The sequence below is a fragment of the Saccostrea cucullata genome, unplaced genomic scaffold, assembly GCF_032062105.1.
Source record: "Saccostrea cucullata isolate Sc308-1 unplaced genomic scaffold, CSIRO_AGI_Scuc_v1 ctg837, whole genome shotgun sequence".
NCBI classification, from domain to species: domain Eukaryota; kingdom Metazoa; phylum Mollusca; class Bivalvia; order Ostreida; family Ostreidae; genus Saccostrea; species Saccostrea cuccullata.
Window position 1 is genome coordinate 274,467 of NW_026929710.1, and position 55,799 is coordinate 330,265.

Genomic DNA, 55,799 nt, shown 5'->3' on the forward strand with positions numbered 1-55,799 from the left:
AAAAAAAAACCCAGAAGATTCAGCAGAACATATAGGTCTTTTTTCAAAAAATGTATTTATTATTCTTAAATTATTCCAAAATCAACTGTTTTATGACTCGTAGATCATGATTGGGGATTGGTAACATACTTAGGTTTACAGGTTTTCTTATGTTTTGAGTAGGACTGAGGTTTTTGGATCCGCCCGGTGCCTTTACACTGTGCTCGTATGATATTGCTGGCACTGCTGAATAAAACAGATCGGTAAACACAAATGTTTATTATTCTCCGATCAAGCATCTAAATTTGTGAAACTACGCCAGGAAGTGTATTTTATCCAATGCACAATGATCTGTGATGAAAAGGCAGGATTTGTAAGTTGCCATAGAAACCACTCTAACGCCACTTCCAAAAACCTTCTCAAGTTTGATTCAGAAAAAAAAAATGCCAGAACTTTTCCCGACTGTAACATATGAACTAAATAAAACAACATAACAAATATCTGAGGTCGTTATTGAAAGATTTGATACTTGAAGTTAAAAGTGTAATAAATCGTTTGTATAAAGTTTTATATATAATTATAAGGAAACAGCAAAAGCGACCTTGAAAGGCGCGGATCCAAACCCCGGCTTATGTGTCACCTGATAAGCAAAATGTCAGCTTGTGTTTCAGAATTTTCAAGGAAATCATCCATCTTTCTCAAAAAGAAAATTTTAATATGTCGATGCCAAAATGAAGATAAGATGTTTCATTTACGGTAAAATAAATGATTTTTAAGCATGTCACTCTTGTAGCTCCCACTGGGACCTTATCATACGGAATCGATGAATCACCCGCCTATATATCACTGTATGTATCTTGTGTATAGTCAAGCATCTCCAAAATACACATAAAACAAAAGTAAAGGTGGATCTTCAAAAAACTTATATACTACATGTATTTAAAATTATAATACAGTTAAGTTTAATAATAACAAAGAAAATCTATTATCAAAGAGTATATTTCTTAAGAAATGACAAGACGCCCGTTTAGATCCGCCTGTCAAAAGCATGTAGATTTCTATCAGTGATAGATGCCCCCTCTTATCGCCCCCTCCTCTCATTGGCTCCCCACTTGAACGGGTTTAAAAAATCCTCTAGCTTGTTAATCGACGTCTACTCCTCCAGTCGTCTCCTTGTCGTCCGACCGTGTGTGGTTCCCTTTTCCCCTTATTTTAGTGTTCACTCTGTGTGTGTCTGTCTGTCAGGATGTCTAAGCCAGAACTTCCCCGCGGGTACCTGGGTCCTCAGCCCAAATTTTCCGAATTCAAACTGAGTACACTCAGTCACAACGAGCCAGAAATCACTGCGGACAACAATGAGGTACATCTTTATTTTATTTTTAATAATTTTCTTTAAAAAAATCTTTTTTTGCACAATGCAGTGTAATTTTTTTTTTCTTTCAAAAGTGCACGCGAAAAATCGCTTAGACCTGCAGAATGAAGATATTTATTTCAGAAATTGAGAAGTAAATATTTAAAAAGAAACTTTTTTCCGAGATAAACAAAAAAATTGGAAATAATCCTCGGCCATGTCTACAGGTCCCCGGCTTTTGGTCGATCTTGTTTGTTCAGTTTAATAACGACAGATGGGGATGTGTATTGAAAAATCAATAAAAATGTTTAGAAACCAAATAGCGAGATTGACAGGTAATATTACACCAGTATCACCTGTGTCATTTCTGTGTGGGACTTCCTCAAATTCAGACAAAATGTTACGAATTATTAATTGGAAACTCCCACAGAGAGAGAGAGAGAGAGAGAGAGAGGATTCCGTTTACGAGGTTATAAGTGATATATCGCCTTGATTTGGTGAGATCTGCGGCGGGAAAGCTCGGCGGTTCCCGCAAACCATCAGATACACTCGCCTTTATCGTTAATTTATTTGTTGTTAACAGCTGAGAGCCTTGTAAAACCTTCCTAAATCCTGCTAACTATCATCTTATGCAACAATCTTAGTGTTTTAATTAAAATGATACCTATTTTTACACAGTGAAGTATTGCGGAATCAGCACGATATAGCAGGCATCGCACCGCATTATAATTAATGCCGCACTCGATCCGCCGCTCATTTTCCAGTTCTTTTCATTTGAGACACAAGTGATTCTATAAAGAACGATTTAGTTCGCATCTTCTGGTCGGCCCTTTGAAGTTTTATTTATAAATGTACTTTATGATGGTGCAGTTCTTTACTCGCCGAACTTCATCTGGAAAGTGATGTGAGAGCAGAAATAGAGCTCCCTCGTAATGATAAAAAAAGAGAAGAAATCAGAATTTTTTTCCTCGTCAGACGAAACAAGGAATACAGTTGTTTGACAGATTTCTAATCACGAAAATAACAGGGGCGCAATTGTTGGCATTTTTCGTTTCCCCTTAGTCGTATTTACTTCCTACATATATTTTGCCACTAGTGAACGTTCTTCCCAGAATAGCTAACAATAATTTTGTGTTTGATTTTCTATACGGATAAAACAGTTGTTTCCAGTGTGTATATCTGTAAATTTTATACTTTTAACTGTAAATTTTATACAATTTAAAGTGTAAAATTTACGAATTAAAGTGTAAATTTTACAGATCAAAGCGTAGAAACTAATTAAAAAAATTAAGTGTCCAAGTGGCACCATTACGCTTTCGTTGCTGAGACTGTGTAGCGCAATGAATACAAGCCTTCATCAATTGTAAAATTATCAAAGCGAGCGGTTAATTAAAACACTTAACCCCACATTAACGGCGAAAATCTTAATAAAAAAGACATCGAACTTTCAGTCTTTAAATTCCCTTCAAATCTCTGCAGTTAAGCAACCCACGCAGAAGAGTTACCTGCGCAATAATAAAGAGAGAGGGAAGATTGTCCATGTTTACTGTTTTACTTTGCCATATTTTTAAGCGATAACGCGATTTTATGGGGAGGTGAATCAAAATTTATGGAGAATTTAGACGACAAGTATCGTAAAGAAATGTACCTGGTAGTCTTCGACAAGCATTCGTTGCAGAAACATTCATTTACAAGTCCCCTACCGAAATGTGTAATTTGGTTCCCCTTAGTCAAAAATTTAAAAAAAAAAATGGCCACAATCCACCAAAAACTACCGAAGTATATAGAGAAAAAAAAAATACAAACTTGATCATTCACTCATCAAGGTACACTCGCATGCCAAAAAATCAGCAAGTGTTCAGTCAAAAAGTTCTGAAAACCAGGTGCACGTGGGGTTGACTAACAAACAAATCTGACGAGGGGGGGGGGGGCTTATTGTCCCAACCTGTGTCAATGGAAGAGGAATAATTATAATAAAGCATATTAGGGCATTCTAGCATTCTATCTGTGATATCTCATAGCTCTGAGTACCTCATATTGATTTAAATAATTGCCTTCAACATTCATGCTATCAAACAAATATTAAAATTACTATGTACAGAGGATTACGTTTTATCAGGTCATAGCAAAAGAATGTCGACAATTACATTTTGCTGAAGTGTTAACCTTAGAGTTTACACACGAAACAAGAAAATTGATTATTTCAATTTTTTCTCTATTCACTGCGTAATGACAAAGATAGAACATTTACCCTCATACAATATGTTGCACTAAATGTACATTCACAAAAATAGTGTAAAGCTATTCCTCATTTTCTTCGTATATACATGTATCTCATACATGTCGGATATATACACAATACTCTATCAATTTCAGTAAAGATGTGATGAATTTTACAACCCTAATTACTAATCGAGTACAAAAAAAGGCAAGGTCAAAAATTGTAAATAAAGTTTATGATTTTATAGAATTCTCAACTGTATTTTATTTTTAGATTTTCATACAGTTATGAAACTAATTTTAGAATTCAAACTAACACATGACATCCTTTGTAGTAATTATTTTCTGCTTTTCTTAAAGATTTGATGCTTTACAATTATCTGAATTATACTTGTGTACTATACAGAAACACCTTCAGATTACATGTACTCTCTTTTGTTTGATTTAAAGCGTGACTTTTGACGTGCCATTTTCTGCACTCTTTTATTTCGCGTAGATTCAATTTCTATGCAAAACGTACGGCTTCCTTTTTGAGATGTCGAATGATAGAAAACTGATGCATGTGGATAGGGTCACGTGATCTCGTATTACATGACTTTTATTAAGGTTGACAAAAATGTGATTCTATATGAAGCATTGTGTCTTTATTGCAATAACAATCAATAAATCAATAAAAATTTCACAACCTACAATATTTCACTAATAAGCCCTCCAATAGACATAACATACACGTAACGTGCACATTTTGCGGGAACTCTCTACGATTAAAAGGTCTCAGATATATAGGTCTACATTAGATTTCATTAAACATCTCTAACTTAAAGATCTGACATGGAGGGCAAAAAAAAAGAGTTCTATTTCTGAAACCATTAAACTGATTCCAGCGATAAAAAAAGATACAAATCACGACCGAATTATCTCTGTGTATAGGAAAAATATATCTCTGTCGGGTCGTCTATGATAATCAAAACAAACCGCTATCTGGGGCGATCTCTGGCGAAGTCTCGCCCACATGTAGAACTGACAGATGCAGACCATGAATTATATTTTCATTTCTAGTCATTTTGACCTGGCGTATATTTAATTTACTACCATTCTTGTGAGATGTGCCTCAGTGCCAATGATACAGAGAGAGCATGCAGTCATAATTTTGATTATCTGAGGATGTCACTTATTGTCTATATCCGCGTTCTTATCTTTGAATTTTAAACAAAAAGTTCACGAGAAAAGTTTTTCTAATCCTTAGGGGTCAATCTAAAACAAACGGAGTAAAGGCTAATAATATTCCAAGCAGACAAAATGAACTCTGTTTGGGTTGTTTTGGCGATTATGATTCATGACAATGGAACTCTTTTCTCTTAGCGTAAGGATTCAAACTGTTAACATTTTCCTTAAAACAATTTAACCAAAATATGAACAGTTTTAGATATTTCACAGAAAAAGATGCCCTTTTTCTGTTTGAGCTTTTACACAGGTTTCACAGTGTTTCGCTTCTGTTTAAATCCCGCTTCTAAAATAATTTATAAAACAGTGAACACCCTCTCCCCCATTTCTTAGTAAGTTTCAAGTATTGTCCATTCTCCAAGATTGGGAATTTATCATTCTTGTCATTACACATCTTAGTAAAAGTTCTACAAATGTTTAATGTAAAAGTAGATTTTTTTCTTCTCACAAAAAATCGGCGTGCATTTGCGCGAGATGAAAACATGTTAAGGCCGTTATCTTATTGAGCCACTTGTAGCACGGGTAATGTCCAGAAAGGAAAACTGCTCACAAGTGTTGAATTGGTCAGTAATATGATTAAACGTGGGGTTATCTAAAAAGCTTGTTGGTGATTAGACTTAGCTGATCTGATTCCAACAGCTTTACTGATAAATGAAAATGAAAAATAGAAGAAAAAAGCATCTCAAGTTAAAAAATAGAGATAACAAAAACACCCACGACTGACGAATCTTTTCAAATTTATCAAAAGCAAAACCAACTTCATGTAGCTTTAATTAAAAAGCTCTACACATCTTAAAGGCTCATTAATCATATCCTTGCTCTTCCTTCAAACTTTGATATTTTCTATTTCCAGATAGAGGTCAAATTTCGCATGGGTCAACCGGTCAAGGTCACTGGGAACCTGATAGAGTGCAGCTCAACCAAAGACTATTCTAATCTCCTCTTCACCCAGACCCAGGGGGACGTGGTGAGCTATATCGTCCAGATGCCCAACCCAGGCTATTACAAGTTACAGATCTACGCCCTCCCCGTTAGCGACGAAAGTAAGACACTTCCGGGAGTTTACAACTACCTGATCAACTGTACCCGGGCCCCGAAACCAGTACAACCGTTCCCCAAACAATACGCTCAATGGAAAGAAGGCTGTTATTTGTATGAGCCGCTTACAATCGCCAATAACAACGGGACTGTCAATTTTAAGGCGACTGTACCCAAAGCTAAAGCGGTAGCGGTTACTGTTAATGATACATGGACTCAGCTTAAAAACTCCGGAAGTGACGTGTGGGAAGGACCCGTTCAAATCACGAAAGACTCTCGCGTGACATTAAACGTGAATTATGGGGGAGAAGAAACCAAATATTCAACTCTCCTAGAGTACAATTTGTGAACACGGTTCATTGGAGATAGACTTCTTTTCCAAATTCATAGACACCTTACATACGTTGTAGAGTAAATTATTAGAATTATAATTTTTTTCAATAGATTTTATAAGAAATAAGCATATCAATTGGAATCTGGGTTTACGCAGATTTATGACATTTTAAGCACTGTTTAGCTAGTTTCTAACATTCTCTTGTGCTAACATTTTTATGGCTTTATGATTAACAAAAACGTACACCCTGCAGCTTTACAATGCAATAAAATCTCTTAAAACACACATTATTTATGGATTTTTAATGCTTAAAAATAGAAGGACAAAATTGAAATACATCACTGTGATATATTTCTGTCATGTCGGTTATCGACACCTAATCTCGTAATATCAGCAGAATCATGCGTGGCATAAAATTTTGGAGATAAAACAGTCCGCGCCGATTTACCGCCTACATGTCGGAATAAAGTGATAAAAAGCTTGATTCATAGTTATAAAATTTTGAAATGAAAGATTTCAAAAACAGTATGTACAATCGTTATGAAGGCATCAAAATATTCCTCATAAAAGTCCACAGTGAAGATAACTTTGGTCATGTTTTGGGACGATTTTCACCTTAGTTTGGACTTTCAGCAGGGTGTGGCATTCTCGGCGCTACATAATGGTGAATACTAGTAGATTCTCATTAGTTAAGAAAGTAATAACATCAGGAACTTTAAATTGTTGTTGACAACGATGAGACGACTTATGCCCCACCTCTGTGTCGTGAGAAAACTTTTAATTGGCTATTTACTACACCACTTTACATTCGGACGAATTTCCATCCTATGTATATTTCAACAGTTAAAGAAAGCTGTGTAAACTTCAGAAGCTAATTACTAGGCAACGTCAAGAATGCCACGCCTTACTGAAAGTCCAAACTAAGCTGATAATGGACCTAATTTACAGAAAAATTGTCAATTTACATAAATACTGGTAAATGATTTTGATTAAATTAATTTTTTAGCAGAATGCAACAAAGCACTACTTTTGGATTGAAATTGAAATCGACTACAATGAAATATGGCGATAACGAATTAGCTAAAAGGTCAACTAAACAATACAACAACAAACACTGACCACTATAACATCAAAAATGGAATTGGATGTCATGGAGGAGTGAACACCCTCTGCCGACCGGTCAAATGCCGTCTGCTCCTTTTCATAATCGGGAGGAAATAACGGAAAAATTCGTCGACAATTCAGTGTATAAATAGGGGCTTAACAATTCGAGTAAAATAAATCTGTCAACATCTGACTTAATCATTGATAGATTGAACTTGCTGACAAGACCATTGTATCGACCATAGAACTTACAAAATGATGACTATCAAACGATACTGCTGATCATGACATTCTTGTTTGAAGTTTCATCAACTTGTTTGTCAATAATTTACCTAGTAATACCACAGGCGACAAAAATAGATGAGAAGAAAAGAGACTTATCAAAGGCGACATACAAAAAGGGAGAGGGAACGGAGAAAAAATTAGCATCATACATGCATAGAATCCAATCGACGTTGGGACAACAGAGTTTTGGTGCGATGATGATGACGCGACGGAGTAAACTCAATGATCATAGTGCCATAGAGCGATGTTGAACGTCTCTTCATCATTATCGTACCAATGTCATCACCATCGCGTCGTGTGCTCATTCCATACCTGATAATGTGATAAGGAAAACCTGGCCCATGAATCCGGATAGTATTATACTTAAATTCTCACTGCGCATTAGAACTTTGATTTGATAACGCGATAAAGCACTGGCAATGATGAGGATTTAGTAATGAAGCAACGCAGTGAAATTTAAACGATACTAGTAGATCAAAAGCGATGAAATGACGACGGTGCGACGACTGTGGTATGATGACGATAATGCAGTATACATTTTTGTTATTTCGCACATTAGTACCATTGTAAGCATGTTACCATGCAATCTATTCATCGTCACCTCGCCATCGCACCTTCGCGTTATCGTAGCATCATGTTACATCGGCATTGTCATTGTAGCATCATGTTACATCAGCATTGTCACAGAAGCATCATGTTCCATCGGCATTGTCATTGTAGCATCATGTTACATCGGCATTGTCACAGAAGCATCATGTTCCATCGGCATTGTCATTGTAGCATCATGTTACATCGGCATTGTCACTGTAGCATCATGTTACATCGGCATTGTCACCGTAGCATTATGTTACATCGGCATTGTCATTGTAGCATCGTTACATCGGCATTGTCACCGTAGCATCATGTTACAGCGGCATTATCACTGTAGCATCATGTTACAGCGGCATTGTCATTGTAGCATCATATAACATCGGCATTGTCACCGTAGAATCATCTTACATCGGCATTGTCATTGTAGCATCATGTTACAGCGACATTGTCACAGAAGCATCATGTTACATCGGCATTGTCATCGTAGCATCATGTTACAGCGGCATTATCACTGTAGCATCATGTTACAGCGGCATTATCACTGTAGCATCATGTTACATCGGCATTGTCATTGTAGCATCATGTAACATCGGCATTGTCATCGTAGAATCATCTTACATCGGCATTGTCACCGTAGCATCATGTAACAGCGGCATTGTCATTGTAGCATCATAAAACATCGGCATTGTCACCGTAGCATCATGTTACAGCGGCATTATCACTGTAGCATCATGTTCCATCGGCATTGTCACTGTAGAATCATGTTAGATCGGCATTGTCACCGTAGCATCATGTTACATCGGCATTGTAACCGTAGCATCATGTTACATCGGCATTGTCATTGTAACATCATGTTACATCGGTATTGTCATCGTAGCATCATGTTACATAGGCATTGTCACCGTAGCATCGTGTAACAGCGGCGTTGTCATTGTAGCATCAGGTTACATCGGCATTGTCACCGTATCAGGTTACATCGGCATTGCCACCGTAGCATCATGTTATATCGGCATTGTCATTGTAGCATCATATAACATCGGCATTGTCACCGTAGAATCATGTTACATCGGCATTGTCATTGTAGCATCAAGTAACATCGGCATTGTCACCGTAGAATCATCTTACATCGGCATTGTCACCGTAGCATCACGTAACAGCAGCATTGTCACTGTAGCATCATGTTACAGCGGCATTGTCATCGTAGCATCATGTTACAGCGGCATTATCACTGTAGCATCATGTTACATAGGCATTGTCACCGTAGCATCGTGTAACAGCGGCGTTGTCATTGTAGCATCAGGTTACATCGGCATTGTCACCGTAGCATCAGGTTACATCGGCATTGTCATTGTAGCATCGTTACATCGGCATTGTCACCGCAGCGTCATGTAACAGTGGCATTGTCATCGTAGCATCAGGTTACATCGGCATTGTCATTGTAGCATCGTTACATCGGCATTGTCACCGTAGCATCATGTTACAGCGGCATTGTCACCGTAGCATCATGTTACATCGGCATTGTCACCGTAGCATCATGTTATATCGGCATTGTCATTATAGCATCATGTTATATCGGCATTGTCATCGTAGCATCATGTAACAGCGGCGTTGTCATTGTAGCATCATGTTACATCGGCATTGTCATCGTAGCATCATGTAACAGCGGCATTGTCATTGTAGCATCATGTAACAGCGACATGGTCATCGTAGCATCATGTAACAGCGACATTGTCAACGTAGCATCATGTAACAGCGACATTGTCATTGTAGCATCATGTAACAGCGACATTGTCATCGTAGCATCATGTAACAGCGGCATTGTTAGTGTGCTCATCCTTCGGTCGATATCGATCTATGTAACCCATAGTTTGCATACATATATGATTTTGAGGCTGAGACATGGTGTATTTAAAAAAAATTGAAAATTCCATGTGATCGAATAATGAAGTTTATCCTGCAACTACCCCTTGTATTGACCTAATAAAGGTAACCTAATAAAGCAAAGCTTTATCCGGTCACTGTCCTAATTAAGCCTCGTACATGTATTCCGACGTTCTAAAAGCATTGTGACGTCAGGTATAATAAAGCTATTCCGACGTTCTAAAAGCATGGTGACGTCATGTATATACGCCATGGCGTCATCATGGTCATAGTTTCAACTGCAGGGATGTGCCCAAATCTGTCGAAAATAGCAAGTTTTGGACGTTCAAATGTAAAAAAAAAAATATGTTGCTGGATAAACAAACTACATGATAACTGTCTTGAAATATAAGCGATATTTGGTCTTGGGTCGAAAACGTAATCTTGAGGGCTCCGGCAAGCCTCGCCCTCTATCAAGTTTTCTTACCCTCGCCCAAATATTGCTTATATTTCAAGACAGTTACCACGTACACTGTATTTTATATATAGATAAACCTTTTAATCAATGTACATGTAGTGAATGAAATAAATACAAAAGAAGGAATTTCTCAGTGTTTCATTAAAGCATAACTTTCTTCACTTGCTGACGACACTTTCAACTTAATCAGTAAATTATGTTTCACGTTTTAACAGGTGATCCTTACTAACATAACTGCAGCCATCATCCAGTAGACGGCTGGACTTATACTAATTCCGTCAGCTCTTTTCAACGCACTCCAGTCCCAGTTCGATGACATTTTAGTCATCGACACAGATGCATCAGCCTTTAGTTTAAAATTGCCTTCAAATAAAAAGAAGTTTTGATAATTAAAAACAACAAGAGGCCCTGGTGTCACATATCTCACCTAAAGCAATGGCGAGATAAAACCACACCGAAAAACAGTGTATAGTTTTAGGAGAAGGAATATGATTTGAACAAAATTGAATCTACACTAAAAACGTATGCGTACACATTTTTATTAGCTGAATTTTTTCTATGAGTTTGGACTTTAATTGTGGCCCTACTCCCCCCCCCCCCCCCCCCCCGATCATGATTTGGACAAACTTGAATCAACACCACATGAGGTTGCTTCCATATAAATATGACCAATCATAGCTTTGCTGTTATCGAGAAGTTTTTTGAAGATTTATCCAGAGGCAGCTACGTTACTTATTTTTTCGTTTATTATTAGGTATGGGTATTTTTTCTTATTAAAATAAAAATAAGTAACGTCAGGTCCCTGTTTATTATACTAAATATTCCCATGTAAAACTTTGATCGATCATTGAGGCCCACCCTTCCCCGGGGGTCATGATTTGAATAAACTTGAATCTTCATCACCTGTGGATGATTCCGTATAAGTATGTCCAATCATGGCTTTGTTTTTCTTGAGAAGATTTTTAAAGATTTTCTCTATACATGTACATTCTTATGTAAAACCTTGATCATCCACTGTAGCCCGACCCTACCCCGGGGTTCATGATTTGAACTAACCTGAATCGACATCACCTGCAGATGCTTCCATATAATTATGACGTAAATTATGCATTAAGGTGGCTCATTACATCCACAGTTTAATTTAAATTTCATTATGATCATCCACTGTAGCCCGACCCTACCCCGGGGTTCATGATTTGAACTAACCTGAATCGACACCACCTGCAGATGCTTCCATATAATTATGACGTAAATAATGCATTAAGGTGGCTCATTACATCCACAGTTTAATTTAAATTTCATTACATTACCACTTAAATGTAGATGTCAAATATCCAAATGGAGGTACTGATATCATAAATATTTTTTAGAGATTTTTTAAAAACTTTTTTTTCTAATTTTAGTGAAATGTTTTATTTCAAGTTTATTATTACCAGAATTTCAGAACTTTCACTGTCAGATGATGGACATCTTCTTTAGACAAGTACACACAATGAAAATACCCCAAAATACCTAACATTAATTTTATTAGAAATAAATAGTTTTCTCCTAAAACATTTAATGTCATTATATTTTTAATCTGTGCATAAAATATTAAGAAAATGAGTTCTGAAGAGACAAGGAAATTAATGTATTTCGATGAATTGCATGAGACAAATTGAACGAAGAATGTTTTAACGAAGTGAAAATTTCAGATTCTGGTCTCTGACCAGTAGAGCTAAAAACCAACACAGTAAATAGTACAAGGAAATAACATTTTTTAATTTTAACAAGGTTGTAGATTTTAACTCGAATTTCCTCATAACAAACATGTCATTGATAGAGCTCACTGCTTCTCAATGAATTTGCACATTACTTGTTTGGCGAAGATTTGGCTGTTGTTTTCTTTTGTTTCGGCTTAAAAGAAATCCTTTTTGGTTTATGCATAATGAATTCGTTACTTTGTTTTTACTGTGTCACTGTTCATAACATCGCATGTTTCATCTATTTTTAAAGCGTTTTAAAGGTCAGGGTCATATTATAAAAGTACCTATACAGTTTGTCCCCAGAGTAAAATGGTCGAAACAATGGAGGTTTATTTTTTGCTTAGTACGTCATCAAAAAGTGGTGTAATGAGCCTCCTTAAGACTAAACGGTAACAAAATAACTGATGGTGAAGATGACAAGTTTTTAATATATAAACTTTTATGACCTGTATATAAATTTTTCTTACATTTTTTCGTACGTTTTGCTACTGCTAATCTTTGCAGTTTGAAAACAGCTCGAATTATTTCTGTCTCTATTTCTGAATGTTTATGGTCCGGATGCTTTGCTTGTCCTTCCACTTTAGCCGCCATTGCACACTGGAAGTTTCCCGGAAGGGCATCGCATTCGTCGAGAGGAATGTTTACAGTAAAGTTTGCTTCTTTACCTAAACACATGAATGGAGTGTATTAGTATTCCAGATACTTATTATAACATTTGTTAAATATCTTATTAGGAAACTTGGAGAAAATGAACAATATTTAAGCTTGAAAGACATGAGACAGCATGGGACTATAAAACATTAGAAACATTAGAGGTGGGATCAGGTGTCATGAAGGAGTAAGCATCCATTGCCGACCAGACAAACCCGCCAAGTGCACTCCTTGCATGATCGGGGAAATAAAAACAGAAAAATCCTAAGACAATACAGTGTGTAAATAATGGCCATATAATAAGCATGAAAAAAGTTCATCAGAATTTGTCTTTGTCTTTGTGATATTCTGTATTTACTGAAAAGACCATTGTATCGAGTACCGACCACAAAAAAAAAAAAAAAAAAAAAAAAAACATTTCACAATTTTATTATCGTGTTATCAAAGGATACTAATATCCTGTCAAATGTATTAACCTAGCCCCAAGTTGCCACTCGCATCTTTCGCCTTCAGCATCTTTGCCAACTGGGGGACCATTCGGATGTTATAGGGATCTGTCCACATTTGCGTCTCTGTCAGCCCTGCCAGGAGAACGCGAGCCTGGGGTACCATCCACAGCGGCTGGTAGAAGATGAAGATCCCCAGCACTTCTGTCACGTCGTCAACGTACTTCTTCTCTATTCTACAGTTCACTGTGACTCGTCTCTTCTCACTTTTCTTTGCTTCATGGATTTTTATTTCTGCTACTCCAAAGCCTCCAAAGATTTTAAATATGAAGTTAATAAAGAACAAATTTCAATATCCTGTAAAATTTTTTTCAATCAAACTTGCAATGAAAAATTTGGAATTTAATATAACAAAAGGCCCATGGGCCTTGTAGGTCACCTGAGCATCATGCAACAACTTTCAAATTATTGAATTTGGTTCATGTTTTAAGCTAGATGTTATGGCATTCACAATTTTGAAAGAGGCACCATTGCTAATCATAACTATACACTTAGCAATTACTTAGTTTGTTTACTTAATACCTGGGGCCATGTATTTCACAATTTTGGTAGAGGCACTCTTGCTCATCATAACTATGTACTTAATTAGTTTTTTAATACCCAGGAGCAAAGAAGATTTTTAAAGATTTAATTCATTGCGTGGACCATGAGGTCCACGCAGTAAATATATAAGCGAAGTTAAACCGGATGCCCTGGGCAAACGACAGGCTACGCTTGCGCGAGAATGCCAGAAAGTTCGTAGTCTCGTTCAACCAGACCCTCGGCTGTCTCCGTAAATCTCCGACCACCCAGAGGTCTGCTGGTCGGAGTTCACGGAGACAGCCGAGCGTCTGGTTGAACGAGACTAGAAAGTTCGCACCTTAGGTAACTTGCCCGTAGAATAATCGCCCTATTCGAATTAAAATATACCATTCATTATCAAATCGCGCTTTTAATTCTGCATATCGCATTTACATATTCATTGGCAGATCCGATTTTCTCTCTTTTACATATACTTTTATATACAAACTAAACATTTATTCTATGGCACAAGTGTGCAAGAGTGCAGATCTGCGCATGCTCGGTAAAACAGGACGCTTCTTCTCAACTCTCTTGAAATTTTATAAAATTTCACATTTTCTGACTGATCCCACAGGCCTGAATTTGTGAGGATCAATTGGGACTTCCTAATATTAACTTTCTTCACTCCATCGTCATGGGAAATCATGGATCCACCAATTTTGGGCTTTTTTACAGCTAAGCTGATTATTGACAATAGAATATTTCTACTTCCGGTTGAGCGGCAAATGTAGACTAACCATAATGAAACACCTTTTGATTACTATATGTTTTATGACTTTTGTGGTAAGTAAAACTATACATTACCAACGCAAGACACAAAACATCTATGTGTCTAAGGAATTTTCATTCTCCCTCCAACAGTCCAGTCAGATCTGTGCAAACACCTGTATTTACTATTGGTCTATAAACACATCGCGACAGAGGAAATTCCAGCCATGTGTGGTTTGTAATACCTCAGACTTTCTATCTATGTTATTAGTGATTGGAGGAGTAGAAACAAACCCCGGCCCCTCTAACTCAAGCTATATGTGTCCTATATGCGATAAACCGTGCGACTGGGGACAAAGAGCCATTGCATGTGATGAATGCAAATCATTGGTACCATGCGCCCTGCACATGGGGTAGATTCAGAGGAATATTTATTCCTATCCAATAAGTCTGTCTCATGGTACTGTGTAGTTTGTAATGCCCCAAATCACTCTACTGTATTGTTTGATTTAATTGACTCTGCTGATAGCAACACCTTTTCAGTTTTGTCTACAGGAGATGCTAGCAATGCAGATCCAAACTACAGCAGCTTATCAAATACCAGCATCGGGGAACCTATGGCAACATCATCCCCCCAACCACCAACAAAGCAGCCAAAACAACAACAACGAGGGAACACACGGCAGAACCTACGTATTCTTGTTACCAACTTCCAGAGTGTCAAAAACAAACGCAACGATCTCCAAGTCATGATTGAATCAACGAAACCCGATGTTATCCTTGGGACTGAGACTTGGCTGAGTGATAAGATATGTACATCTGAGGTATTCCCTCCTGAACTTGGGTATGATGTAATACGTAGAGACCGCGAAGGGGATGCACATGGTGGGGTTCTTATAGCTGCTACAACTGAACTCGGCCTGAATCACCTTCACACCAGTGGGGACTCGGAACTTATTTCGGGTAGCATCAACATAAGCCCCCGAAAGAAAGTGATTTTATCATGCCTCTACCGTCCACCAAATAGGCAAGATCAGCATACAACAGATAAAGTTATACATAATATAAGTGAGCTGCGCTCTCAACACAAGAATAACATCTTCATACTAGGAGGTGATTTCAACCTGCCAGACATCGACTGGGATAAATATGTAATCAATGGTTCCCAAACATCAAGGGAAATAAACAACGCCTTCATGCAGATGACTGCCGACCTAAACCTGCAACAAGTAGTAGATATCCCGACCAGAGGAGAGAACATCTTGGATCTACTAATGGACATTTACGAGAAGCGCTGACTTTTACAGTTGACGCTGACTTTTACACTAGAGCTATGTACGGTAGCTCTTTTAGGGTATAAATATTTAGCTCAACATTTAATTAAACTAAAATAAGGGGTTATTTCAATGCACGTATAAGTTGTTCTTGAAGAAAACAACAACCACCCTACCCTAAACTCCCGGTCTTCACATGTTAGTGCCCCTAAAACCATACCTTTGACCACTAGAAAGGTTTTCCTATGTATTATCAATTCTGTACTTTCGTACATGATACAAGTTTAAATGTCCAAGTAAACGTCAACTGTAGAAGTCAGCACTTCTCGTAAAAGTCCACTAACATCCCATCCCGGGCAACTTAGTCGATGTAAGACCATCCCACCACTTGGTAACAGCGATCACGATGTGGTACTCCTAGACTTCACAACACACATATCTCGACCACGGCCAAAAAGGAGAACCATCTATCTGTGGAAGAAAGCCAATACCAACGGCATTAGAGACGAGCTCGAGAGTCAATTAGATACCTTCACACATACCGACTTTGAAGATGTCAACAGCATGTGGGGGTACATTAAGGATCTTATATTAGGAGCTGTAAAACATCATGTACCATCTCGACGTACTCTGGCTAAATATACCCACCCGTGGATGACCTCTGAGTTAAGACGCCTAAGCAATAGGAAACAGAAAGCCTACAAACGTGCTAAGCGCAGTAAAGATTCAAAAGACAACAAGCGATACAAGGCACTCAAAGGGCAACTACAGAGAGAATCCAGGAGGGCACACACAGCTTACTTGGAGGATGTCGTCAGCGATGACCTGCGTACCAATCCTAAACGGTTTTGGACTTATATTAAAAACAGGAAGCAGGACTCATCCCAGATTGTGACACTGAAGTCCAAAGACGGTTTCCTCCGTAGCGATACTGCCAGTAAAGCCTCGATCCTGAATGAGCAGTTCCAATCTGTATACACGCAAGAGGACTTGAGTACTCTACCCGATCTAGGACCTAGCCCCTTCCCTACTATGGACAGCATAACCATTAACGAGAGGGGAATATTGAAACTACTACAGGGACTACGCCCATACAAAGCTACTGGACCCGATGAGATTCCAGCGTTTATCCTGAAGCAAAGTGCAGAGTCCATAGCCCCATACCTGACAGGGATGTTCCAGCTTTCCTTAGATCACGGTCAGATACCAGATGAATGGCGTAGAGCAAACATCGTCCCTATATATAAGAAAGGGGAGAAACATCAACCATCAAACTACAGGCCGGTCTCTCTAACATCCATAGCCTGCAAACTCCTGGAACATGTTGTACACAGCACAGTTATGGACCACTTCGATCGGAACAACATCCTCTGTGATGAGCAACATGGTTTTCGAGCCCGCCGATCATGTGAGACACAACTTGTTATAACACTAGACCAGTTAGCCAAAAACATGGACCAGGGATACCAGACAGATGTGATACTTCTGGACTTTTCAAAGGCTTTTGACAAAGTCCCCCACCAACGTCTCCTACTGAAATTGGAGCACTACGGAGTGTCAGGCACCACTCTAGGCTGGATAAAGGACTTCCTAAGTCGGAGAACCCAATCAGTGGTACTGGATGGGCATACATCTTCACCGTTGGATGTCCTTTCCGGAGTGCCACAAGGAACTGTCCTGGGACCACTCCTTTTCCTAACCTACATAAATGACCTTCCTGAGTGCACCAAATCAGACGCCAGACTGTTTGCGGATGACTGTCTCGTATATCGACAGATCCGAAACCAGAGAGATGCAGACAAATTACAGAAAGATCTCACAGCCTTAGAAGGATGGGAAAAGAAGTGGCAGATGTGCTTCCATCCCGAAAAATGCACAGTCATTCGGATCTCCAACAAAAGACAACCACTGCAAACATCATACACCCTGCATGGACATCAGCTGGAAGTGGTGGAGAGTGGGAAGTATCTTGGTGTTACCATCTCCCAAGACCTACAGTGGAACAACCATATACACACTAAGATAGGGAAAGCTACAAGAACTCTGGGCTTCCTGAGACGAAACCTTGGCCAGTGCACACCAATAGTTAAAGCAACAGCGTACTGTACCATGATCAGACCATCGATCGAATATGCGTCACCAGTATGGGATCCCTACCAGACCAACTTAACAAAGGATCTAGAGCATGTACAACGTAGAGCGGCCAGGTTCGTCTTTAATCAGTACACGGATACCTCCCCCGGGTGCGTAACATCTTTACTTGAACAACTAGAGTGGGACTCACTCCAGCATAGGAGAACAACACATCGACTAGTCCTATGCTATAAAATAAGGAATCGCCTGGTGGACATCAACCCAGACAAGTACTATACACCCGGGGACAGAAGAACTAGAGGTACCCATAGATACAGACAGCCTCGTGCCACCAAGGAGGTCTACAAGAATTCATTCTTCCCACGGTCGGTGAGAGACTGGAACCGCCTACCAGAGGAAATTACAGCAGCCCCTACTATACAGGAGTTCAGGACTGGACTAAACAGCGTCCCCTGGACCCAGCTGCAACCCTGGTAGACAAGACAGCCACATTGTATATAGTTTTAACCGTTTTTAAAGGGGAAGCCTCCTGTTTTTAACCGAGCTGGAGTTATCAACACTCTGTATAGAGTTCAACTCCCTACCGGAAGAAAAAAAAGAAGTGTTTGTACAAATAGGCTGTAATTTTCGGTAAACTTCGGCTTGATCTCGGTAATTTACGGAATAAAATGCTTTTTCATTTCGAGTCAATATCAAAGGCCAAAATTCAAATATTTTTGTTTCAATTGATAGATAGTTAAAGAAAACAACTTGATGATAACAAATTTGACGTTTAAATACGTTTAAATGTGCATCTTTTAAAATAAAACGATGTCTCCGAGACTACAAAATTCAAGATGGCGGCGCCCATGAAAAGTCGGCCCAATCGTAATTACTCGGCCATTTCCGTGAACGATAAATGTTATTTCTCTCTCGGAAAATGGCCGAGTAGTTACGAATGAAGTCGGCCAAGGAAGGAACGGTTAAAAAAAAGACATAATTTGACGAGCGCTCAGTTGTTTAAGTAGATCGTACTTGTGAAATAACCTTATTCGTGATTCCATGCATGTTTCTGTGTGACGATATAACCCTGGTTTTGACCAGTAAGTGTTCGTTAGATGACTGGAAGGAGGGTAATCAACTTTTATCGATGAAATGTTGGATAATGCATATGAATTATAAATAGGATTTACATGTTCATGCATCTCAACAATTGCATGTACTATAATTGTATCTATTCTTTTTGTAGCTATAATCTACAGTACTGTTTGGGAGACCCTCAGAAGATAAACAACTTGTTGTCAACATTAAATTTATCATCAATACATGAAAGAATTTTGAAGGTATGAACAGTTTTATTTTATCCCATGTTTAAACCTTTATCCCGTTGATATAGCTCATGTGATATCGTTTTTATATCAGGCAGTTGTGACGTCATAATGGATTTTGTGTTAAGAGTGATGAAGTAAAATGAAATGAAGTCCTATATAAAAACAGTGTCAAACATTGTTCGATGTGTAAAAACACGAGATAAAAAGAATCTCGCATGATTAGTAGTTGGATATGATTTTTATCCAACTTGTTGTGTGTTTTTATCCCCTCGCCAAGGCTCGGGGATAACATCCACACAACTCGTTCGATAAAAATCATATCCAACTACAAATCATGTGAGATCCTATATAAATCATTTGGTAGATACATATATAAATTTGGTGGCTCTAAAATCAAATGTTTATTTGTCAATTTGCTCGGGAATAAAAATAAGAACTAAGAAAAATATTTGACTGCATGCAGTAGACTATATGTTATCATGTAAGTTGGACGGAATAATCTCTGCTGCAAACTTTCAATGAATCACATGTATATGAAACAATCATCTGTATAATATTTCTCAGTTTCAACAGGTGTTCAATGCTGAAAAAAGAACTAGGGGTATTTGTGTGTGCTGATTGGTAAAGTTTTATGAAGAGGAGTCTGACAGAGACCATGACATTTTCTCATCTAAAGCTGGTCTAAAGCTCTGACAGGGATGGTGAAAATAAATTTATTTACGTTTTCTCCCAAAACCAGTGATGGCATACCTAGAGTGACTGGAACATCTAAAGTTCTACAGAATTTTGTCCAAAAGTTGTATGAATTTTTTGCTACCACATGTATTTATCAATTGTACCTAAACAAGTTGGTCTGTATTATGGATCATCTACTAGTATCACACATACCTAATGAGATTACTGTCCGAGTCCTTATAGTATCTACATTTATATCACAAGTACTATTTATTGTGTCATTAAATCTTGAAATTCATTTGCAAAGTCTGTATCTAATGTTTATCACTCTGCTTTGATACAATTTACTGTCGCTATCAATTTTTAACCTCAACATTTCTGTGAAATTTTTTTTATTCTTTTGTGTACATTTTTAAATTCTAGACATAATTATAAATTCACATTATTTGCAGAATTTCAAACCATTTTCATTTACATAAATCTATTTTGTACATTGAGTTACTGTACATGTATTACATTTAGCGTGTACGATATTTGGCGGAAATTGATTATTGAACGAGTTAGCATAAATATGATTCAGCGGATAACTTAATGTTCTTATTGGAGTTTTATGAAGAGACTTACTTTTAAATTCGACAGCTGACTTTTACATTTTAAGTAATGGAGTTAGTCTATGTATAAATTGTAAAAGTCAGTCGTCGATTGTAAAAGTAAGTCTCTTCAAAAAACTCCTTTAATGAGTATATTTGCGAAACATTAGCATTGTACTTGAATTAACGGAAGTTTCTGCCAAAAGCACTAAAAAGAATACACAGCCAAATGTAATATATTTACAGTATGATATTCATTACTTTTGACTAAAAAAAAGTAAAAAAAAGGGGGGATGAAATAATTTAAGGGAAAAGTTTTGAATTTTCTAATGTATTTATAAATATTTCCCTTTAATAAAAATGTTAATGTTCCATGGTAACAGATTGTTGCAAATGACAAAATGAACATATTTTATATTTTTATATTTATATAAAGATTACAATTTAAAAAAACATTTTTGTGTCATTATAATGGAATAAACTTCTTAGATACCAGTATCTGTGATTTTTCTTAGATTTTAGTTTTCATCAAGAGTTATCTTTCTTAAATGAGTTGTTGCCCGTGATGACCCAATTTTTTAATTTGTCATGACCCATACTTTGATTTTAGAACATAAAATCATAGGGTTTCCATGCATAAAGTTTTACCCATTTGTACAATGGATACCTTAAGAATTATACAGTATATAGATACATGTAACTTAACTGAATGAAAAACGTCATTCAACGAATAGAGATAGGCTAGCTTTTAAAAGATAGAGCAAATTTTCGCCGGCATTAGTTTTGTGCATCAAGGCTCACAAAATAATTTAGTGTTTTAGCAAACAAAATATCGTTTGGTAAAAGTCTGTAGCAACGGCTTTTAATGTGTGTGGGGGGAGGGGGGGCTCCGACAAAAAAATCTGCGTACTACAGAGCTGTGCTTTTCGTAAACCACCAGATCTCTATTTTTCATGATAAATTTCTTCCGTATAAATCCAGAACAGTCCAAGTCAGTATCAGTTACACGTAGCAAAATAACCCGATTTTTTAAACTAACAAAACTACAATGAAGCGCACTGAAGTGGTAAAATTTTCCATTTGGATGAAACGTTCTGATTCATGTTTTGAACGTCAATTATAACATAACGACACGCCCATTATACATGTAAGAAAGAAATATTCGTCGTAATGTTTTAGGACACCCCACTTTCCGGAACAAACAACATGATTTACACTGAAATGAAGATTTTTATTAAGAAAGAGCTACATATAGAGTCCCCGCTTCTGTAAAACTCGCATTGAAACGAATTTGTACATAATTATGATTTTATCATGTTTATTGGAGTTAGCATAATGCATGTATCAGTCGAACACGTGCTTACTCGGTGTTTATGTAGACCCTCATTTTGATTGGCTATTATATTTATGGAACCTGTTCTACAGGTATTCGATTGAATCATTTGACCGATTTTTCCTTTCTGAAGAAATGGGCGTGTTTAAAGATAACTCAAAACGTTCCATCCAAACGGAAAATTTTACCACTTCAATGCACTTCATTGTAAAGGTCGCTAATCAGAGATGAAATTTCACAATTTTGCTTTGAGGCTACAATCAGTTATAAGCAGTGGCGGATCCAGAGGGGGGGGGGGGGGTTACGGGGGTTGCAACCCCCCCTTTGGATTTGCAAAAAAGAAAGAGAAATAAGAAAGTTCCAATTTTTTGGTTGTGTTTTTACTATAGAAAATGTAAGGTGAAAGGCTAATGTAATATATAAAGAAATTCGGTTGTAAAAACAAAATAAAACCCCATCCCTTTACAAAATAGGATTTTCAGGTTCGGAGATTTATTTTCCTTTCTTTTTCAAAAACTTTCTGGTAAAGTATACAAGTACTTTTTCCCAGGTTGATTCACGTCCCACTTTCAAAAACCATACTCCACCCTGTATCAATATTCCATTGAGTTATTTAACTATATATATGTGTACAACGCACGTTTTAACTGTTTTCGCCTTCAACCCCCCACTTTTGAAAAATACTTCACCCCCCCCCTTAAAAAATTTCTGGATCCGCGCCTGTATAAGTAGGCAGATCATTGTAGAAAAAGTGAACAAACCTACATGAATGTTCCCTACACCTAGAAATTTTCTTAATTGAATTTCAGTAAGGAAAAAACATGCATATGGTCCACGTATTGCGGTCCTTTTTTAAAGGACAGCAACTTGTTTTCACTATATAATCAATAGAGCCCCGCCCTAACACCAGAACCCCTGATCCCGGGGCCATGAATTTCACGATTTTGGTAGAGGACTCAATGCTGATTACAATCACACCAACAGTTTGACTGCTTGATGTCCGGGAGTAAAGAAGAAGATTTTTAAATATTGCACTAATTTTAGTGGTTTTTGCCCCACCCCCAGGCCCCAGGGGGGCAGGGACCACGAAATTCACAATTTTTGTTACCCTTCACCCATAAATGCTACATGCCAAAACTGGTTGAAATTGGTTCAGCGGTGTCAGAGAAGAAGCTGAAAATGTATAAATGTTAACGCACGACGAACGACGACGGACGAAAACGAATAGCAATAGGTCACCTGAGTAAACTCAGGTGACCTAAAAAAAATTCCACGAAGAGTTTTAATATCCAGATACATTTCTTCTAAACGAAGGATGAGTGCACTTAAGCTGAGAGTTGGGTCCCGGTGTTTTGCGCAAAATAAATTCCCGAATTTCATTAAATCTATGTTTTATAGGTATTAAGAAATGTCTTAAGAACAGGTTTTGGTATATTATATTACATGTAAGTACTAAATAATGCCGAATTTGTCACAGTTTGTCACATTTCTATTGTTATTCATATGCATACCAGTTGTCATCGACATTGTTTACATCGTACCGCAACTCATTTAAAGAAAATGTGTATTTTGATTTAAACTTTATATATATATATATATATATATATATATATATATATATATATATATATATATGAAAAAAAAGTCAAGAATCACAAATCTCGAAAATCATTTTTACTGTTAGCGCTTTCTGCCTAATGGCTCTTCAGACAGTTAAAAGTTAAATTTAACTATTAACTGTCTGAAGAGCCATTAGGCAGAAAGCGCTAACAGTAAAATTGATTTTCGAGATTTGTGATTCTTGACTTTTTTTCATTGGATATATTTTACTGTACCAAAACACTGGATTTTTCTTAAATATATATATATATAATTATATATATATATATGCAAAGGACAACGTTGGTCAAGTTGCAGCTCATATCTAATTTTTGAAAAAGTCTCCAAACTACCGTCAAGTTAGCCACTAAAGTGGTCCCCAACTGTTAACGATTGATATTATAATCATTTACTCACGTGACATTCCACGGTTCGATACGCCTGCGCTTGCATTGAACTTTTCATTGTGTTTTTGTCTTTTGAATTTTTTATTTGGACAGTATCTATCGTACTTCCAACTTCAAACTATGGATGCTTTTTGCGCAAATTTTAATAAGGTTTGAAGATTATATGTCTTATTTTACAATAGGAGTGTTTTGAAAGAATTCTTTTATTATACCCCCCGCTTTAAAAGCGGGAGGGTATATAGTAATCGTTAATTCCGTCCGTCCGTCCGTCTGTACGTCTGTCCGTCCGTCCGTCCGTCTGTCTGTCCGTCCGTCTGTTACGCTTTGGGGTACCAATCTCTTATCCGCAACTCCTCTCATACCACTGAATGAAATTTTATGAAACTTTAGAATCTTTATTACATATTGCCATTGTGCACCTCCTATTTCACTTTTTGATCCGACACATATTTTGGGTTTCCCGGCCACAGGAAAATATGGACTTTTTCACCAGTTATAACCATATGGGAGGCGGGGGGTATCATTTAGTGAGCTCATCGCTCACAGTACCTCTAGTTTGTAGTGAGATTAGTAAATATAAGCTCAAGTCGCCTCAGTATTATGATCTGCAGGGCGATACATCTTACCCCATCCCTTATCACTAGGATCATTTATTATTTGTGCACCGTGAAACTACACAATCTCTCTATTCATCACTGAAATTCGTAGTGAAGCACCTGATTGCGAAAAAATCACATGCGCTATTGTTTACATTCCACATCCATGCATTTAAATATCTCCATCTATTTGAGGGTGCACACGTGTCTTAAATTCGATAGTGGTACCCCGTTCAAATTTCCGGAATTTAAGGGTTATACATGTTTTTTTTTTTCAATGGCATTGTCTGTAATTATAGAAATATGTATGACAAAAAATTCAAGGCATAGATATCAAAAGCATATGCTTGCACAAAAATCATAGATTAATTTAGCGATATACTGGGAGTATTGTAATGTTAAGATTAAAATGGATAGCCGAAAAGGCTTCAAATGACGTACTTAAATGCACTCATTCTTTTTAATCAAAGATTAGTAATTAAATAAAATATCTTAAATCTTTTTGTTTAAGTTCACAGTGTCCAGAAAATGTCGTTGATTGTAGATCTGTAGTCTAAAAGGCAAATGTCGGGATCAGTGCTCTAACCTTCTAAAACGTTTGACTGTATGTTTCAATATTTCCATTTCTATTTTATTTTCTCTGTGATAACTCTTTGAAAGTTAGCAGAGTTCATTTCTTGATAATTCTACCGGAATGTAAATAAGGCAGGTCGATAGGTCAGGAGTTAAGGAGTCCTAATATGCATGCAAATATCGTGCGCATCTGTCCCTGTGTCTCACGCTGAGGAGGCCAATATGCATGTAAATCTCGTGCGACTGCCTCTGTGTTTGACGTCAGTGGCCAAGGACTATTGAATTTGGCATGGGAGTCCTCGTGAAATTTAAAAACTATGTCTATATTTTAAAAATCTAAATCTACAATTTTATTTCACAATGAAATGGTGGAAATATAAGGAATCACTCTCTAGTTAGTATAGTATGCCAGGGACATTAACGTTAGTGGGAAACATGGGATAATTAAGGTCCCTTATGTAAAATATCTAATGTTGCCCGCTATCGTTGATGCCATATTTTTACAATCATCTGGACTATATACAAATGTGGAGATGATGGACAAAGGATTCCGAGATTTGTTTTTTTTTAAAGATCAAGACCAAACGTAGATAGCGAGGAAATGCCCTATTTTATGCATTTATAATACTTCAGCATCCTCCTAAGGTGATGTTAAAGCAGCATACTGCATAATTCAACCATTTGATAGGATTTATAGTTTTAATACCTTCTCTGTTGAAACTCTCCGCCAGAAATTTGCTGTACTCTTCAGACAGTTTGTCCTATAATGAAACATATCTATATTTTTATTTCAAAGCATAATTTTTTTCCTGTAAAAAAATATAAATATTAATGCACCTACTGTAAATCAATTTTTTTCGCATAATCTTTTATTCGCGATTTGTAACTTTAAAATCATTCCGCGATGATTAATTTTCGCGACTGTTGAAACATTCTCAAACAAATACAAAGCTTGATAAGTGTTTCACGACAATTATTATTCGCGAGGTAACGTAGGTGTTGAAAATCATTCGTAGTCCTCGTAAATGAAACTAAAACAGTCCAAAGTAGTATAAGACCTGATTTATTCCATTTTCGTCGTTTCCACCTGACTGTATCAAGATCTTTCCACCCCAAAGATGAAATTTACAATTCATTCATGTCGATAACCACAATGTATTGTACATTTTAATGAAGATTTTTAAGAATACATGTGGGGGATAATAATATATCACGTCAACTTGTTCTCACCGCCTGGCCATTACTTCTGGAGATACAAATACTACATTCGGAAAGAGCTACATGTATAAGCACATTTCTTTCAGCATCTAGTTCGTTTACAAAATGTGCCCAAACCAGACAATTTTAAATGGTACATTTACCATTCAATGAATGAATGAAATATGTGGAAACAACGAAAAGTATCCGAACTCAAAAGTCCATTGAACAGTAAAAATAAGCGCGGAGCAAACACGGACCTCAAAAACATCAGAGTTGGGATCAGGTGCCATGGAAAGGTGAGTATCCCTTACCGACCGGTCACAGTAAAAAATGGAGATAAAGAACAGTAATGAAGTTTATAAGTTCAGTGAAAAAACGAATTTGAAAGAAGAATTTGGCGAAACGACGTAAAACTAGTTCTCCAAATTTAGATTTTACTTCTAATCGTCAAATCCTTAGATTTACTGGAAATTCGGGTATTAAAAAAAAACCCACACACAGAATTCGAAATACTTTTCATCAGTCAGGCACTTTTAGAATCGAATAGTGTTATAAGAACTGAAATATTGAACAATTATTTGTCCCCACTAAAAGTCTGGTTATTGTATTCTAAAACTTAATTTAAGTCACGTATAAGTAAAATGTTAAGGTAGTCTGATCTTCAGGTTTACAAAATTAGCAGTTAAGTAAAAAAAATAATCATAAAAGTATCTCTGAATCCACAAAGTTATATAAATTTATCCACAGTATTTCTTTAAATTTAAAAATTAAAGTTAATCATACTATATATAGGGAAAACTGTCAAATCTCCAGTATATTTTACAGAAAAGGCGAATTGGAATATCATCAATGAATTTTCTCATTGCAAATTGATCAACAAATATATATATTTTAGGTTATAAAACGATAGGTATCCAGGCATTTAGAGACATTTTCATGATTTTTATACTTATTTGATATTTTTTGTCTTCTATTTCCGTCATGTATTCTATAATACATAGTGTAAAAGGCTTTTGCAATCATTGCAAGACACCATAAATCACTTCTGCTTTCATATAATGCTATGCTAATAAACATTGGTATTTAAGGCTGGACTCAAGAAAATCTTATTTCTCTAAAACTGTATAAATTTTTTCACTTTTTAAAGGTACAAATGTCAACTTTTATAGAACCTTCTCTAAGACTTCCAAAGACCTTGAATCATATAAAGATGAATAAAATGAAAATTGTTGCATGAAAAAATTTCATTTACAAACTTCATTTTGATGCATTTCAAATTAAATAAAATTTTTGTTGGCTGAAGATCAGATAAAAAATTGAAAATCAGGCATTGAGTAATTGAAAATTACAAAACTTCTCACATTTAAATGACGGTGTTTCTTTAAACTTCATCTTTAAATTTAATCATATTACATAGGGAAAATTAGTAAATCTCAAACAATTTTTCAGGAAATGCGCTTTGAACTACCTACTGCATATTTTTTAATTGATAATTGATCAAGAAATACATTTTAGGAATAAAAATCATAGGTATCCAGGCTTTTAAAGAAAATTGCATGAATTTTACACTTATTTGGTACTTTTGTTTCTCCTACTTACTTCCATCGTTTCATAATGCATAGTGTATGAAGTGTTTCCTTTCAAAGAAAACACCATAAATCACATCTAATTTCAAATCATGCTTATAAACATTGGTAACTAAAGCTTAATTAAAAGAAATTTGATTTTTTTTATAATATGCAAGTTCTACTTAATTTTATATAGTACAAATGTCAACTTTTTAAATACCGTTTGTTGAAACTTTAAAGAACATTGCATCATACATAGTGGCATAAAATGAAAATTGTTGCATGAAAAAATTTCAATTTCAAGCTTTATTTTAAGACTTTTTGAATTAAATTATAGATTAAAGAGTTATCCTTCCTGGCTGAGGATCGTATATCCTTAAGGTAGAGCACCTTATAATCACTTGAGTATTGCATTCTAAAGCTAAGTTACGTTTATGTTAACTATCGGCGCCAAGTACTTTATAAAAACCCTCTTGATATTTTATTCTAAAGCTTATTTAAGTTACGTCTAAGTAGAATATTGGGGTAGAGAACTCGTATATAGAATTTGCAATGCCCTATTATAACCGAAAAATGATAAGTACGAGGGTTGTTAGAAAATCATTGAGACATTGTGTATATTTTGCTTTCTAATGAATGTCTTTCGGTGAAAATATGCATATACGTTTGACCTACACTAAGAATCAATAAAAGCAAGATATATTTTTACAATATTAAATATTTTCTCTGAAATGGTATATAAATGCGCCAATAGTAGGTACCCGGAGCAGTCATGAAATCAGATTTTGAAAATATATAACGCCAACGTTCTAGCTTGTCGTGGACCAATAATAAGAGCGGAAATAATTCAGTTTATGTGTATAATTTTTCAGCTTTATTTCAAATTGATCTTGTGCATCTTTTATAGAACTTTGATCAGAAATACGGAGATCATAAAAAAAATTAAGCGCGGTAGAAAAATCTGCTAACAACGGCAAAATGGAATTTGACGTCAAGGGCTGAGCAGCCAGCATACGTAAAATTTTGTGTTGCGCAATGTAGAACTCTTTCTTCCAGACTGAACGGCCCTGTAAAACAATAAAAATGAAAAAAAAAAAAAATAATGTGTTAAGTACGAAAGCCCAGAAGATCCAAATTAACCAATCAAAAGCGGGTTCAACTTTTGATTACTCCCCTTTGTTATTCAACTTATTCAACCAGAGTAAATGTAAAAGCTCTGGACAACCACGAGTTATTACGCACGGTATTAATATCGTTACGGTATTTTAAAATGTTTATCTGCGTTGCATAAATCGGCACTGCATGATTCTAAGTCATCCTTCCCCCCAAATGAAAATTTTACACTGGGGTAGAAACAGCATGCATTTTCAAATGATACTTTAAGAAAAGAGACTTTTTGATTTTTGTAATGTTATAGGTAATAACAAAAAAGGAAGAATATTAAACGCTTCCCGATCGTTTCACATGCAAAACCATCTCCAGCTGACTTGACGTTAAATGATGTAGCGATGCTGCTTCGGGTCGATAGATTATTTAACCAAACTTTATCTAATTATCACAGGTTTTAGAAATTTTGCTTGAGTGTTTTATTCGTTCTTTATAAAATGTTCTATATAAAATATAGAATTTTCATGAAATAATCTCCGTCGTTTATGGAGTAAATGTAATTGTCTCAATAATTTCCGAACAGCCCTCGTAGATTCGTTCACATGTTAATTCAGAAGAAATATAATATACAGGAATATATATACCGATACGAATACGTGTACGTACATACGTATAGGAACCACCGCTGGGTTTCTTCGGCGTACCTAGAGAATATAAAGAATAAAATTAATTTAAGGGCTGTTATTGAATATTGATCAGTAATGCGATCGATTACGACCAAACAAGCATTCATAAAAAGAGAAAAAGAGCAAGATACAAAGATATATATAGGAATATAATATTAACATGAAAGCTATATGAATGGGGGGAATAAAAGAAAGAATAACCCTTGTCTTCATTTTTGGAAAACTAGAACCCTGACCCTGGGGCCATAAAATTCACAATTTTGGTAGAGGCACTCTTGCTCATCATAACTATGAACTTAATTAGTTTATTTCATACTCAGGAACAGAGAAGAAGATTTTCAAAGAAATAATGCATTTTCACTAAATACTTATTTAGCCCCGCCCTAGCACAAGAACCCCTGACCCCAGGGCCATGGAATTCACAATTTTGGTAGAGGACTCAATGCTAATTACAATCATGCAAACAGTTTGACTGCTCGATGTCCAGGAGTAAAGAAGAAGATTTTTAAAGACTGCAATAATTTTAGTGGTTTTGGCCCCACCCCAGGCCCCAGGGTGGCAGGGATAATGAAATTCACAATTTTTGTTCCCATTCACTCATAGATGTTTTGTGCCAAATTTGGTTGAAATTAGTTCAGTGGTTGCAGAGAAGAATAAGCTGAAAATGTTCAAAAGTTTACGACCGATTGACGACGAAGGACGGATGACGACGGACGAAAACAGATAGCAATAGGTCACCTGAGTGACTCAGGTGACCTAACAAATATAGGAGGGTTAAAGAAATAAATAATTATTTTGTGTTGTCTAATAAAGTCTATTTGTTAGGAAACAAACAAGTTCAAAAATTTTGAAGATATAAAACTCAAAGTATTTAAACAAAAATATTACTCCAAAACTCAAGAAAAATGGGAGAAATTACTGCAAATTGAATCGGAAAGAATTTGGAGGTCAGTTCATGAAGTTAAGATTTCTAGAAACAAAAGAATCAAGAATTTCAATGGAATTGTGTGCATAACACTTTTCAAACTGAAGAAAAACGAAGCTTTTTTGTAAATCAAATATTTAACAAGAAAACATTGATGTAACCATCAATAGTCGCCGGGAAATAAATAAAATAAAAAATGGCAATGATCGAGTCTTGATCTTCAAACTCCTTAGATATGTGTGAAAAAGGCATGTGTCTAAATGATGAAGATGATATTTGAGAATATTTTGAAAACTTATAGTCGGATGAAAATCGAACAAAAATGATACCCTTTTAAACTTTATCAATTCCTCAAGTAAATGTTGGCTGCATAAATATAAATTGAAACCAGACACACGCATCACTTAGATATCAAAAAATGTATTTCACTTTAAGAACATAAACACGAACTGTGTAGAGTACGCTTTTATGCGACATGTAAAATTCGGTGTTCTGAAAAAAAAGGGACCTGTCGTTTTTTCGATAGTAAATGATAAAGCCGCTTCATCCGAAACAGGCACATATTATCTTAAACAATAAAAGTTTGTCATTACATAGATAATATATAAAAATTAATTATAAGATTGATTTAATAGTTTATTACACCAATCCTTACATGGAAAACATTGACCAAAAACCTTGTTGACAAACAGCAGTTCCTGACGGGAAGTTAAGATCTGTTTTGAAGTCACCTTTGAAAAAAATACTTTTATCGGTTATATCTAATTATGAAGAGAAATCAAACCCGAATATTTTTTTGCCATTAGTAGAATCCTAAGTCATGATATATCTTTTAAAAATTAAGAAATTAACTGAATATAATCCATAGTAATTTTTATATTAATATGCATATTTACAGAATAAAGAAAAATCAGATATTTTTAAATATTTTTTTAAAAAGGGAGTTTAGTAACGAGGGTTAGATTATTGCCCGTGTACACTTTGTTGTGGAAAAAATGCTCGGGTTTGTTCTTCATGAGTTATACATGTAAGCGATAAATTTAATTTTTCGAAGGTGATTTCACGCAATGTAAACAAAGGATTATTTTTTGTGTGACCTAACAAAAATTATTTTTTTAACTTTAGAATTTTGATATCTTTAAAAAGAAAAAGACTTTGGGGATATAATTTGACAAAAAATTGAAATAATTTATGGATAATTATTTTTCAAGAAGAAAACGAATATATTTTTTAGCGATTAGAATCGGACCAAGCGGCTATAAGCAACTTTATATATTAAATATGAAAAACATATACAAGGTATATTTTTACAGATTCACTTTAGGGAAATAGAAATATTACGTATATCGTAATTTATAAAAGGAAAGAACACTGTGATTAACAATCTTTTTAATGTTTAATAAACCTTTAATTCTGAATAACTTCTCCAAGCTCAATCCCCATATACCCACAGGCACCTGAAGTATGGACATCCCCCCTTTTTTTATGAAAAAAAAAATGTAAGAGTGTATAATACCTCGAAAATATAAAATTTCCCTGTCAAACACATCTATATGTCGTTATATGCAAGCAGATTGCACTTTTTCTCACGTTAAAAGAATGGCCCTGTTCGGTATTTCTAATATACCGAATAGTGCCATTCTTTAAACGTGAGAAAAAGTGCAATCTACTTGCATATAACGACATATAGATGTGTTTGACAGGGAAATTTTATATTTTCAAGGTATTATACACTCTTACATTTTTTTTCATTAAAAAAAAGGGGGGGTATTCGATCCATACTTCAGGTGCCTGTGCATATACCAACACTTAAACTTATATGTATAGAGCAGCCCGGTCCTTTTGGCTGCAACAATGAAAGTCGGGAACATTTATTTTATGATGTAATCACGTCAAACCAAAGCCCGCGTGTAAAATCCACCTGTGACATCACTCTTTTGTTTAACTGCTCCATTATTTTTTCAGGAATTGATAGTTGCATATTACATTGAAAGCAGAATCTGTTTTGTTCCTATTATCCTTCCCCTTCCTCTACCGAAGAAATAATTTTAAAAATTTTATCTGGTTCATTATAACATAAAGAAAATTTAAGTACCCATTGTGAGAATCGAGCCCGGAACCCTAATCTTTGGAGTCGGGTACTCATTTCATTGAGCTATTCAAGCCGTTGATATACATTGACTTTGAATAACTTCATTACACTTTTTCTTGCCTTACTTTCCATAGTATATATCACAGGCACCTTGTGTTATTATTATACTTTGGATTAAAAATTTATTACCGGAACAAGTGCCCGTGGTATATATAAATATAAATTGACTACTACTATTAAATATGTAATGTATGCACGTATGTACTGGTATTTACAGTGTATAATATAAATATTCTTTATTATACATTAGCAAACAATTATCACAAGCATTTCGAAAGGTGGATTATACTAGTATATCTCTCCTTAGAAATGACACTTAAGTAGTTATTGATTAAGGTTATATGTTTTTAAAACTATTAAAAATACTCACACCTAGATGTTTTGCCATTAAAGATGAAAGAAGCTTTTATTGAAATTGATTTTGAATCTTTCAGTGTCACAGCGTTTTCACAAGTGAAAACTCCAGGTATCGGGTCACATCGATCAAGTACCAAATACACCGTCACAAAACTTTTACTAGAGCCTAAAAGAAAAATCTCTCATTTCTTCATTCTACCACAGCCTGGTAAAATAAGAAAATAAATATATTAAAGAGGCTGGGGGTGGCAGCCTTTTTTTTTTTTTAGACTATTTCTATCTCCTTTAAAAGAAGAGCTCCATATAAAGATATACAAAAATGATCAAATTTTAAAACTAAAATGTATGATTTGTTTCTTTGCCAAATGATACTAGTAGTTGACAGCTTAAGATACCGTATCTAAAAAAATAAGTTAAATCTGGTGGTGGTTAATTTGTTGACCCACCAGCCTCCTTAATAAATATATAAATAATTAAAGTAATTAAATAATATATATGGGCTATTGTATAAAATGGTGTATTTACACACTTGCTTTAAAATTTGCACGATTTCGAACTCCCCCCCCCCCCTCCCATTTTTTTTCTTTTTTAAAGAAGAAAAAAACACTTTAGATTAAAGATTTGAACTTATCGTATTGTTGCTAGGATTTTATATTTCAAATCATCAATTTTGTTTTTCTTGTGAGAAGGCCTTACTTGGGTGCCCAAATTTGATTTCTATTTGAGAAAAATTGAACCTTTCTTAAGTTGCCATACGGGGGCATCAGTGTTTCACAAATTTATAAATCTTGTTCAAAATATTATTAATTGTACACTAAAGACTGAAAACATGGGCTCGAGTTTTGTTTGTTTTACCGGGTTTGATCTTTTTGCTATCAATGCATACGCCACTAAGCACAACAACACTCTTGTAATGGTTAAGCTTTCAAACATATAATTTATATTTTGCCCCTTTTTTTAAGTTTAAAATCTGCCTAAAACTCAACAATTCTATGAAACATTTCAAGGATTTTAAAAACTTCAAAATGGACCTTCACTCCTTTAAATAGTTCAGATGACCAGATACTAGTTATTTGGACCATCTTGCGTTTGACGTGATCAACTAACATTAATTTTCCTCCGCTTTCGCGAAAGCGATGGGACATTAAATCTCATTCGTCTGTCCATCCGTCAAAAAACTTCTTTACATTGTGACCTTGACCTTGTAGTTTGTCCTACTTTTCAAAAACCTTAACCATGGTCATAACTTTTAAATGAGAAGTGATAAGGCTTTCATATTAAACCTGTGTATTATATATTGGCTGTGACAAGCCCTTTCTATTAAAAAATGCATTGATTTTTACCCATAAACCTTGATGTTTGACCTACTTTTTGAAAAATCTTAATTTTTCCTTGTAACTTTTGATTTAGAAGAGATAGAGATTTCATATTTGACAATTGCAATACAAGTGCATTACCTATGGCAAGATATTTCCAAGCATGCTTTGATATCTGACCCCTTGACCATGACTATTTACGATTGACCTTATATTCAAAAGAATCAACTTCGGATATAAGTTCTGTATGACATATGATAGGGCGTTTATATTTGACATAATATGTCATAAAAATGACATCTCACCCACAAAAACACCGAAAGCGGAGGACCTCAATTCTTTAGATTTGCTTGTTGTTTACTGAAAGCTACAGTGTGTAAATCAAAAATGGAAATCAAGAACATGGTGGATGTGTATTTGATACATGAAATTTTTGTTGCCCGCAAAAACTTTAATCCTTTCCAAATCGTTTGATTAGTTGGAGTTAAACTTTTGATTGATTGGATGTATGGCTTTCATAGCTACAGATCTGTAGCTTTATGGTTTTATATATTTGTCCTTGACCATAACGCTACAAATCCCGTAATGCAAAAAAGGTGCAATTTACGGCGCATTTATTTTTTGCGCTCTTTCGGGAGAATTTCTCCACGTTCCAGCATCAGTCAATCAACTATCTTTCACTCCCTAATTCTAGACACATTCTGTAGCCAATATGTATATTTTATCCATCTCCCAAACATTTTTAGTTGTCTGTACAGACAATAAACTTGCTTGAAGTGATTTTTTAGCAATCTAACAAATAATAGTAATAAAGCGAGTTAATCACTTGTAGACACGATTATAGAGGGTTGGGAGATGGATAAAATATACAGATTAGTTAAATAATGTGCCTAGAATTAGGGAATGAAAGGTAATTAATTGACCGATGCTGGAAAGGGGAAAAATTCACCCCAAAAAAGCGCAAAAAATATTGCGCCGTAAATTGCATCTTTTTTGCATTAGGGGATCTGTAGCGTTATGGTCAAAGACAAATATATAAAACCGTAACTCTACAGATCTGCAGCTAAGGCTTTCATAGATCAAAGGTATTTTTGTCTTTAGATCTTTCTTTGGGTACTATGTATTTGACCTCTTGACTTTAACCTTGCAGTTTGTCTGACTCAATTATTCAAAATTTTACCAGTACTTTTACTTTGACCATAACTTTTGAAGTAAGCAACCTCTATATATACTTTTATACACATATGCTAGGCAAGCAACAAAAAAAAATGATATCCGTCAGATAAATTTACTATTATTTCGGTCTTCACAAAAACGTGTATTTTATATGGGCTGAAATACTGACTTTTCGTAACAGTGGCTTGGACATTTCTATTCCCCAGTGCTGAAATGAAAAAAGATGGCAGAAACTTATAACTCTTCCTTTGCCATCTAACATTACTCGAGCCGAACATCTTGTCCTTAGCTTCAGATTCTGAAATTAAAGTAAAATATCAGCAATTAGAAGTTTTTAAAGAGACTGAAGATTTTGAAGGCAAGCTTAAAATAGGCTAAGTAAATTATTAGGATTTAAACTTTGTTATTTTTAGGTCATGAAGGCTTTCATTTGTCATATTTCGTCTGACATCTGTCCGTCAATTTGTCAATAAGACTGTTCGTGACTGTAAGAGCTTAATATTTTCATATTCTCCAGATCCACTGGGTCAATTTCAATTAATTTTGCATTTTCACTATACATATTGTATAATCATTAGAGCCCCATCCTAACACCAAAACCCCTGACCCAAGGGCTTTGAAATGCACAATGCACAATTTTGAAAAAAGCACCCTTCCTTTACCCTCCATATTCCTTGCCATAACTATGTAGTTTATTGAGTCAATACCTAGGAGATTGGGATACCTTTTTAATTAATGTATTTTACCATATAATCAATATGGCCCCGCCCTTAAACACCAAAAACCCTGACCCTGGGGCCATGAAATTCACAATTTGAAAGAGAAAGAGGTACCCTTTCTCATCATAACTATGTAATATTTCATTGGATTTATACCAGGAGTAGAGGAGAAGATTTTTAAAGAAATAATACATTTGCATTTTCACTATATAATCAGAAGAGCCGCCCTAGCACCAGAACCCCTGAACCTGGAGCAAAGAATTTCAAAATTCTGGTAGAAGGATCAATACTAATTACAATCATGTCAAGACTTTGACTGCTTGATGTCCAGGAAAAAAGAAGATTATTTAAAGAATGCGTTAATGTTAGTGGTTTTGGCCCCATCTCTCAGTCCCCAGGGGGTAGGGATCATAAAACTCACAATTTTTGTACCCCTTCACCCATAGATGCATAATGCTTAATTTGGTTGAAATTGGCTGAGAGGTTTCAGAGAAGCTGAAAATGTTTAAATTAACGCACGACGGACGACGCGCGATGACAAACAAAACAGATAGCAAAAGGTGACCTGAGTGACTCAGGAGATCTTTTAAAAAATAAATAAATAGAGGAATCGGAATTTCCCAGCAATGGGCACATCTACACACAGTACACACTGTGTCCAAAAGATCTGTTCATTATGATGAAATTTTGTGCAGCTTTAGAAGAAATGTTGCGCTGACAAACTCGAAAAGTGTAATATAAACCTTACAAAAATATATAAAGCCATGTAAATTTTATGAGGAAAAGCCAAATTGTTAAAATCAGAATATGTGATTTTACTATTTTTCACCACATTCCGCTTCCTCATAAAATTTACCTGGCTTGGTATATTTTGTAAAGTTCATATTACGCTTTTAACACTAAGCTGACATATTCTGAATTTTTTTTTTCATCTGTAAACCTTTACTGCGTATGATTTTTTTTTTCATATTTATAATTTTATTGAAGTATATACTAATATTTTCCAAATCTATTTTATTTTCCAAGACTAACGAGATAAAATTCAAAGAATTATCCACTTTTCTAAGCCTTGAGATGATATTAAGTCCAAAGAAAAAAAATTGTGTGTATCATCTGTCCTTAACATGCCGTGAATAAAATCGTCAATTTTTTCAACTTAGAAAATCGCGCGTTTTTCTAAAAAAAGAAAAAAAAAGAAAAGAAGAAAGCATTGTTCCAATGTGCGACACATATACTAGTCTTGCTTTCCCTCTAAATGCACTCTTCTAAATTTACCATGCACTGCAAAACAAAGTAAACACAATACAAGAGACCCATGGGCCACATCGCTCACGTGACCATTTTGAACCCCATATTGTGGCCGCTCCCTATCCCCGTGGGTCATGTTTTGAAAAAAAAGATCATTCCCAACATGAGGATGCTTTACATTTCAATATGACTAAATATAGCTTTTCTGTTCTTGAGATTTTCCCCTATATATATTCTATGTAAAATTTGATCCCCCCCTGTTGCCCCATCCAGTCCTCGGGGATCATGATTGTGACAAACCTGAGTCTTAACCATCTGAGGATGCTTCCATATAAAAATCATTAAACATGGCTTTGCTGTCCTTGAGAAAAAAAATTTTAAAGTTTTTTTCTTATATATTTCTATGTAAAAATTAAATTGACCAATTATATGGTCCCACTCTACCCCCGGGGGTCTTGATTTGAGAAAGATTTAATTTACACTGTCCAAGGATGCTTCCAAATAAATATCACCAATCATGTCTTTGCTGTTTTATTTTTTTTTAACTTGAGAAGATTTTTAATTCACCATTTTCACTATTTCCTTAGTTGTCTCCACTTGGAAGATGGCTTGGTCCTTCATTTGAAACCCCTTTACCAATCAATACTCTGTGCCAAATTTGGTTCAATTTGGCCTTGTGCATGGTTCTTGAGAAAAAGTTGAAAATGTTAAAAGTTTATGACAACAACACCATGCAACGACAGACAAAGGACAAAAAACTACGAACGATAGTATTGTTCTCCCGCCTACCTTTGAGTTAATTCTCAAAAGATAACATATTCGAATGATTTTCAGAATTTTTATAGATATTTATATGAATTTACATAAAACGTTACTTATTTGGGATACCAAAGAGTGATAACTCTATAATTTTGGTAAAACTTGTTTTTCACCATAGAAATCAACGGAAAATATTTTTAAAACATCTCCCCCCTACCCCGTGAAACAAAAATACCTTTTAACAGGTATTATGGACTGTCATTTTACAAATTTATGCCAAAGTTTATTGTGTTTCATGGGGGGGGGGGCATACCGGGTTTGTTTATAGACAGAAAAAAAAATTCCAATTTTTCATCAATTTTAAAGTTATTTACAACTAAATAATTGTATTTTATTAATTTATTTATGTTTTATTTATTTTCGTTACACATAAGAAAAGATATAAGATACATTTTTTTTCATATTTAAGACTATTTCAAAATGTGGTGATTCTTGAAAGTTTGATTTCACTAGAAAATATCGTCTACCCCCCTTTTTTCAAGAGCTAGAATTAATGATAATTTACTGTCTTGCGCTGGAATTAAAATGATTAATCAACTACCATTGAACTGTTCTTTGCCATTAATATTGAATTTAATGGGTACAAAATGTAGGCGGGAATCAAGAGTTAGAGTTCGTAGTTCTTTTGATCAGAAAAGCTCGCTAATAAAATGACACCAAATCGAGACTGTATTCACCTATAATGTTAAATATCCCTTTTGTTTTATTAACAGATGACCTCCATTCCATCCTGAAACCTATATTTTCTTTGACCTTCTGTTTGAAAAAGAGGTGCGCATCCTTAGTTCTTGCTCCCATTTCTGGTTTACACGTCACGTTCACAACTTTGGCACGGTATAAGCTCTGGACACTGCCAACAATATCAACAGGGCTCCTATTAGCTGCAAACAGAATATGACAGTTTTTCTTTCTTATTTTCCACTTTTCAATCTTGTGATTTGTCTTGAGATCATGATTAATATTACTGCTTGTGTATATAATATGGCTTACTCAGAATCGCTTTGGTACGGAAATACATGTACAAGTATGGTTGTTTCAACTGCGTACAATGTAATTAATTTATTCTATAAGTACTAGTTTTATCTTCAAAAGTCCACATTATTTTATTAGTGAAAAGAATAAGAGAACAACAATTAAATCTCTGACTAGTGAGTATGCACCTATATATAGTACAACAGACCAATCTCTGACTAAAGAGTATACACCTATATAGAGTACAACAGTATACACCTGTATAGAAAATAACGGTCCAATCTCTGACTAATGATTATACACCTGTATAGAAAATAACGGTCCAATCTCTGACTAATGAATATACACCTGTTTAGAGAACAACAGTCCAATCTCTGACTTATGAGTTTACACCTGTATATACTACAACAATCCAAGCTCTGACTAATGAATATACACCTGTATACAGTACAGCAATCCAATCTCTGCCTTATGAGTATACAGCTTGATAGATTATAACAGTCTTATCTCTGACTAATGTTACTGTGGTAAATTTGAATACATGGAGTACAAAGTTGATCAAAGATGATATGTTGAGACATATTAAGAAAATCACGAAGAACAATTTCAAAAAGTATTTATCCTGTGTCAAAAATCATCAGACCATGATTAAATTCGAACGTAATTGACCCGTGTTTTTTAGTATACCTGCAAATACAAATTAAACCTAAAACACTCATTCCTGCAGATCTAGAGAGCGGAAACTTTAAATGTCATTTTTTTCAAAGTTCAAGAGGGATAACTCTGTCAAAAATCATTGTACCAATTTTGAACGTGACCTGTATGATTTGATAAAATACTTGCACATGCAATTTAAATCTTATAACTGTATACCTGGTAATACATACATTCCTACAAAAGTATAAGAGAGTGGAAACTTAAAATGTCTTTTTAAAGTTCAAGAGGGATAACTCTGTCAAAAATCATCATGCCATAGCCGTATTCCCCATTTTCAAAAGGTGAGTTATTTCCCCTGAAGGGAACTCTTTTACTGTGTTTAATACGCATGCGCTATAAATAAAGTCAATTCCGCGGACGTTCTTGATGTAAACATGTTCATGGTGTATGCCTCTGTCATATGGAAAAATGTTATTGTGTTTGTGAATAAAAAGAAATCTTAACTGATTCGTATATTTTTTTTTATAAAATTGCCCACTCATAGTCTCTTTCTGGATTTGTATTAATCTGCGTAGTACTATAATAAGGTGCTGTGTGACCCCCCCCCCACCCCCCTTACAAAAAAAAAAACAAATTACTGATAAAATGCTGATACATATTCGAATAGGCCTATTAAAAAAAAACAAACAAACAAAAAAGGCTAATTTTCGGTAGTGGATGTTCTGCAGACGGATCATTATTTACAAAATGTGCGGAACAAATTTTTAGTTATAAAGTTTTTACGAATTAATCTAGCCTGCTGCAGCCATATTTTCATTGTATCTCTAGGAATTTTTTGAAGACTGATGACATGTCTGAAATTGCTGCATATACAGCAGTAGTTCGTCTTCCGCGACCGATACCAAGAAACTGCGTTTTCGCTCGATTGTATGTCATAACATAGAACTTTTACTTAAAGAACACATTTTGTGACAATTAAAGGCCTATTTCATTTGAATTAACCGTGTTTCTAGAATTTTTTATTTGTAAAATAATTGATTCACTATTTAGTATTAAAACTTTGAATGGAATTCTAAATGAATAATTTAATCTCATGTGCTCATGTAACGAAGAAAGACTAATTAAAATAGCATCGACCTGAATTCATGTTACATATGTCGTATAAAGTCTGAGCTGCATTTAATCAAAGTTTTAGTGTAGGATCTAAGCATATGTACATGTATATTCCCGAGTAAAATACACATTTTGTTTTAAATAGATCAGAGAATTGAGAGCAGAAACACGAAATTGATACAATAATTTCCTAGCGTATTTCTCGTTAATTAACCGAAAACAATCTTTTCTCAAGTGTTATTTATTTTTTTAAAATCCTTTCAGTGTAAGTACATGTATTTATTTTTATAAGTTATTCTTTTTTTTTTTTTGCAAAGTGTGTAAAAAACAATATCAGAGAGAGAGAGAGAGAGAGAGAGAGAGAGAGAGAGACTCCGTGTAACTGACATACATGTACATCTGTGAAAAAAATATATGTACCCTAATTTTATTGAATTCACAATTAAAAATTCTAATAATCTTTAATTTTCACAACTATGGTTCATATTCAACTGTTCAACCCATTTACATATTCTCTGTACCTGTACACATGGAGGGGGGAGGGGGTGCGGGGTCAAGGGGTTTAGCACAACCCCCACTTTTTTCCCAATATTACTTTTTCTATTGAAAATGTTCATTGATAGACAAGTTGCCACCCCCCCCCCCCCACACACACACACAGTTTATACTACGGTAAAGTTATATAAGGGAAATGTAGTATTGTATGCCAAGGTACTGGTACTGAAATAAGTAGCTTTTTCAACATTGGGCAAGGTTTATCTTTGCTTGCCAACTTTTCCAGGTAAGAAAAAAATATTTCTTTGGCTACCCCCCCCCCCCTTTTAAAGATGATGCTAGCTACGTGCCTGGCTATTCGTATAGTTTTCTAGAAAGGGGGGGGGCTAACAGACCCTTTATAAAATAATTTATTATCTATAAAAAATGCAAACCGTTTCCTTCTTTTGAAATTTTTAAATACAACGTGTAAGTTGATCACTATTTTGTGGATTATCGTAACATGTAGTCCGCGGAAGTTATGCTAGTGTTGAAGAGTTCCGATTTTGAGGGGAGATAACTCACTTTTGAAAATGGGGAATTAGAACGGGCTAGCTTCTGGAAAAGGATTCTGTGTGGTAAAAATGAAAAAAAAAAATCCTTCACATTGTAGTCAATTTTGTACCAGTTTAGTTTAAAAGGTTTTTACCATTCAAAATGGCTTATGGAAATTAACAATATTTCACATGATTGTAATTTGGACCTAATGTGGAATGCTCATTATGTTGATAAATCATGCAAAATTGGTGCGTTAGTTAAGAATACATTAAAAATTAATTTTATCCAGGACTGGAATGTAAATGTATTAAATTCTCCAAAATGCCTCCACTATAGAATGTATAAGTGTAATTTTGGTTTTGAAAATTATCTAAACATGTTACCAAATGATCTTAGATTATATTTAAGTAAATTTTGTTGTGTCAGTCATAACTTGCAAATCGAAGCTGGTATATTTTTTTAGTATTGATAGATCTGAGAGACATTGTAACCTCTGCAATAACAATGAACTTGGTGATGAGTTTCATTATTTATTCAAGTGTCCTTTTTTTAAGAATGAAAGACAGAAATTTATACCTAAAAATATTTACATGAACCCAAACACAATATCTTTTTATGATTTGATGAATACTTCTGATATATATGAACTAATAGGTTTAGCAAAGTTTTGTAAAACTGTTCTTAAAACATTTAATACCTGAACTTCCTACGATGTAAACTTTATTTCTTTATTTTTGTACATCCATCAGTACTGTCCATATCAAAGATCTTTTTCTTGTTCATCATGTTAACTGGTTACTGTTCACATGTTTACTTGTTCATTTGTAAAATTATTGTTGTACTAACATATCCCATGTGGGGGCTTTAGTGAAATAAAAAGTTTCAAAGTTTCAATTTTCTAGAGCTTGACCTGCGAATTATATCCCAAATTTGAGTTGAATGTGTGAAACTGTTGCCGAGAAAATGAATTGAAAGTCAATCATGAAGGAATGACAGAATGACCGAATGATGGAACTGGGTAACCCTAAATGTCCCAGGCCATTTTATTGTGGGGACTAAAAAGGGGAAATGCAATGATAATAATAGCGCTTTTTTCCCACAAACCTGTAATTGACGTTGCACTTTCGTATTTTTCAAATTCTGTGTCGTATAAAGTAAGTTTTTTCTTTCCTTTGTTCATCTGAAATAGAGAAAAATGACATAAACATACGGCTATCCACAATTACTCTTCCAACTATGGGTAATAAAACTAATAATTTCTAATAATTATTAAATATTAATAAAAAAAATTATCTTTGTTTGATCTTTACAGATTTTCACAACGTTGGCTGGTGGCGCCCCCTTACCAAACTGTTTTATATGCTGCAGACCTGCAGCTAGTCCGCTGCAAGTTTGCAGCAAGTAAAATTGTTCGCAGGAAGAAAACTTTCTTATTTGTAGATGATTGTTGCTAGCTGCGATCTTGTAGTAAACATTGCAGCGATTGCTACAAGCTTGCAGCAAATTTGCAGGAACTCAACATGTTTGCAGAAGCATTGCAAGAAACATACACGCCAATCTGAACATTGTTCTAAGCAAGTGTACCGGAAACTTTATATTACTCAAATAGAGAGTTGCAGGAACAGTAAACAAGTCAAATTAAATAAACCAATTAAATGTAGAGTGTACTGGGCCAACACAGAATTCGCCATTTTGAATTATGTTTGATTGGAATTCTAAGATGTTTCAGTATTTTTAAAATATATAATACCAATTTGAATGATAAAAAAGGCATAACCTGGATATAGGTTTACATTGACATACTGTACACAATCTAATTGATGTTCCGAATCCGCTATCGCTTGTTTGAAAAGCGATAGCGGATTTGGAACATCTAATTTTAATTAGATTGTACTGTACACAACATCTTATTCGTTAGCTCTGATTTGTTTTATTTTTACATGTACATGATGTACATGAAACTACATTTTCTTTTAATTAAGGTAGGATTCTTCTCATATTTCTAATATTTAAAAAATTAATGAAATTTTCACAGAATCAAGAAGACAGTTTTGGTAAGTGATATTATCAGTGAAATTAAAATTTGACCGTCTTATATTAGAGGCAAGGTCAGGTCAAGGTCAGGTCAAGGTCATTATCTTTTTCCTTTACATTAAGAATAATAAAAAATAACTGTTGCCAATCATGTGATACCTACTTTTATTTCAAAAGTTTAATAATTGTTCTTTTTGCATACTATATCGGGTCTATAGCATGATATTACCAAAATTTACATAAATAATTTAATTTTACTGGATATTGGCTAATCCGAATTTTCTCTGTTTTCTAAATTTTTTAGGATATATTAGTTATTTTCATATGCTTCCCATATTTAACTTTTTCTTATTTTCACATATTATAAAGTTGTCTTATAAATGTACAAAATGATACAAAAACAAAAAGTTTTGATTGTTTACTAAGAGATAAAAAAAATACTTATGGATTTTTGGCTCAAATCTGCACTTTGATAGGAAGCGTTTAAAAGCTAATAAATTTCTAGTTTGTTTGAAAAATCATATTTATTTGATATACATGTATTTTGAAAGTTTAGTCCCTCATTATCAATCTAACTTACATTTGAAAATTTCTCCAAGACTTCGATTGTGTAAAAATTATAACAAAATTCATTGTTCTATTATAATTTTGAGAGGCAGAAAAGAAGATATTTTCATACGCCACCATTCCGGCAAAAATATAGTCCCTGCTAGTTTTCAAGCGCAGTTTACCAAAAAATGAAAAAAAATGAATTCTATTTAGAGTTGTAAAATTATGACGAGGAAAGAAAAAATATGGTCTTTTAAATTTCTTACACCTCAATATGTAAGACATATATTATAAGCAAATATACTTTGAATGTTTCATCTAGTCAGAAACCAGAGAAGAATCCTACCTTAAGTAACTAATGAAGTTGCTTGGTAAAATCTAAATCTATTTATCAATTTCAAAAAAAAAAAAATTAAAAGTCATTAATTTAATTAAGTCGGACAGTCGTTATTAAAATTATCTGTTAAATCCACGGCATACTCGCTACACTACTAGCAAGTATGCGAGCGGATCTAACATCTCATCTAATCTTAATTAGATTGGGGTGGGGAGGGAGTCCTATACAACATGCTTAAAATTCAACAAATATTTTAACAGTGTTAATAGCCATTCTCTGTAACCATTTAAACTTCGTTGCCACGCATGGTCACCGATTTTGATGAAACTTCACCCATGCTTAGTATTTGAAACCAGAAACAAATATCAAACAAAATTTCGTTGCTATATGTCTCGGTTGGTATGGCAACAGCCGGAAAAGTTTGAAAAATCGAGATTTTCAGCCACTTTAAATCTTGACTATGGCTTAATAAAAACTAGAAAAAGCAAACAAACCATTCTCACAAAAACCTGACACCTTGATGTCACTTATACTGTAAAGAAACTGTTTAGAATATATGTCTATGTAAGTGGTAACCAAGGGTACATTTGGAATACATTTAAAATGCTGAAATATGCTGAAAAATTCTCCGTATTCACTAATGGTAGGTGTTACATGCTCAAACTCAATCAACGACTTAAGAAAAACAATGAAAATATTTGACCTTAAGTATACAAGTATAAGCAATATTATTCTATAAATAACTTTTTATGGTTGCCATGGTAACACAGTGTAACCATGCAAAACCAGTAACTAAGATTGGGTTAATGCTACTGTCTTGAGGAAAAACATGAAAATTCAAGACTGGAAAATATGCATCCTTAAGACCTTTCAACACCAAAACCATAAGAAAAATTGGGTATAATTGCTACTTTGCAGTGTTACCATGGAAACAAAGTACCAGTGCTCAAAAGTGAATTATTTTTCGCTGCATTAAGAATTAAATTGCCATTTAATCAAGAAACAAATGAAAGGACTCAGCTTGAATAGTACTTATCTGTTAGAACTGAAGTTAAATATCATAAACTGATAAAATTTGATGAAGAAAACAACACTGTTGCTATGGTTACCAAGAAGGGAAAATATTCGATTTTGTGAACTTTATACCAATATTAAACCCTGTGTGCCAACTTCTTGCATCCACTTAGAGATTTGATGATAGTCAAAATTAAAAGCCAAGTTAGCTGTTAATAAATATCAATCATAAAAGTTTTGGGAATCTACATTTAAGGGTATGTATCCAAGGAAAGAAAATATGTTTCGGGTTCTTAAGCATATATTTTCTGCTTATTTCCATAGCAACGCCCTATTTAAAGAATCTAATCTGAATTTTTTTCAAATGGGAAAACGTGGAGCACACCAACATCTTATATTATTGATCATTAGTTATGAGGAAATGTGCCTTTTTTAAAAGATAGGATCGGATTTAAACATACAGAGTGTTACTTTGAAGGCTCTCTGTGGTATAAAAACCTTGGCAACCATTGCCAACCAAAATGAAATATCATATTTTGTTCTTGGTATATGTTTCAAAGCTCTTTTATTTATTATTTGGTCACATTTCATCCTATAATTACTTTTTATTTTACCTGTATGACTTTATAAGATTGAATGAATATTTTTTTTTTCACTTTTGAATACTTTGTTACCATAGTAACGTATGTAATAGTTGATTTATCGATTATGTTTATCATGCATTTGAGACATCTGACCTTCAACTTTTGGAAACAGTCATTGCCAATATTTTGCTTTGCCGCAAATGTTAACTATGGGGCTCTAAACATGTTAAAAAATGCCATTTTTCGAACTTTAAGACATTTTGCCATGGTAACTATAAAACATAGCAACCAATTTTTGCCTGATTTCAGTTTAGGGTATCAATGACTTTTATCTCAGAGAGTTTCCATTCATGTCCAGTTCCCCTATATAAAATGTCAAATCATTCGCAATGTTAACAATGTTACCCTTTTATCAGTTTACATCGTCTACATTGTCATATTTAACTTTATTGTATAAATTTAATATGCAATGTCTGTCAAAAGATATCGCGTTTACATGCAATTGTTATTATTTCTTCATACTGACCATGCAGCTCAAGACATCGCAATGTAAACAATGTTGATACGATATGCATTTACATTGTCTAATTGCTTTTATTTCTACATTGTATATTGACAACGCGATTTAATAAAATGTTTAAACTATCACGTGTTGCATGTACTATACAGATGAATAAAACTGTTTTCAAGTTGAAAAATCATTTTTTTAGTTAAAAAATTTTCAGAATGTAAGAGACATGCTTCATACTTGTTTTACACTTGATGTGGACTCATAAGAGTCAAAGATTGCCCTGGTGATAAAGTGTAAAAAGTAAACAGATTATACTAGTATTGCCTTATCAATATGAACTGAACTTGATTTTATGCGTTAAATGTGTTGTCAACGATTTTACAAAGATAAAAAGACACAAAAGGAAATTTAATGATGAAATGATGACGACTCTATATAGGCAAACACGGACACTAGGTATATAAACAAAAAAATAATCATAATGCAATGTTCACACAACATCAATTCAATTAATTACCGAACAACACAGCGATGTCGACGTTGTGAACAATGAAAACAAGATTTTGAAATGTTGTTGTTGTGTTTCCCGTCTTGGTTTTTGTGGGTTTTCTTTCGGATATCGACAAACATAGGTTTTATCGAAATTGTGAACGATGTAAACAAAAGAAAAATAAAACACCTTGCAATGTTGTACGCGATGTCCACTACAAGTACATGTGACACAACTGTTATTGCGAGTTTTTCGACGAATGTGAACAAAATACAAAAAAAAAAAAGTAATGGTAAGTGTTGAAAAAAATATAATTTTACAAAAAATTGAATATTATCCAACTTTTTTTGCGTTTTTTTTAAATAATGTCTTCACAGCATTATGAACGACAAAATATAAACAAATGTTAAAAATAAGTGATGCTGACGCAACCCCCCCCCCCCTCTTATGTAAAAATTTTTCGAAAATGACTTTTTTCTTGAAAAACGATGTGAACGATGTAAATAAGTAAATTTATTATAGGTGTGGCAAGGATTTACAAGTATTCAAAGTATGCATCATTTATCGACGTTATATTTTATAAACTTGTGCGATGTCGACGATGTAAACGATGTAATAAAAAAAGAATTAAGATAGGGCAATAACTTGGTATTGTATTACCGTTCTGACTAATATATATATGCTTAATTTCTGTAAGTATTTTTTTTTCATGAAAAAGTTAAGAAGGGCAATGTTGACTAATATTAATTAAAAATATGCCAACAATGTCTATGATGCTGAAGAGTAAACACAAATAATTGATTGGTCTTTTTAAAGTAACGATTCATTTTCAGATATCACCAACATTGCGAGTCAACGATGTGAACGATGTAAACAACAAAAAGGGGGAAGTTCCCATGTTAACAAGATTTGATGTTATATTGTTAAACTATGTAATATATAGAGAGATAAACAAAGGAATTATTGTCATGTTGAATATGTTATGATATTAAAAATGTTCTAGAAGTATTTTAACAACGATACGACAATATCTATTTAAATTTTAACATCGTGAAAGGGTCATACCTGAAGTTTAATGATAAGGATAAAAGAAGACAAGTTATCTAGCCACACCTTTCTATATAAAATGTCAAATATTACAGAGAATTATCTAGAATAAGATATATCCCTTTTGTGTTTGACATGCTTATGGCCATATTTAACTTTATTGTATAAATTTAATATGTAGGGTCTCTCTCTATTTCAGGCAAGTTAGCAACGGCAAAATTAACTTGGTTCTCAAAAATATGGAAAGTCTGATACCTATAGCTGGCAATGCTAAATAACTGCAAAAAAAATTCCAGTATTATATGATGGAATCTAATCATGTTTGTATGTTATAAAAGTGAAATTCTGTATCATTGCAAACGTTGTTAAGGATAATAATTTGAATGGCAAAATGAAAATTGTATTTATACAACGATATCCATCATTTGTTTTCCTATGGAGTTCAAAAGTAAATAAGTATTCATAGAATAAACTTATTATTACATTCAACCATTTGCATCTACAAAAAACTTTCTTTAAGGGTTGAGAAAACCTTAAAAAGTTTTGAAGAATGCACATAAGAAAATCATTCGACAAAAGTGTTTATGATTGATAATTATATAGCTCTCTGATTTTTAGCATTGTGGAAAAAATGTATTCAACTGAAAATATCTTCCAGGGAAATCTAAGAACATTTACTTCTTGCTAGCTACGTTAGATAAGTTAATTAATCATTAAAATATTTTGGAATTTTTTTTTTTTTCTGTTACACTCAGGTGAACAATATTTTAATTACAATATGCAGTAAAAAACAAATCCACAGGAATCGGTGGTTAATGACAGTTTCATAAAAAAAATCAACGGAAACGACATCACCGTTGAACTTCACATATTAGGCCATTCCAAATTTATTCTCTGTTTAGCATTCGCAGACAGATGTGTTTCTAGTTTAATGTTATGATTTATTCGTAGCAGAATTAAAAACAAACACAAATGAAAATCAACAAATACCGATATCGATTTTCTGGGATCGGTATACATGTCTGATGTATAGTTCTATCTCGTTTTGGTACCATTTTTTTTTCAATAAACCAGTAGTTAAACTCTGTTACGAATTCTCTTAATAAATGAGGAGAAATTCTGGGACAGTTCTTGAAATGTTGTTATTGTTGTTGTTGTGTTTCCCGTCTTGGTTTGTGTGGGTTTTTTATCGGATAGAAAGATAGGTTTTCGTCGAAATTAGGGTGAACACAAAACAAAATTTTGAAATAAAACACCTTGGAATGGCCTTAGTGTGAAGGCCCTCTACAAGTACATGTGACACGACTGTTATCCGAGTTTTTCATGTAGGAATGTTAACCCAAAATACAAATATAAATAAAAACTAGTATATGGTAAGTTTTGAAAAAAATATAATTTTACAAAAAATTGGAACTATTATCCTATTTTTTTTTAGGCTATTTTTTTAAAAATAATACATCTTCACAACATTATCAACAAGAGCATACGACAAAATATATCAACAAATGTTAAATATTATTTGAGCCGTTCCAAGCAACCCCCCCCCCCCTCTTACGTAAAAAATTTTCGAAAATGACTTTTTTCTTGAAAAATGATGTAGAACCTAAAGTAAATATTACCTGTAAATTTATTATAGGTGTGTCTTGCTCCGTTACGGATTTACAAGTACAGTGAACCTTCAGATATCCGGATGCTTCAGTATCCGGACGCTTTTTCATCGGGACGGAATTTTTAAATTTTATATTGTTTTGTTTAACTGGTGATTCAAGTTATTAGACGTAATAAAATATCCGGACAAATTCTCTTAATCAAATAGAGGGGGGGGGGGGGGGATAAATGAGGCTCCACTGTATTCAAAGTATGCATCATTTATACGCTGACGTTATATTTTATAAATTTTTTCTTGTAACGTCGATTTTTATTAGCGACGTAATAAAAAAAGAATTATTTATACGCATTAACTTGGTATTGTATTAAAAATATGCCATTGGAGTGCAAATAGTCCTATGATTCGCTGACTTAGAGAAAAGAACACAAATAATTGATTGGTCTTTTATAAAGTAAAATTCATTTTCAGTTTCACCGCTTAATTAAGTTCAGCCCAACTCTTTCAAAACCAGCAACAACAAAAATATTTTAGTTCCCATTAATTTATTTTTGATAATTGATTTTACTTATAGAACGCTTGCCTTCAAAACACTGCACAAAAAAGATCCCTCACTCCTCAAAGGTCCTGAGTGCCGGTTATAGTAAAATATTTGCAGCTCTCCATCGGCAAGTCACGGCATCTCCATATGAGTTAAAAATGTTCTAGAAGGACGTTTAACAACATACAAACAATCAATCTATTTAAATTTTAACATTGAGAAAGGGTCATTACCTGAAGTTTAATGCTAAGCATAAAAGAAGACAAGTTATCTAGAACCTTTCTATATACAAAATATTTCCGAAGTTATCTAGAAAAGATATATCCGACTTTTGTGTTTGACATCTGTAGCGGACAGTATATTGGGAACTTTTACTGCCTCGCCAGTGAGCTAGCTTTTCTAGTGATGCGGTAGGGTCTCTCTCTATTTCAGGCAAGTTAAGCAACGGCAAGCCTGTTTAACCCTTGGATGGGTGACCGCTCAAAAATATGGAAAGTCATGAGATATGGGCCTATATCATCGCAATGCTAAATGACATGCAAAAATTAAGGAGCTTTTCGGACAAACATGATTATGTATACTTTGTGGTGTCAGCACCATTCGTTTAATGATTTGTTTGTATCTTTCATTAAGCACTTTAAACTGAAATTCTGTATCATTGCAAACGTTGTTAAGGATAATAATTTGAATGGCAAATTGAAAATTGCATATTTATACAACGATATCCATCATTTTATTGTCTCCTGATGGAATCTCAAAAGTAAATACTCGTATTGATAGAATAAACTTCATTATTACATTCATTTTTTTTTCACCATTTGCATCTACAATGTCAAAGAGTTGTCTTGGTACAGGTCCACTATTAATGATAACGCTTAAATATTTTCCCATGCACATAATTTTCAAATCATTCGACAAAAGTATATGATAATTACTCCTAGCTCTCTGATTTTCTAGCATTGTGGAAAAAATCAGGTTATGTTCACCTGCATGTGATCTTCCTGGTGAAAATTAAGAACATTTACTTCTTGCTAGCTACGTTAGATGAAAAGTAGATCGGGAAAATCCCAACTGATTAAAATATTTTGGAATTTTTTTTTGGGCACTCGATTTACACTCAGGTGAACAAATATTTTAATTACAATCATGCACATAAAAAACAAATCCGGGGGGGAGGGGTTGCATGGGGGCCCCACTCCTCATTTTTTTCTGAATGTAAAATTTCACTGTTAGCATTAGCATGCAGTGATGCCCAGGCGGGGGGAAGGGGGGGGGAGGGGGGGGGGTGAATAACTTGGCAAGTCATTAGATAAATAATGTACGTGTGCATGTCAAATACTGTACTTTAATTTCAGAACTTCCAGTGGGGTGGGTGGGTGGGTGTTACAACAGTAATAACAAGTTATATCAATCTTTTCAACGCAAGAATGTCGGATATACGTCTATTCCATAGGCGCTCCCCATGTAATTCTGTAAATGACGTATGAGAAGTATATATCAGTATATATAGGTCTACCCCTCTATACTATAAAATAACCAAGGCCGGCAACTACTACTCTATATTGGTTTCGCCTGGGACCTCTGACTGACTTACTTTAAGGGTCTCTGGGGTATACTGGGCTGTTCATCAGCATCGGGTACTCTAATTTATTGAAATAAAATATTTGCAATCTTTTATCCAGCACCATTCCGTCGCTTTCTCGCGTTTTCAAACATTTCTCTATTACTCCGTCACACATAGCTGATCTCGGCCGGAAAAAGTCGATTTCGTCGATTTTCAACAACTCGTTCGAAAATAAGTTTCGGAAGTTTGACAATATAGTGGGGAAAGGTACATAGGCGCTTGGTTTCAGGATGGTGTATTTTGTGTATTATGTGTTTTCTAGGTGTGTCTGAATACCCTCATTAAGATAAAAATGAAAATTCGCTGTAATTAGCACGTTATACCCCAGAAACCCTTAAAGTAAGTCAGTCAGAGGCCTCAGGCGAAACCAATATGGAGGAGTAGTTGCCGGCCTTGGTTATTTTATAGCATAGAGGGGTAGACAGGGGTTCAAAATTTTTTTTGTCATGGTCAAGTCCAGGACTTGAAGAGTAAATTTTAGGCAAGTCCGAGGAAGAAATTTCAGAGTCCATATTTACCTATACATCATTAAATTTATAATTTATTTTCATTTGTTGCATTGAATGAATAAAGACTATGTGTATTAATATATGTTTTATTTTTCCTCCATAAACTGTCATATAGTCATACATGAGTATTTCAACACAATACCAGACTTATAGATTACTGGTACATTACAATAACTTTTACAAATACTCACTACTTAATAAACCATCTGTTACAATAAATAGAAATTAGAATGTGCTGTAAGTCACAGCTAAAACCGAAATTTAACAAACTCATTGCCGTTTGTCATATAAAAGGAAACATGCGGAATTGCGTAAAAGCAAAAGTCTAACCGCAACGTAAAATAAAAAGACGGATTGTATTTTCGAAGCGTTCGTAATGTTTTATGGGTATTTTAACGCCCACAAACCCACATTTTTACTTAATACATTTGAGAATTTGCTTTATTTTTAGCTTTACGATCATTTTTTTAACTTATAAAAAAAGATAAACAAGAAACATTAGCCAAGTCCCAGGACTTTGGCGAATTCTAAATGCCGAGTCCGGATCCGGAATTTGTTAGTCCGGGACGTCGGGCTTGAGGATTTTTGAACCCCTGCGGGTAGACCTATATCACTCTCTACCATCGGCTCATACATTCACAACCATCGGCTCATACATTCACCTCTGTCGTTGGCTCGCGTATATCACAGTGATAAACACGAGAAATAGTGCGTTTGTTTTCATTATATGAGTTATATAGATATTTACTAAATCAATCTGGAACTATTAATTTAATTTGAAACAATCCTGCAAATATCACGTTTTATACGTTATGTCAAAAATCTTGACGTGAGCCCATTGCAGAGGTGTCTGAGAGAGGAACGAACGACAACTCTGCATGGGAGATTGGACCTATATATATATATATACTTATCATACGTCATTTACAGAATTACATGGGGAGCGCCTATGGTCTTTTCAATTAATGTAGCTTTGTTAGCTGAACTAGTGTCACTTTTCTTTAAAGAGGTTCTGGGTCTACAATAAAAGAAAAAATACTCCGGATTTAGATCTGGCAATGCCGCATTGGTGTGGTTTAACAATTCTGTCACTCAATTTTGATTAGTGTTAATTCCTACATGCAGTTTTCTTGACATGTGATTAAGCCCAATCAATTTTCGCCAGTACTTTGGTTTAAAAAAAAAAACATTTCTACTACTCTTCCTTCCTTTTAAAAAATATTTTTACACTCATTATCATCATTACATGTAAATATTTTTTTTGATTGTTGAATAAGAAATTTAAACAACAGTTGCATGTTTTATTTAAGGACAGATGATACAAACAAAAAATGGATGCTTGGATCGGTATATATTTTTTGGTCTAATTTCATTGCAAATGATTCAAATAACAAATTTCTATAATATAAAGAAATTGTAAACCTTCTGTGATGTTCAAAAGTCTATCTTTCTGAAATCATCCTTTTAATCTATACAAATTTTATTCACTTCTTATCCCATTTTTGTTAAATTTTGCATAAAAAAAATAAAAACTACGCAGTGAAACTTATTCATTTTACTCATTTAAACATGGCCAAAGTTGTTATTTTCAATTTTTCTGACATAAGTTTGTTTGTATCATCCGTCCTTAATTTAAATGAAAACTTATATTGTACATGGAACACTACAGAAGTGTTGACAAATTTTGTATTTAATCAAAACACTCTTAGGTCGTTTTATGTGTAATGCACATGTAATTTGATAACAATCAGAGTCAGATATGCTATGAAATAGACAAAAGTCATGAAAGAAAATATGCAGAAAGCACAACGGAGAACATGTGACGTAAAACAAAGCATGTAGTTGGATCGCAGTCAGTGCGCGATATATTTTGATCGCAGTTTTTGTTGCAAAACAACGACGTCGCTTTTTCTATTGTGACGTAAAAATTCTGTCAGATGAGATTACATAAAGGGGGGTTTAGCTTGGAACGGCTCATTTTATACTTCGATCCTTGATGCAACTAGATTTTATCTTTTAAAAATTAAAAATAATGCTACTTACAATGGTAAAAATCCATTTTCTTCATGTTTATACACTTGAGCGTCACTGGTCACCCACAAGGTGCAAATCCACGAGAAAGTACATTACAATCTTTTATTTTTTACGTCGTCTGCTTGGCAAATCGGTACTCCGATCCCGATTTGTATGTAAAGAACTTTCCATTTCGTGCACCCCCTGCCACCCCTCGGAATAATCCCGCCTTAATTAATTGTTTTGCTAACAAATACCATATATTAAAAGGAAAAAAATGAAATAAAATAAAGAAGACCATTTTTTCGAGGGGAAGGGGGTTACATTATTTTTACGAGACGGTCATTCCATGAGGGGATGGGGGAGGGGGCGTGGCAATTCATTTTCTTTTCATGTCAACCAAGGACATTATTTAATTTCAGGATGGAAAAAGACAGTTTTACAGTTTATATAACTGTAGTAGAACACTTTATTTTATACTAAAAGTGCATCTATAGTCTATTAATAAATCACTTGATAAGTACTTTCTCCTTTGTATTATATAATTTGGTGGGGAGCTATTTCAAGATATTGTAGCCACTAATTAAGGGAGCAATCTTCCGATTTGAGCGACAGGAGGGGTTGCAAGTAAATAGAGATTCCTTGACTACCAAAAGAAAAAGAAAAATATTCCATACGATGCCATTCTTGGGGAGTACAAGCATGATTTTTTAACTGTTTGAAATTAATTCAGACGTCGCGCACGGTGTTGGTGTCAAAAAGTAAAAAAAAAATTACTATTGCGGCGGCATTTGCGCTATTTTCATA

The 55,799-nt window shown here is 34.5% G+C and overlaps 2 protein-coding genes across 2 annotated transcripts; one reads left to right on the plus strand and one right to left on the minus strand.

Moving 5' to 3' along the window:
• Positions 1-1,137: 1,137 nt before the first annotated feature.
• On the plus strand, positions 1,138-6,436 carry LOC134281956 (kyphoscoliosis peptidase-like). Its single transcript, XM_062764397.1, has 2 exons — positions 1,138-1,339; positions 5,628-6,436. Exons 1-2 carry the CDS (start codon positions 1,226-1,228, stop codon positions 6,159-6,161), a joined length of 648 nt encoding a protein of 215 aa, XP_062620381.1. The 5' UTR covers positions 1,138-1,225; the 3' UTR covers positions 6,162-6,436.
• Positions 6,437-10,586: 4,150 nt separating this feature from the next.
• On the minus strand, positions 10,587-55,147 carry LOC134281958 (uncharacterized). The gene is made up of 10 exons (XM_062764399.1): positions 55,023-55,147; positions 43,238-43,313; positions 39,037-39,240; positions 35,743-35,871; positions 33,095-33,247; positions 29,628-29,665; positions 25,793-25,847; positions 13,337-13,615; positions 12,677-12,874; positions 10,587-10,827 (listed from the first exon to the last, which is right to left on the minus strand). Exons 2-10 carry the CDS (start codon positions 43,311-43,313, stop codon positions 10,673-10,675), a joined length of 1,287 nt encoding a protein of 428 aa, XP_062620383.1. The 5' UTR covers positions 55,023-55,147; the 3' UTR covers positions 10,587-10,672.
• Positions 55,148-55,799: the final 652 nt, after the last annotated feature.

Bases quoted from the DNA above. Each gene is read 5' to 3' on its own strand.
- LOC134281958 (XM_062764399.1), bottom strand. From the start codon at position 43,313: ATGAACAAAGGAAAGAAAAAACTTACTTTATACGACACAGAATTTGAA. The intron at 35,872-39,036 runs GTGAATACAGTC...CTTTAATTTCAG, and splicing joins AGGGATATTTAACATTATAG to AATCTGAAGCTAAGGACAAG. The intron at 10,828-12,676 runs GTAAGAAAAATT...TTTTATTTGAAG, and splicing joins AGCAAAACGTACGAAAAAAT to GCAATTTTAAACTAAAGGCT.
- LOC134281956 (XM_062764397.1), top strand. From the start codon at position 1,226: ATGTCTAAGCCAGAACTTCCCCGCGGGTACCTGGGTCCTCAGCCCAAA. The intron at 1,340-5,627 runs GTACATCTTTAT...TTCTATTTCCAG, and splicing joins TCACTGCGGACAACAATGAG to ATAGAGGTCAAATTTCGCAT.